Raw genomic sequence first — 72,089 nt, 5'->3', positions numbered from 1 at the left:
CCATACTACTGAAAGCAGCAGCAGATAGTTCACCTCAGATCTTGATAAAATAAACTGTTTGAAATTGAACCTTAGAGCTGTGACTCAAAACCAGCACATCAATCATTCAGCATGTACATTTAATAATCTTAAAGAGGTTTAATATGTATTAATTAGATTATACATTTGTGAGTGGATTTTCTGTGCTACTGAATGGCTGTATTTACATTTCTGTCATATTTTGTTTGGTGCAAACAGCCAAATTGCTTATAACTGCAAATCTTGTCGGGTAACGTGTTGTTGGGATTCAGGGTTACAATGTCACCTGCTCACCTAAGGTTTCGCTCGTAATATTTATATTATTTGCTAATTGATAACCGCATGTGCAATATGCATCTCATTTCGGAGTCTGCTACTGTCCAAGCATGTGTTGCATTTAGATCACGGACACATGCTTTGAGAGCCTTTCAGAATGAATGAAATACGCGTCTTAAAAAATAATTGGCTAAAGTGGCATTAGGTGGGTTAAAAGAACCAAAAAAAAAGTCATTCCAGCATGGAAGGTTAATTTTTAAAGCAGAACATCTGACTTCAGCATCATTTTTCAGATAAACAAGAATGTTCACTTGGCATGTTTCTTAAATATTTGCAAACATATTACGGTATTTTTATACTAACATACAGCATGCACCTATAAATCACCTTTCTTCTTCCTTCATTAGGTAAACTTGATCACAAATGCATGCCTTAATTGAGTAACTGCAATATAGTTTGCCGTTTATTCGAAACAATTAAAGTGGCCTGTGACTGTATGCACATACCTGTCTTCTCAACTCACATAAAGCAGTCTATTTACATATTTGAATTCTAATAAAAGAGTGGGTACTGCAATTGTAAACGAGGTAAAAAAAAAAAATGCTTAAGTCATGCATACTGAAAATGGTTTTGTTTCTTTATGTAACCTTTTCAACCTCATTCAGCTGCAGATGATTGTGAACTTTGTTTTTAAATGATGAAGGTTTAGCAACTGATCACAGAACCTGTAGGAGGAGCTGCATCTCCCACTGCCTCTACCAGAACGTGACCCTAGATCCAGTCAACTCATTCTTAAAGTGACTGCTTACAATTCAGAAAACCCAGAGGAAATGTGTCCTACCGAACCAACAGATTAGACCATTAATGGACAAACTGTGAGCTCTCTGACTACGGAGATAAACAATTCAGTTTTTCCATAGGAGCTGTCTAAATGTATTTATTTATTTGTTTCTTCTGCAAAGCAAAGGTACATTATATTACTTTTTGTTTCAGATGGAATAAAATATGTAGATACGAGCAATGACATTTGTGGAAATGTAGACACTATGTGCCGAAGCTGGGTAATGAAATGTCTAAAAAACATCAGGAAACTCATGGACTCTGTGAAAATGTTGTGTCATGATCTCCCAAAGGAACAACCTGGATGCTTCCTCCCACTTCTTTTTATCTTGCTAACAGGGAAATCTTATATCATTTTTTTTTTTTTTTTGCAAGACAGGTTGTGACTACCCACCCATTAGAGAATACATTGCTTTTGAAGTGCTGTATGGCGAACTGTAGCATGAAGCGCATCAAAGCGAAGTTTGCAGTTGTCAGAGTATGGGTTAAATTAAGGACTGCTCCATTTGAATGTGTTCCTCTTTGCAGCCTGTTGTCAGAGCTTATGACATGAAATTGTTCTCGTTGTGTTTTTTTTCTTTTCTTTTTTTTTTCCCCATGGGTAGTACAGGTCCAACACTTTATAGAACAATAAATGGGCGAAAGTTGTGTATAATAATGCCTGCAGCATTCTTTAGTTTGTTTTTGTGATTGTCTTGACATGAAAAAACAAACATATTTCTTTCAAGAAACAAAACAAGAGCAAAAAAAACTGCATTTCATTATTTTAAACTATGGTTTCCTTTTTGACAGTTTACTACAAATGTATAAACACTGCATAAAAAATAACAAACATGCATTTGAATGTCAAGAATGATAATAGCATCTTATTTTTGAGGACACAGACTGATGTCTTTGAATTAAACTTAATTAGTATAGATGTTGAATAGTAATATATGAACCTAAATTATAGTCATTTATTAATATTTTTTGTACAATGCACATTTTGGCCCAATCTCAATTCTACCTCTTAGCCCTTCCCCTTACCCCTCGATTTGTGTGTGCACGCCAAGGGGTAGGGGTGTTCCAATTCTCTTTAGCTTGAAGGTGTAGGGCTAAGGGGAAGGGGTGAATAGCCCTTCGACTGAAGATTTTTCAGGACCACACTTGAAACCAAGGGGGAAAAAAAATTCCCAAATTACATTAGCCACAGCGGCAGCATTGCTGAACCCACAAATTAGTATTTATTTTATTTTTTATTTTTTTGTCATTATTACAAATTTTGACGGCAAACAAACACGTTTTAATATATTTATAGTTGTGTTCATGTTTTACCGTTATACTTAAAAAAAAAAAAAAAACGAGGAAAAAAAACGCTAAATTCAGCCATCTATAATCCCTCATAATAACTCCTGTACAGCAGCCCCACAACATTCTGACATTTGATAACACTCGAATACCCTGTCAGTAATATCTAGTGGCTGAGAATGACCTTTTTACAGTGTCTGCTATAATGTTAATGTTGTTTTTGTGTGTTTACATATATGAATATGGCCACTGTGTAAATGCACAGTACAGTTACAAGCTTATTGCCACATTAGATCGTTATGATAATATAATATATGCCTTCAGTGATTTCCTGAAGATAAATACCAAAAAAATTTCACAACTGGAATAACTACAGCAGTCGTGATCGTCTGATCTCACATGAAGCATGAGATCGCGATGACATATGATGACGTGTGCAGGTGCTGTAGTGCTGTCCCAATTCTTAGAGGCAAATTTCAAAGCCCTTTCCCTTTGGCCCTTACAACCGAGGAAGGGAAGGGGGTACAAAAATATAATTGGGATTAGGCCTTAAGTTTGCTACTTAAAGCATTATATATCAGCACTCAGCACATAATGGAAATAAAATGAAAGCACATAAGCATATATTGTATAAACACTCACTGGCTACTTTATTAGGTACACCTTAAATTTGTCTGGCTGGACACCTTCTTGCCTTTATAAACTGCCTTAATCCTTGGTGGCTTAGATTCAACAAGGTATTGTAAATATTCCTCAGAGATTTTGGTCTATAGTGACTTTATAGCATCACGCAGATGCTGCAGATTTTTTTTTCAGCTGCACATCCATGATGTGAATCTACTAGGTTGTGGCTGAAAGGGCATCTGCTGTGTAAAACATATGTTGGAAAAGTTGGTGGTTCATTCCTCTGCGGTGACCTCTAAAACTAAATATATTTTTTTTAATTACACATATGGCTACATATTAGGAAAAAAAGCATTTGGATAGTAAACTGTGTGCAGTAATTATAAAAAAAAAAAATTGACACATGAGACCAAATGTTGGGGAGAAGCAGCCAACCAAAAGCTCTGTAAGTATTGGTTTTTTTTTTTTTTTTTTTTTTTTTTTTTTTTATGGTGATGCAATATCCAGTCATAATGTTGTTGTTGTTGTTTTGTGAGTTCCTAATTATGAAAGTGTGAGTGTTCAAATGATATAATTTAAGGATAACTAAAATATGTAATGGAGGACGATTCAGTTAAAGACAATCCAAGTCTTCTACTACATTGTTTCTTATAAAAAACATAGAAGGTCACATGGAGAGTCTTAAAGTCACATGGAGAGTCATTGGAATAACTTTATTAGAATAAAGTTACTTTTATAACTACTCGTCAATAAAGGTCTATTTATGCTGTAATATCATGTAATATGCCAAAAAAAATTGTCACTTGATTTTTCACACTACATCATTTCTGGTGAAAAGAGAGACTTCTTAGTTGTGCTGTATTTAGAAACAGTTTAGCTAATAGAATACTTCTGAAGGATTTAGTACATCAATACATTCAGTTACTCCCCAGAACAGCAGGACACACTTTCTGTGGTGTCCCGGGACAGTACAGTTCTGCATATTCATGAAAGTCTTGCATTAACTTTGTGACCCAAATGTAAAATAATCCCAATCCCCGTATTACTTTATTCCCCCCACATATAAAAATGCAGTTTTATTTAGATTTACTTGACAAAGCCTCTTTAGTTACAATGTCTGCATTAACATTTCATTCAACATTTCTGAATTAAAATCCAGAGAAATGCAAGACTGGAGCAAGAGTCATGAGGAATGACTGCGAACAACACTCTATTTAGGGCCAGTCTAGACTACTAAATGGGATATATATCCTTCCAAAGGGCATTTCGGAGTCATAGCCGCCATATTGAAATGTCATTCCAAACTGAAGTGTGTCAACCTGGTCACTTCAACGGGCCCTTTAGGAATGAAAGATTTTGAAGGATACAACTGATGGACACTTCATGATCCTTTGCGCAGGGAAGGTGTTCGGTGTCGAATAGCACATTCCATTAGGAAGGGATCATCCTTATGCCCTAATCCTTTCGAAGATGTCACTTCGGAAGGGTAATCCCTTCACATGGATTAGGGCATAGGGATGATCCCTTCCGAATGGAACAGACTGTTGCTGCCTAGGCAAATGTAACTCTCGTGTCAAATACTATGCAATTTTTTGCTAATGTTAACTATAGACCAGTAGGTTTGGCCATATGAAGATTTAAATAAAACTACATAAATCTAATATGGAATAAAGCTTTATTAAATTTACATTTATCTTTTGGTGAAGATAAAAAAAGAGTAAAAGCAGAGCATTTTCACATTCAATTTGCAAATTATATCACAATAACATTAAATGTAGTACCAAGTACTATAACACTTAGTTATTATGCAATGGATAACAAAAAGATCTTCAAATATATTTTTTTGACAAATTCAAAACATTTCGACACCTTGGAATAATAAGGATCTATCTGCATTCTAAATGATTAAGAGATATTGAGCTTCATAGTTTTTGAATTTTCAATAGCAAACAGTATGTGTTTAACATTTGTTTTTTAAAATAAAAAGTCTTAAAATGTAAACAACTTATATATAAAAACATCCCATTATGTAAATATGTTGTCATTTAACAAGAATATGTCATAACTCCATTTTGACAAAAATGTCAGATAGAAGCTTATAATTTTGAGGGGACAATTTAATAAATCCACCATTTAGGAAATTGGACTTTTTGATGAATTGCTCAACACCTTCATTGAAAATGATCCAGTTCAAAAATAAAAGAAAAGCAGAGTGTGGATTTGAAGTTAGGTTTCTTTAGTTTAGATAATACAATTCAGCACAGTCAATTAAATAGGTTGTTGGGATTGAAACAGAATTAAATTGATAAAAAAAAAAAAAACTGATTTGATTTCAATTAAACATTATTTAAGTTATTTTTCAAAGCAAAAACACTTTCATTATTGTCGCACAAAGTTTGCAAGTAATCAGAATTGCCAGACTTTGTTCCTGGGTTAATTAGTTCACATAAGCATTCATCTCGCGTAGGTTGGCTTGCCATCTTGAATCACCTTTTATTCACCTTATTCTTTGCCGACGAGCGGGCGCAGGCATTTAAATCTTTTTGGCTCGAGACTTCCGGTCTCATTCACTTTCATTAATTTTTAGACATTAAAAACTACTCATTACGCTGCTTGATGTTGCAAACTGATATTTTCTTAATATATTATTGTACTTGATCTGACATTGGTCTGACAAACATTTGTTGGTAGAGCAAGTAGTTTGACCGTTTTCTGCCGTTAATATTCCTAGTCATTTCTCCCATAGGCGACTGAATCGGAAGTTTTAAAACAATAGCAAAAACAGGCGCACTTCCGCATTTTAACAAACACGTGCGTGTATATGTTTTTGTATTTTTACACTGCTGCTTGTCTCTTTGAACTAAACATGTAAAAACAACATAGCTTATCCTATTAAAATATAATGATGATTTATATAATAAATATATGGTGGGGTGGGCTTCTATTTAACCTGAGCTTAATTGTTTGATCACTAAAGTATTAATCAATTTACTCATATTTCATGGTCTGTTGAAATTCTTCATTCTTGTTGGCTTGAGGGTGTGCATTATTTGCGTAGAAATGCACAAATAGTTTCAGTCAGTTTTAATCACAGTTCAAAATAAGTTTGCTTCCCCCAAACATTAGTAGTTATAATGTAAACTGCTATGGGTGACATTTGTCAAAAGTTATTTCTCTATTGTTAAACACAAATCTCATAATCTTTTTTTACATTTGATCATTTTTCTCACATCATACTCTCTGATTTCAATAATAATTTAGTTTCTTTAACACACCAATCCATCATTATTAATCATGTAATTAATACATGGTTGTAACAAAAACAAGTGAACAAATGAACAAAATGATTCAGCTGTGGCTGAAATCAGTTATTAATGGCCACACTTTATTTTATTGTGCAATTCATGCTACAGTATTATCAAACCATTAAGTAAGTAGGTAAGTAATAGTTAGTTAGTAAGGTAGTAGTTGGGTTAAGGTATTGGGTAGAATTAAGGATGTGAAATAAGATCATATTTTATAAGTGCTAATAAAAAGTTTATATCTTAAATAATTAGCAGGTAATAAACCAGTAGAAAAATGTTGTGAATTGCTACCTGAACTAAAGTGTTACCTCAATTTTTTTAAGTTCAATGGTGCATAATATAGGAGTTAAAATGATAATGTGTGAAGAAAATGCATACATTTTGCTGTGAAATAGAAACACAGTAGCATAGTACATATCATAAAATTCGCACAGATCACTAAGTATATCAGTTTTAAATATTTGAATTCTATGTTGAATGCTTTATTTTAAAGCAATGAAGAGTTATGTGAAAGAGAAACTGTAAGACTTAGCTTTAAATTTACACTGCATCTGCCATAAGCTGTCAGTGTATAGGGTGCATGTGACCAGGTCTCTAACGTATTACATTAAAGCGGTAAACTGTACATCACTGCAAAGTGCTCAAATACAGTATGCTAAAACAGTGAAGAAAAATAAATAATGTAATTTTTTTTTTTTTTTAATTATTATTATTTACTTTCTTTATGTGTGTGAATACAATTATTCTCATAGCTTGATTCTATTCCCATTGAACCACTGAAAGCATATAGCCTGTTTTCACACGGGAACTGGGATTCTATAACTATTGGAATAGTTCTCATTTAAGTCGTATTATCATATTTACATTTAAAGCTTTTATTGATATATTAAATTTAAGCTCTGAATGTCATCATATTTAATGATGTCATAACCCTAAAAATATATATTATTATTGGTAATACAACCTATACATGCATTTAGGCTATATTAAACCACCTGCAAATGTCTGCGTCTCACCTTCATTTTCACTTTACAAGCAGGGGAGAAAGTTTTTTTTCGCAGCACTGAATATGCTGTTTGGGAAAGTAAGTAAAGTTTTTGCAAACAGAAGTGGTGTTTTTGATAGCAGGAAAACACAGCTAAGGCAACAGAGGCATGCATATTTAATATCATTGGGAAGAATAGTACAAATGCATGCTGTCATTTCAACCATTATGGTCGTTCTACAGGTTCTACAGAAATAATCAGAACTCTTTTGTACTTAGCAATTTGAATAAATAACATTTAATGTTTAAAGAAAAAATAAAATAAACGTCAGGGAATTACAGATACAGTTTAAGTCAGAATTATTAGCCCCCCGTTAATTTTTTTCCCTCTTTTTTAAATATTTTCCAAATAATGTTTAACAGAGCAATGGAATTTTCACAGTATCTCTGATAATATTTTTACTTCTGGAGAAAGTTTTATTTGTTTTATTTCGGCTAGAATAAAAGCAGTTTTTAATTTTTTAAACGTCATTTTAGGGACAAAATTATTAGCCTCTTAGGGCTATTTTTTTTATAGTCTACAGAACAAACCATCATGATACATTAACTTGCCTAATTACCCTAACCTGCCTTAGTTAACCTAACTAGTTAAGCCTTTAGATGTCAATTTAAGCTGTATAGAAGTGTCTTGAAAAATATCTAGTAAAATATTATTTACTGTCATCATGGCTAAGATAAAAAAAAAATCAGTTATTAGGAATGAGTTGTTAAAACTATTATGTTTAGACGTGTTGAAAAAAAAAATACTCTCTGTTAAACAGAAAACGGGAAAAAATAAACAGTGGGGCTAATAATTCAGGGGGGGGGCTATTAATTCTGACTTCAACTGTGTGTGTGTGTGTGTGTGTGTGTGTGTGTGCGTGTGTGTGTGTGTGTGTGTGTGTGTGTGTGTGTTTTATTTCAACAAAGTATTTTAAAAAAAGGTCAAAATGGGTAGTTCTAGTGATAAGGATGTTTTTGTTACTATTCTGGAATGAAAGATGTCACCCAAAATATCTTAATTTGTGTTCTGAGTATGAACAAATGTCTCAGAGGTTTGGAATGACTTGAGGATGAGTAATTACATCATTACTTTATGGGTGAACTAACCCTTTAAAGACGTGACGCACAAGAAGTTCATCCTATCCAAGGAGCCAATAAGCCAAGCCATCATGTTCACAAATAACAGGCTAATAAAACCTTAGCTCACAGCCCCAAGCGACAGGTTTGGCAAGCGTCTATTAAAATCAAATTAACAGTTTATGTGGAACTGCTTTATCTAAAGCATTTCCATAGCAAAGCAATACTGCAACAAAAAAAAAAAAAAGCTCTGTTCTAACAGATAACACATCCAACTTTGCTTTTGAAAGATCTGCCGGTGCGTCCTGTCACCACAGCTTTAAAGCAACCCACACTTTTTAATGAGAATGTGCGATTCTATCGCAGGTAATTAAAAATCGGCCAATCTAATTCATCCAAGACAATGGCATTGACTAAATTAAAAACTAAAAGGGGAGCCGCGCTAATATTGTGCAGGAGGCTGTCAAGGCTAAGAGAAGTGGATAAGTTCAAATAAACAAACCTTTTGGTGCACTGAATTGGTAAATTATCTCATTTAAAAGTAGATGAAGATGGAGTCATGCTTGAGAAAGGAAATGTTCGCAAGTTGTTTAAAAAATACCCACTTAATCATTGTCCGTTCCAAATTGTTACCCAATTACCTTGTCAGAGTCGGGAGGGAGTAAAAAGCTCTGTCCAAACGAGCACATCAAAACATGATACCCTGTCTAATGTCTTATTTTATGGACTAATTATAGTTTTGTTTTAATATCGCTCTCATCCGGCTTTTCTCAATGCCGGAATCTCTCTGCATCAGAGCATTTTAATAATGGAGAATAGCCTGATTAAAATGTCCCGATTTCCCCATGACATTTTCATGCATTAAGATGGCTCCGCTGTTTAATTTAAAGGGAGTGCCAGTACTGCAGTCGACTCACAGCGCTGTTAAATTAAATGCTTGCGGGTGATACTAAAGTATTGTATTTTCTGCGTGTTTAACAGGTAAATGACAAAGTTTAAGCCTGCCTTTCTCACACACAAACTCACACACTTTGTCCTGCTCAGTGAAAACCAAACATCAATCTTGGGATGTCACGAGCAACCTTGCTGGATTCTGGCTTTTGATTCATTGCAGGCTTCAGTTTAAATGCTCCTGAAGGGGGATGCTAAAAGAGTAAAGCAGATGCCATATTTTAGTGCCAGAAGGTTCTTTTCATTCACTTATATTTTGTAATTTGCCTTAAATACTCTAACTTGTCAATTACAAAAAAAAAAAAAAAAATAAATAAATAAAAATTTAATAAAAAAATACAATAAAATAAAATATATATGTGATATAGTCTGCATTTTCACAAGGTCACTCAATAGAGGGAATCTAAAGAAGTGCGTTAAACCACCATAAAACTAAATTAATTCATTCGCACTGTCCTGCCACGTTATCAAACACAAACAACACTTGAGTTTTACAGATCATTTACATAGGTCATTAGGTTTGAAAGCCAGGTCAAATTGGGTTTTCAAAAAATAACCTATTAGCAGTTTGTAATGCAATGTCTTTATATGTGAACAATCTGTAAAGTTGTTGATCAAATAAATGTTTGCAATCGAAGATATTGTTTCTAAAAATAAAGTCAGCTCATGATTGCCTTAATGAGTCATTTTTTAGTCAACCCTTTTGCTTGCTACCGATTGTCAACACTATAAACACATTTTCAAGAGTTCACACGTAGATATTGCTTGACAACTGTAAGGAGGTTTGGCATGCTGTCCTGGGAGAGAACCCTGAGCTCGGAGATAGTTGAGCCCAGGGCTCCCGCCAGGTCCATAGAGCATGTGAGGGGAGTACGAGATCAGGTGGTTCTCGAGAGCTCCCCTTTTTTAAAGGAGGAAAGGAGGAGAAAGGGGGTGGATGGGGGTTTTTTTCGGAAAACGAAGGTAAAGGAGTAATATCTAGCTAGGCTATTTATAGTAAGTTGGGATAGATCTGATTGGCTAACTAATGAGTGTAGATAGGCGGCCAGCTGCAGTCAATTATATCACGTGCTCCTCTCGAAATTAGTTTAAAAACTTCACTTAATAATCCCTGCCTGCCCAATTATAGAAAACATTATGACATTTGAACAAAATAGCATATTTTTTAATGTTAACAAAGGCTTTGGTGTTGAATGTGAAACACACTTTCAGTTTTAAAAATGCAAGGTGCAACACACTGCATTTTTGTTGACTTGAGAAAAGATTATTATCAAACGAGGAGCGTGCTGTGCATTTTATGATGCTAGGCGACCACACTGTACTAATGATCTTGATGTTCAGGTGCTTTTTTTTTCCAACAGCAGGCACATAAGCCACGGCAAAACACAAGGCACAGCAGGCTAATGCAAGACGCAAGCAGGGCACATAGCATAAACACAGTTAAAAAAAAAAAAAAAAAGCTTGATGCAAATTAAAAACAAAACATTTAAAAAGGCGCCTTTCACCTCAAGAAACACATGTTGATTGGGGCCTAAACAGACATGCATCACTCTCATGAAACATCTCTTTATATACTGTATATCACAGCAAGAAGGTTGCTGATTTAAGCCACGGCTGGATAGGTTGGCGTTTCTGTATGTAGTTTGGATGTTCTTGCAGTGTTCGTGTGGGTTTCCACTGGGTGCTCTAGTTTACCCAAAAAGTCCAAAGACATGCGGTATAAGTGAATTGGGTAAGCTAAATTGTAAAAACATTAATAAAGGGACTAAGCGGAAAATGAATATATATATATATATATCTAATATATAATCTATTCACATGTTTAATCAGCTATACTAATAGAGAAGACTCCAGATCCAGATCTGTTTTTACATTAACATGACAGTTGCAGACCAGCTGCACCCATAATAAAAAGGTTTTGTTCTGTTGAAAAAAATAAGAAAAAGTGTCAAAACCTTTAATCTTGTATTGTTTTATGCAAGTCTTTATTATGATTAACCTTTCAAACTTATTAAATATCTGCTCTTGTGTTACTTCTGTGCTGCAATTGAATTTGATCTGTTATTCTAAATGTGGAATATAAAAAGGCACAATGATGTTTCATTTATTAACTAATTGTAATATTGATGAATTAATGAACTTATTTACCATTTACAACCTTACAAATATTTATTCAATATAATAAAAAAGCAAAAACATTAAAACAACTCAGGCTCATTCTGAAAATGTACTGCTATATACATTTCTGGAGAGTACTAAATATATCCCAGGATGTTTGTTTTTTTTTTTTTTGCAATTTTTGTTTTCGCAAATCCACTAGAGGCCGCTGTGTATGCTTTTTTAGATCTCAAATTTATTTTGCAAGTTCCATTTATGCCTACTGTTTTCACATAAATCCACCAGATGCAATCCAGAAATAGAAAAGTCCTTGTCTGATTTTTAATACGTTTTTAAATTTTACCACGTTCTCACCCTGTTGTTTACTTGTTTATTTATTTATTTTTTTTAGCTTTTGTTTTTGTCTCACCTGCTTTCTAGAATCGTTCTTTGCTAGACTCGAACCCCGTCGTTGTGGTCAACTCTCTGCGTTTCAGGTTTGCAGACATACATGGTTAGCTACTAATAAAACTGGTAAGTCGATCTGTCAGTCAGTCAGTCGACAGTGACCTATGCAAGAACAGCAAGAGCGAATGGCATTCGCAAGAGAAATTCTCATTAAACCTTCCCAAAAAAAAAAAAAAAACATACGTCTCCTGGGATGTATTTGTCACTCCATGTATATAGTGGTACATTTTCAGAATGAGTCTGGAATGTGGTATAAGTAGTTCTTGAAGTTTTCAGTGTAGTTAGAATAAATTTAAGTAGTAAGTTTCGATGAACCATGATTCTGGAGCACCAGAAGGAAACCCACACGAACACAGGGAGAAAATGCTAACTCCACACAGAAATGCCAACTGACCCAGCGGAGGCTCGAACCAGTAACCTTCTTGCTGTGAGGCGATCGTGCTACCCACTGCACCACTGTGATGCTAATATGAAGATGAGTTTACTTTTCAAGACTGTCAAGTTGGTAATCAAAGGTAATTTGTTAGACTGGCTGCATCTGAAATTGCATACTTTCATAAAATGTGAAAAGAAAAAATTCTAAAGTGTGTACCTGAAGTACATGATAAAGGATTTTTGAATGACAGTCTAAAATGTCACTGGAAGATCACATTATAACAACATGGCAAATGTTGTACATACAGTAAAATGCAATTTTGGTTGCAGCCGAGTCACTGTATTTTTGAGTTAAAGGACTCTTATCTTGATGCTTAGCAATTCCTTATTCTTTCTGGGTTTAGATCTTTTTTTTTTTTTTTGATTGTCATTTGTTACTGCGTATGAAGCTTGCATGTCAGTTTAGTTAGCTAATTCTTGTCTTAGATGCTTCTTGTGTTTTGCGCTTGACATGAATAAATGTGACTATTGCAAATCTAACCTCCCATCCAGCAACATGCTGTAAGATACTGTTGGAATATTAAGCCAATTCCCTGCGTGTTCAATAATAAAAAAAAAACATCATGAGAGGGTTTTCTTTAATGCCAAAAGTATTCGTAATTTATTAGATACAAATGAATAATTCGATGACAGAGCTCTGGGTTATGCTACCCCAATGCAATACAAGAATTACATTCAAGAGGTTTGCAACATTTCCCTGTCTCCAGTATATATATATATATATATATATATATATATATATATATATATATATATATATATATATATATATATATATATATATATATATATATATATATATGTATATATAACTGATATTAACAGATGGAGTTTTGGTGTAACATCACTTATCAGTAATTCTACAGTCTTTTGGCTCTTGCACCTCAGACATACTTCCTCTTTTCTGCAACCATTCGATACATACCAGAACTGAACAATTAAGTGCATCTTCAATATATTTCTATATTTTAATGTCTAAACTTCTTATTAGACAGCAGTCTGGAACAAGTGCCCCTGCACTATATTTATTCATTTTCTGCTATTTCCCTCTTGTCAGCAGTTCCTTCTAAAAAGTATGCAACACAGTAAAACAGAAGAAATGTGTTTGGATAATATATGCCATCATACAAATGAAAAAAAAAAAAGATTGATTAATCTGTTGTTAGTCTAAACATTTTTCTAATTAAAATAGAGACACAAAATAATTCAAATGAATGTTTTGTTCCCCACATTACCAATAACAGATAACTTGTTTGATTTTGTTTTAAGAGTTATTAAAGTGTTGTTACAATAACCAAATTATGTGAGACCACATAATGGGTCATTCAAAATAAAATGGTCTTATTCTGTTTGAATTTTATTCAGCATGTAGTGTGCATGTTTGGGCATAAAACTAATTTACAAAGTTCATGCAAAAGGGAGATTTTGTAGTTGTTGTTTATTCCTTTTCAAGACAAATGGCTCGTTTGGACTATTTCATTGTTTTTCAGGTTTTATAATGTCACAAAGCCACACATTAGAAGATCATTAAAATAAATTCCACCTCCAGAAATCTGAACGGTTATTATTTTCTTTTTCAGTTCTGGATAAGTGTTTTTATTTAAAAATGAATAAACAGGAAAGCAAATAAAGCAGGTAATTGAGGACATTTACAACAATCTTAAACCTCTAATTGTGTCCCAGTGATGCACTAAAGACATTTATACACTAGTGCATGAACTTTATATGGTTGTATTGTCATTCAACACCCCTGGTAGAGGTGATAAAGCCAGAAAACGTGGTGTTTGCTAAGTCAACTCTCCAATTGTAGGCCCATTACTTATTATAGGGTTATTAATGTCCACCATTTAAAAAGAAGGGGAAATAATCACAGTATTTATTGCTATTTCAATAACCTGCACACTTAGTCATTTGTTTTAAAGAACATGTACAGACATACTGGCTAGAACTATCACTTTAAAAGGTGTGTGTAGCTACAAGAAGATTAGCATTCCACTGAGGCATCATTTAGTAGAAAAGTTCAATTCGATTTATAATTCTTTAAGTAATAAATTTCAACATCATCCATTATTTACCTTTTAAAGATATCGAAACTTAGCATATATGATGATTATCTTAGGTATACTAAAAAATTAGAAATCTACTTTCATACAAGGTTGTTTTCTGTGCAGAAATAGGGCCGCGTGTCAGAATTTGAGAAAGTGTTAAGATTTTTTTAATCCAGCATCAGGTAAAAAGATTAAAATAAAAGCATGTATTACCTGCTCTATTCGTAATGTGTCTACATGTTAAAATGTCTGTGCCAAAAGTTACATATATATATATGGAAGTTATATCAGCTGAAGCTATGAATTAGTGAACATAAATCAAGTATACGATGACAAGATATAACTTCGGCAGTAGCAAGACTTTTTATCGATTTTGGAGATGACGTTAAACAACTAATGCATAGGAATTTAAGAAGTGTTTGGGTCACATAGAGGTGGTAATCTGAATAAAAGATTTACAAAAAAAAGCGTTCTTGATTCATAAATTAAAATCACTAACACCAAGAATAATGAAAGAGGAATTGCACCTTTCTGTGTTGCTTTAATGGTTTGTTGTTTAGCTATAATAGTGTGAATCATGGATTTTGAAGATGTAATGATTCAAATACTGAGATAAAAATGTATTTTTTTTATGTTTTGGACTGTCAGAATTTCGTTGTATTGATAAAGTCATTGTTTATACTTTAAGGAATTAAAAAAATATATAAGTTAAAATATAGAAATGTATATATGTAACGTGAAAGGTCCAAATGCAGGGTTTCAAGAGTTCACACTTCGATATTGTTTGACAATGATAGCAGGTTTGGCATGCTCTCCTGGAAGAGAACCCTGAGCTCAGAGATAATTGAGGCCAGGGCTCCCGCCTAGTTGATTGAGCATGTCAGGGGAGTATGAGATCAGGTAGTTCTTGAGAGCTCCCGGTGGTAAAGAAGATAAGGGAATAATTTTAGCTGGGCTACTCATAGAGAGTTTGGATTAGTCTGAATAATCAGACTAACTAATAATTGTAGATGAGAGACCAGCTGCGGTCAATCATGTCACATACTCCTCTTAAACATTTGTTTGTGTAACTTCACTCATTATACAGAGATGGTCAGGCAAGCAGGAGCAAACAGATGCATGTAGAACATCCAGAGTTGTAGTCATAAAACAGGCAGATGGTCAAAAGGTAGGCAGCAGACAATGTAAACAAACAAACCAACAAGGTGAGAATCAACCACTGCGAGGCAAGGAAAGGAAAATCCATTGTATTGCTCATAGTTCAGTTTACAAGACTGAGGAACTTCATGTGTGTTTGTGTGCTAACTTTATAGTCCATGCAATCCGTTCATGAGCGGCTTCAGCTGTGAGTATTTGCAATCAAGACAGGATCTAGGCCAGGTGTGTGAGTGGTGCGTGACTGGGGCTGTTTCTCAATTCCAAGAACGCAGAGAACGGACTTGTGTTCTTCTGGAGACCGGTCTTGCCAGGTGTCCTCAGAAGAACGAACTCAGGAGACCGCGAGGGCAGAGAATGCGTCCTTTGAGAAATGGGATGCTGCGTTCTTCCTGATGGTCACGTGACCTTCACGCGTTTTAAATGGAAATTATTTAAACATTACAGCCTTCATACAACGATTTATTGTTTGTCCCCTTTTCAAAATATATACTTTGCATAAAAACATTATAAATCTATGTTGCACAATATGAATAAAACAGATGTCAATACGAATTTCAGCAAACAAACACCCTTAATGTGTTTATTCCTTTATTAAGATGTTCATGGTAATGTTTACTTTCACCGTTTCATTTAGGGAAACTCCCGATGTAAATAAGTAATATCTCCAAACTTTAATAATAAATCTAAATAAAATGCAGCGCTTCCCACCTCCAGTCGCAATGACTTCTGGGACTTCCAGAGTGAGTTCGGTGCTCAAGTCTGCATCAGTGCGTCCTCGATATCAAGAACACATCCGGGAAGTTTCACGCGTCCTCCGTACTTGCGGTCTTGAGTATTGGAACTGAACTTGGGCAGCTGATGATGCCATTGCACGAGAACACGAGGACGCAAGACCGCTGAAGAACGCGTATTGAGAAACAGCTCACATCTTGTAGTTCTGTTGCTGGCAGATTTGTAGCTCTCTAGCGATGTGCATGGGCTAGATCGCTGGTGACTGAGACAATATAAGCAAATGGGAATCTAGCTAAGATGTAATTGACTATATAAGATATTGATTTTGTGTCATTTAGACTAAATTATACAGAGATAATCTGTCTGATCATGTTTATGCATTTTTTTAATATTGATAATAGAAAAACTTAATACTCAATCATTTCAGTTTTGTAATTCCACAAAATATAGTTTATGAAAAGTTTGACTATGGTTGAAAAAAACATGATAACCTACAGTATAGTGAATGTTCTGGTTGCAGGATAAAAATAACAACTGAAAACAACCACAAGAGAATGTAGTTTTTAGGATATTTAAAAAAAACTGCAACTTTCTGTTTATGGTTGCAGAAATAAAGGGAAACCTAAAATATCTTTGTTTTTGATTCTTTAAAAAAAATAGGACCAAAAACGTTAAAAAACAGTACATGTATGCCGGGTACATACTAAGTGAAATGTGAGTGCACAGTTAGGAATGAAATATGTGACCTGTGTGCTCACACCAAAAAGGTAAAACATGGAGCACTGATTTCTGAAAACCTGCACTAAAAAAATAAATAAATAAATAAAATAAAATAGACAGAAGTATCCAAACACCATGCTCTACACAAATAGCATGTCACATAGATGAAAGCGTATGGCCTAAGCCCACTCCAAGCTCCACACTTGTACAAAGACAAGTGTCAGGTTTCTGCTACCAAACTAAGAATAACAAAACCTCAAAATAAAAAAAAAACTCAGACAATATGAATGGTTTTTAAGTTAACTAATAAGATGGTAATAGATGAAAAAAAAAAAAAAACAAGCTTAGGTTTTAGGTTGAAAATGTGTGTGCAATATCCTATAGATTTTGTAAATTAAAAATAAATTATCACTGAAGTATTTCTGCTCTTATAATGCAGCACTTTTATTTAAAATTGGCAGGATTTATGTCAAGATTATATTTTTTATAACACTTAAAGCTGTAACTGAATTCTTTAAACTTAATGTGTATGATGGGATAATTGATTTAATGATTGTGATTAAATGCATAAGTAGATGCGTAGGGTAATTTGCCTTTGAACATGTAACACTGTACTCGATTTTCTGTTCAAATTAATGAAATGACTTAAGATTGAGTGACTCAAAAAAAGAGTCACTTCTCATTAAAAGAGAGAACTTTTCATCATTATGCTTGGTTTACATCAGATGCAGCACGTGAAAATGAATAGACGCCTGAACATTTTTGGTTCACTCCTTTCATTTCTGCTTCAAATTTGCTTTATTCGCGTATAATATTCACTTCACAATAGATGCGGATTTGCATCATAGGCAGGGCTTCTGCCGGTGACTCTAGCTTTGTTGCTAAATGGCGAACATGGATTTTTTTGAGAGAAAAGCTGTGGTTATGTGCTTTAGGAATGCTGAAAAACAGTGTATATTTGTCCGGCACCATGTCAGTCCACTAGATCCTTTCAGAAGTGCACAAAGCTCTATGAGTTCATAAACTCCTCCAGGAACTGTACCTGGATGATAGAGGCTTTCAGCTGTGCTTTTGACTGAGCCAAGCCCAGTTTGATGAGCTGTTGTCAGTCTCAGCAGGAGACAGAAACACCAACAACAGAAACTACATTATAATCACGTGGCTACAAGAGCAAGCTCCTGATTGGGTAACACAGCGCGAATGTTGGCTGACGTTCAGATTTTTTTAAATCGAATGATGCTGCTTTATTCACACATATAGCATTATTCAACCGAGGCTTATTCTGAAAATGTAGTCCTGTGGACATTTATGGAGACTGCGAATTATGTAGCCAAAGGTACGTATGGCTGCATTTAATGAGTTATTTACATGTTAAGCCAATGAAAAGATGCAAATAGACATCCTGCGGCAGGTTTCACGTTTATAAGGCAGCACGAATGATGATAATCCAGGCTTATTCTGAAAATGTAGTCCTGTGGATGTTTCTGGAGACCGCGAAATACATCCCAGGAGGTACGTAATTTTTCAGTTTTTGTTTTTGCGAATTCACGAGGCCGCTGTGTGCTCAAATGTCTTTCGCGAGTGCCATTCGTGCCAGCGAAGTTCTCGCATAAACCCACTGGAGGCCGCTGTTAAACGACCATCTGTCTGACTGACTGAATGATTGACTAGGCGCCCGGCCAATCGGCTCACCCACCCTTTTCCTTCCCTAAACCCAACCAATTTTACCGATTGACCCACCAACCAGTTTTTTTCCATAAACCCAACCAACAATTTACAAAAGGTGTCTAGAAAAAGAAAAGATCTCATCTGACTTTTACCACGTTTTTAGATTTGATCACATTCTGATCATTACATTACATTACATTACCTGATTTCTGGAACCGCTCTTCCCCGGACTCCAACCCAGTCATCATCATCGTAGTCAGCTCCTCTCTGCATCTCAAGTCCGCCAATGTACACGACGAGCTAACAGGACAAACTGGTTGCAGCGGAATAGCCCTCTACACGGAGGTAAGTGGTCAGCTGGGAAGCGTATAAAGGAACGGCCTCATACCGCCCCGTAGCGTTCGCTTAAAAAGAACAAGAGACAAAGGTTTGGGGGTTAAATAATAATGACATGTTTTCATTACGGTTTCAGATGTTAATGGATATCTAAAGTTAAACTTTTGATATTTTTTTTTTCTCTCCTAAGGAAGACGATCCATAAAAAAGTCTTTTTGATCAACTTTTTTTTTCACCGCAAACAAGTACATGACCCTTTGTAGGTTAATTAACTCTAAAAACAGAGGCGGATATTTGGGTGCTAAATATTCATGACTGTTTTACCAATGTTAATGGGTATTTAAAAAGTTTTGGCAAATCCCTTAGGGAAGCTTCTGTAGCCAGACTTCCTGCACACCCTCTGCGTGTATCTTCTATTGCCAGGTATGCAAACCTTATGAAATTAATTTTGTATTTATGTTTATATGTTATGCTGATCAGTTGTGTTTTTGTATTCAATTTTGATTCATTTTAAGTGATGCTTTTACCTGCATGGCAAAATAAATGTCAAAAATATTTTTTGATGAATTCTGGAGTTTTCCGAATTCATTGTATCAAGTAGATTAAGTGGAGTCTGCGCTACCTTTATGATTCGACATAGTTAGATTTTTTTTAAGAGACGCATTTGACTGTACAAAGCCATCTCTTAAATCATCTAAACACTGATATTAGCAAGTTTCATTGTATTGGCTAAATCAACTATGCTTTTAGGATGAGTGGGCAGTTGGCAACCAGACTATTTGAGTGTTAGTTAATCCTGCACCCTCTGACTAACTTTAGAGTGTTGACATACTCTCCGTGAGAAGACACACAAAACCCGGGGCGTGAAACTCTGAGCGGCGTTTGGTCCTTAATGAACGTACAATTGAGAATATCGGACCCAAAGAATATCAAAATCTAAATTACACCACAACGACTAATATGATCAGCTAAAAAAAAAAAAAAAAATGGTGAATTTAGAATAATCAAAATTGGAGTCAGATTAAATTAGGCGTAAAGTCAGAACTAAAATTGGTCAATAGTTTTAATGAATTAAAATAACTTTTTCCAGAAGCGCCCTAAAAGGCATACACGCTAAAAGGCATACACTACATTGCTGCTGAAAATATTTAGAAAAGGGTTTATATGTACATCAAAATTAGCAGAGACATGGTATTTGTTAACATTCTGAAATTCTGGTGCATCACTGAAGACGCAACAACTACTATATAATGCATATTATACCTGTCTTTCGCTTACCTTTTGTATTTATGTTTCATATTCTTCAGTAGTATTACAGTAGTAAAACTTCTGGTATTGTCTTATCTTGCACTCCCAAATGTTATATTTCTCTCTTATTTCTTATCTTGCTGGCAGATGATCGCTTCCTCTCATAATTCCCATAAGTTTTATTGAATCGACAAGTCTTTTAACTCCTTTATCTTGGAAAGCTTTCAAATAAGATGCAAGCAAGGGCTGAAATTGATGGTATCGATTGGAGCTCCACAGTATAACATAATAAAAGGCTTTGGCCCAAAGAGCATCGTTTAATGATATGGTGAATATATTGTCAATTAGATGAAGTACCACTGCTTTAACTTCAAACTCTCTTGATTTTATTGTGCGCATAGACAATCCTTCTGCCAAACCAAACATTTAACTGAAATGTTATTTTATACATTTGACAAGGCTATTCCAGACGACTCAGAGGATTTGACTTCTACATCGACATCCTGTCCGTTTCAAATCTCTGCTTTGTTTTAGTGTGCCTTCTTCATCTAGACAGGAAGACGAACACTTAAAAAGATCCCTGATCATATCACATGGCATCATATGCTGTCATAAGAATGGGGAAGCTGAGGTTATGATTACTGTGGGATGATGTAGTTTTTTTTTATTTTTCAATTCACACTTATCAATACTTTATGGGTGTCTGTGAGTGCATGTGAATCATACATTTTTGCAGCTATTAATGAACATTAAAACTCAAAACCTTTGGTTTACACTGAAGAGACAAAACATTAGAGCACCCCAAGAGCAATGAGCACAGTTGGTAGTTGCTGCAGATGAAACTCATAGAGCATTATATAGCACCCTAGAACCAATGTGTTTGCTTTTAGAAATCCGTAACCTGTTGATTTAAAGGTAACATTGGATAAAATTTTCACTTTTGTAGAATATTTAGTGGGGTGGCACGGTGGCTCAGTGGTTAGCACTGTCACCTCACAGCAAGAAGGTGACTGGATTTAGCCCCAGCTGGGTCAGTTGGCATCTCTGTGTGGAGTTTGCATGTTCTCCCTATGTTCGTGTTCATTTCCTCTGGGTCCTCTGGCTTCCCCCACAAATCCAAAGACATGCAATAAATTAAAATATTAGATGTGACAAGACATCAACATTGGGTGGCTAAATATCAACTTCGATATAAATGGCCCTGGGAGTAAGTACATATTATTATTTTGTGTTAAGTTATGTTGTAATAGCTCTGATGAGCTGAGGTTGTATTATTTTATAAACTGTTTAAGTGCGTGTATGTGCCATAATTGATCTGATTGAATTTTGTGGCAGTTTATAAGTAACCAGCTAATTTCTTGTGTGTGGCCGCATCCAAAACACACTATGGTTTCTGGCCACCTCCCACTTCTTGTTGTAAACAGCAAGCAAAGCAGCTAACAATGGTGACTTGCGTTTCTCTGCATTGTAAGGCAAGTTTATTTATATAGCACATTTCATACATAATGGCAGTTAAAGGTGCTTTATATAAACAAGAACAAAAGAGACAATTATAAGGAAATAAAAAGAAATGTTAAAAGATATTAAAAAGCAGACAAAAACAGATTAAAATGTGTTAAAACAGGTTATAAAAGAATGAAAAACAAAAGAAAGGTATGCATTCACCTTGAGAACCTCATCTTTGTTCCCAAATACAATGACTTCATTTTTCTCTTAGCTTAACTGAAGAAATCTTTGGCACGTCCAACTGTTCATTTCATCAATCCATTGGCAGAGGTTGTCAATGGGGCTGTAGTCATTAGGCAGCAAGGCAAAGTAGATCTGAGCAGCCCCGTGCAGACACCATCCAAGGTGCATGTGCAGGATACAATATTTGAAGAGGGGGGAATGCGGGAGGGTGGTTGTGGCTAACTAAATAATGGCGGGGGTTGTGGGGTTCGGTGGGGAGTGTATCACGAACTGAAGAGTGGGAGGGGAGGGGGGATTTGTTGCGAACTGAAGAGGAGGAGGGGGGTTTGGTGGGTGCAGTGGGCACTTCAGATCTTTTTGGATAGGTCGAGCTCTATGTGTGCACATGCCTGGATCTGAGTGTCATCAGCATAACTGTGGTAGGAGATTTGGGTTCTTTCTCATTATTCGGCTCTGTGGGAATATATAAACATTGAACAGGAGAGTTGCCAGAATTGATCCTTGTGGAACTCCACATATCATGGTTGTCCACCTCTACCTATGGTCACCTATACTGACATGGTAACATCTCCCTTCAAGGTTAGATGTGAACCATTTGTGGACCGTCCCAGATACATTATTTATAGATAGATAGATTATTTAAAAATAATTGAGTCTGCTATGGACAGGCTCACAGGTGTCCTTACACAGTATCTTAGATTCAGATGAGGCAACAGTGAAAAGGATTAGTTTTATGTATGTAGGGAATGTCCCAGAAAAAATGTGCAAAAACTTGCTTGTGTGTGCAAACCAATTTTTGTTCACTAGATTGCTTTATAACATTGGGCAATACATAGCTGGACTCAGATCTAAACTGCTTTTAAATAGTTAAATGATGTTTCAGTACCTAGAATTAGAATGTATACAGTGTATATCAGGGATGCACTGAAATGACAATTCTTGAACGAAACTGAAAACCAAAAAAGTGGAAATCAAAGCCCAAAACTAAAACACCAAAATAAATGATGCCAATTATTAGTACTATTGCATTTATGGCTATGACTGTGTACTAACCTTACTAAAAACCAAGGCATTGCAATTACATAAATTAATATTAAAGTTTCAAAGAATAAATAAATTACAAATGATTTATTTAGCATGTTGCAACAATGGAATCTAATTTTTGGGGATGGGGACCAATTACAGTAATATTTAGCAATTTTATTTTACCCAAGAAATGCATTGATAACATCCACTGATTTTGTATATGAATGCAACAAATATTTGTTAGGGCCTGGACTACAAAACTAAATTTAAAACAATTTTACTATCAGTTTTGTTTAAGTTGCAATAATTTAAACATGTATAAATATAATTATAACTATATTGTATAAAAGTTAATTCTAACTAGGCCTACATCATGCTGATGATCAAAAACAAAATGACTTGATATCACCAGCTATTATCTTCTGAGTGCACCTAAAAATACATAAATCATAGAGCTGGAGTAGCATATGATCTTTAAAATTAATAAAATATTATTTTTTTCATATTTTAAGAAAAGGTTAAAGAAACAGCATGAGAGGAAGTTGCTGCGGGCATTGATGCAGATGAAAAGTGAAGAAAAAAGGTGTATTTATTTATATATAAAGATAGTGAATGAAAATAGAGCAGTTCATTGTTAGTTCATGTTAACTCATGGTGCATTAACTAATGTTAGCAAGCATGGACTTGGATGTTAATCATGCATTAGTAAATGTTCAATTATGATTAATAAAGGCTGTACATGTGTTGTTCATGATTAGTTCATGTTAGTAAATGAACAAAGTAAAGTGTTACCAATATTTTCAATGACAGGGGCTAAGCTCTGGCTGAAAAGTCGCTTCAAGTCGCTAGATTACGGCGTACGTCAATTTGCATATTATTGTAATTATCACGTTCTACAGTTTCTGTTTGTTTAACAGCTTATGGTTAATAAATAGGTATTCATATTTGCACTACGCTTAATATATAAATGTTAATTTAATAAAAAATTATTGTTGTTTAAATACAGTATATCAGTATAGATGTGTAGTTATTTTGCAGTAATTTCTCAGATGTAATATACTCAGATAAGTTCCGAAACTGTCACTAAGATATCTGTGATTGTGAACAAGAAAAGAATGAACGGTAAATTTAAATTGTTTAAATAAAGGAGAAGCAGATTGGTTTGACTATACAATAAAAATGCCTCGCACTCTCAGCGCTAAATCATTTGCCGTCAGAATGCAAAGGACTGATCTGCTATCAGGCTGCAGGTGGGAGAGACTGCCGTACAAGGCGGGGATGTTACAGTAGGGATGGTACAGTATGGACACATGACAGTCTATAAAAATCACTAGTAACACACAAAAAAAGTCGCTAGATTTGTCGCTAGATATTTTTTTGAAAATGTGTCGCTAGGAGGGGGTCTGAAAAGTTGCTAAATAGAGCAACAAAGTCGCTAAGTTGGCAATACATTACTTTTCATTAAGACCCTAAAGAACCATATCAACTTCTGTAAATTGGCATCCGATGTCACCTTTAACACAACTTGAAGAAGGACATTTTGGTGGCCTGGTGCCTCAGAACTTGAATCTAAGAAATGGTGTGACGTGGATTGTGTTGTTATCGTACCACTGTAATAAGTACATATTGTGCATGGATGGCCAAACAACAAACTTTCATCCAGCCATGTCAACAACTCACTGATTCAAAAGAGAAGACTGTTATAGTGCATAGTGTTGACATTGAGCGCAAGGCCACAATGTGACAAATCACCAGCAGCTACAACACTGGTAACCTGGGCAATGTGGGACATCAGTTCATCACAGGTTTCTGTATATGGGCCAGATGAAATGAAGAAATTGATCCTTAGTGGCAGAAATGTAATCATATAGGCGATGCATTCTTCATACAATTTAGACCTATGACCTAAACTATGACATTGAATCATCATTAACCACTAGTAACGTTACAAACAGAGTTTTTGAATTCTACATGCAGTCACTTTCACATCTTTTGTGGTCTGCAAAAGACAGAAGAGGGGTTTGGCATGACATGAGACTCAGTAAATGATGAAAGACTTTTCATTTGGGGTTGAACTGAGCCATTTATACATTTATTTCTTCCAAATTCTCCATCTTAAACTTCATTCTCCTCATCTCCCTCCCTTTCCTTGCAGCTGTCTGTCAAAATACTCTCTCATCAACCTCTATCCACCCACACACATCTATCTCTCTCTTTCGCTCTCTCTCTCTCTCTCTCTCTCTCTCTCTCTCTCTTGCACACACAGGCCATTATGCTAAAAGATGTGGTCCATTAGATGGCAGACAATGCAATCAGTTGATTAAAAGCTGTTTCGACCACCAGCATCAATCAGTCTCAGCATGGAGAGCCCCTGAGGCTGTTGTGTGATTTGGTAGAGTCCCGGTGACCCTTGCAATGACCCATGTCATTTGACTTGGACAGGTGTCTCTCCATCAGACTGTTTAAGGGCTGCCCTTAACCATGCTGTGATGCTGTGAGTACACAAGTTCAGTACCTTTTGATCTCCCCTGATATGCAGTTATTTATTAGCCATTCTGTGATTAAGTTGATCTTTTTTTTCCAAATAATTCACGAGTGATGTTTAACAGGGTCATTTTTCTTTTAGTTTTACCATAAGCATTTTTTTTTTAAGAGGTGGTCTGAAGTGTATATTTAAGGCTTGGTTGTGTTTATAAGATGCAAAGCAATGTGTGCTCATACTTTATTTGTAAATGTTATTTTTTAAATATACCTTACTTTAATTATATACTGCTACTCAGCAGTATGAATAGCAGCATAATATCAATTTGAAAATCGCTGTCATATTTTCTAGTTCCTCCAAAATCCCATCCTCAAAAGGCTCTGATTGGTTAGCTAACATAATGTGCTGTCAGAGCAGCTGTTAGCCTTATCAGTTTGAGCATGAATCAGACAGGAAAAAGGACACAGCTGAACCTCATGCCTGCTCTCTAAAGCTGTCCTTTATCAAATGGTAGCTATATATAAATTAAATGGTTAGCACTTCTCCCTTTGTGCCTGTGGAAGCCCAATGCAGAAACAGGACCAGCTCTGTAAAAATAGCAGCATTTGGTCACCATTTTAGCTTTCTCAACTATAACATTACAGCACCACTGGTCACGGCGCGTCACTGCGCAAAGTATATGCGCATGGTGATGATCTCACTAACCAGGATGTTTTTTTTTTTTGTACTCCCCAAACTCTATTCGCTGTAGGCTTTGCTAAGCTAACTTTGTAAAAGTCAATGTCTCTATTTGCATTGAATTACATTCAGAGATGTTGATTATGTTCACACAGCTACATTACACATGAACTCAAGTTAAAAATATGATATTGTAGTGGACTACCCCTTTAAAAATGCACTTTAAGCTTAATACTAGTATCTTGCGAAAAAAGGATCTTGCTAAATACATATATTATGCCTTGTCATCATGGAAAATACATACTAAATTACTTATTAAAAGGTAGGGGAAAAAAAAAAAAAAAAAATATATATATATATATATATATATATATATATATATATATATATATATATATATATATATATATATATATATATATATATATGTTTTGGAAAAGTCCCCTCTCCATTAAACATGAACCACTTGGGAAAATTTTGAAAATTCTTCAAGTTTTAGTTAAATACATTATCAACCTCAACATCTTAAGTTGAAACAAAGAATCTCAAGTTGAGTTGACTCACATTTTCAAGGCAGCTGGTAAACTCAAGTTTGTTAGTTTGACCAATTCAATCAATCTTTTTTTTTCTATAGTGCTTTTACAATACACAGTAGATTGTGTCAAAGCAGCTTAACATAGAAGTTCTAGTTAATTGAAACTGACATTCCAGTTTTCAGTGTTGGAGGATCAAGTGAAACATTTACAGACACTTATTTTGAAGGAAAGAAAAAAAAACTGATTTCAGCAAATTAAAGTAGAATTGGTGCACTAACAATTGTGCTGTATGAGTGAGATCCAATCTATGTGACAGCACAAATATGTGGAGGTGTCTTTTTGATGTGTGCATTTACAGAAGCTGCATTTTCTTTAAGCATTTACTCATCTTTAATACAACTATTAGTTACCTTCTGTCATGTTCAATTCAATTTATCTTTATTTATATAGTGCTAAAATGTTGATTGTGTCAAAGCAGCTAAACATAAAAGTTCTAGTAAATTGAAACTGTGTCAGTTCAGTTTTCAGCGTTAAAGTTAATTTCAGTGTTGTTTAATTTTCACTGAAAATCCATCAGTGTGCAGCCTCACAGGTCCCAAACCAAGCAGATCCTAAAGTTCATACAACATTTTTTCTCTTTTTTATGATGTGTGTGAAGGGGTAGGGGTGTGTTGATTTTTATTTGGTTGAAAGAATATGGGACACAGGGTACAGCAAGTGCCAGATAGCACTTCACAACGATTTTCTGAGACACTACTATACTTCAAACAAATGACTATGAGAAATTTGTGCAAAGTTTAGCTCCAACCCGAATCAAACAGACCAACCTAATCAAGGTTTGATGGCAAGAATGCTATACGCTTATGGGATTAAGGCCTGGTCAAAACTCTCCAGGACCAACTTTACTTCCTCCTGTCTTTTTCAAGAAACAAGGAGAAAGGATAATTGCAGGTCAGTGCAATACCTCTGTTTTTACTCATCCAACTATGAGCAGAATTTAAATTGGCATTCCCAGCATGAGAGGCGGGTATGCTAACAAGGATGCTAAAGCCCACAGCTTCTAGCATCAGTAAATAAGCTTTCTGAGGCCAGAGGAGTGATACTCCTACTAGATGGCCTCCTTTTCTGCCATTCTCTGTGAACCAGTTCAACAGACTAAAATGTTCGCAATAAGACAAAAAAAGGTGAACTGCAATTGTTTAAAGGAGCCTTATCATTGACGCGATAAATAAGGTATACATGTTTTATACCATTTTCTTAGTGCAAAACTTTAAACTGATTATGCTTGAAATACCACAATTCATAAACACCTGAAAATCGCTATTATATTTTCATGTGGAATGAAAATATTTCCAATAATTATTTCAGATTTCACCATTATTTCAGAACACAATGTCATTATGATATGTATTAAAAAAACCTTTGATTTGATCAGCAATGCACAACAGTGATATATTTTCATTCATGCATTGATTTTCTTTTCAGCTTAGTCCCATAATTAATCCGGGGTTGCTAAAGCGGAATGAACCGCAAACTTATGCAGCACATTTTTATGCAGCGGATACCCTTCCAGCCGCAATCCATCTATGGGAAAATAATATAATATAATATAATATAATATAATATAATATAATATAATATAATATAATTTTTCTCTTTTTTTTTAACAATCAATTTATTCAGAAGCAAACAATAGAAGTTACAGGTTTCAAATAGGCCTTGGTGCTGAATGAATGTTACTGTACTGTAAGGGTGTACTCACACTATATACAGTTGCCTTGAATCAGGCCAGAGCATGCTTGTCTCCCGCGACGGCCCATGTTCACATTACATTCGGGCCTAGGCACGCTTACGTCATTAATGATGCGCTGTTCAGTAAGCAATTTCGCTCAGAAGTGGAGATTTCTTTAGTTATGGTTTTAGTCATATGGGATGCGGTGACACACAGTCAAATATTTTGCCAAACAGATCAGCCAATTTTGATGCTCATAAACAATCATAAAGTCCTCGTGCTGCAGGAATTAGGAGGTTTGCTGAAGGTGCAGCTGTCGTGCAATGAGGGGTTTGCGTCTTTCACAAACTATGACCGTTTGCGTTTATTGAACAGTAAGAATATTTAATAAATCCATATCAAACAGTCCCTTAAAGTCACGTCTCATCTTCAGTTTCGGGCTCAGGCGCGTTTTTCACTCACACTACAAGCATTCCGAGCAAAGCCCAAGTGAACCGCGCTCTGATACACCTCTTCCAACTGGGCCAGAGTTGGCCTGGTGAACCGAGCCTGAGCCCGATTCAAAGCACTGACACTTTTCTAAGGATCCGAGAAACAGGCCTAGGCACGATTCGGATAGCATAGTGTGAGTACACCCTAAGCTGTATACAAGGCCATCACTGCAAATGTTACACTTATGTTAAGACAAACTGAACATTAAACATTAAGAGTAAACCATTAATAAACATGAAATGAATCGCTTACTTTCTGTAATGAAAGCTATATTTTGTATTTTGTATTGTAACACAATTGAAAATGTGCTGAAAAGCTTGAAAAAATACAGCCATGTTGTAATATTAGTAAGAGTTTAGAAAATTTACAAATTTATTTTAAAGATTGAGCCAAATTGATTTAAAAATATAACTTTGGCTTAGTCCCTTAATTATCAGGGGTCGCTACAGCAGAATGAACCCCCAACTATTCCAGCATATGTTTTATGCAGTGGATGCCCTTCCAACCACAACCCAGTACTGAGAAACACATATATACAACTACTCAGCTAACATGAAAACGACTGTCATATTTCCTAGTACCTCTGAAAGGCCCACCCTCAAGTGATTCTGATTGGTCATGTGACATAATGTGCTGCGATTCGTGGACGGCTCAACGTCACGCCCCTACAAGTATGCGTTTTTTGTGTAAATAGTCAGTCAACCTCATGTCTGCACTCTATAATAAAATCTGACAAGTGTTTGTAATAAATGAAAATGGGGTGCGGCTCCTTTAAGAGAGTTTTCCATTGTGTGTGTCTATGTGTGTGTGTGTGTGTGTGTGTGAACTGTCTGTAGACACGTGTAACACAAGAAGCGCATGTGTGCAGGGCCCAAGTTTTTTTTTTCTTTTTCTCTGATGTTCGGATTAAGTTATTGTTCTGTAATATACAGTGACGCTGTTGACAGAAGAATAAAGCACAAGATGTGGGATGCCACCTGTGTGAGCCTTGATTTATTTTTCTGCTGCTACATGAGTTAGGCAAGCACTCCTGTATTATATATATTCAGAATATGCAGGTGTGAGTAATATGAATGCTTCACATATCTTTTGCCAGTTCATTATCTGAGATGTAAAATGCATGGAAAAGCTGCCAATAGAGAGACATGCACACGCTGGTAAAGAGTGAAGAGTGTGTGTGTGTACAGCAGTTTGATTGATAAATATGAATTTGTAGCTAAATTGTTAGCGGTGCCATATAGCATTTCCCATTGTTTACATCTTTGCTACAACATATCGTTAAGGTTAGACGCTGTACATGTCATGATCAATTTTAACAATTAAAAACACTTACAGGTTGTGGTTTGTAAGTTGCCTGTAACTTACAGGTTGTAACCTTTACCAGCGCATGTGTGTCTCTCTATAGGCAGCATTTCCATGCATTTTTCATCTCAAATAATGAACTCGCAAAATATTTGTGAACGATTCATATTACTTACAAATGCATATTGTGAATATATGTGAAAGACGGCATGTAATGTGTGGAACATAATTATGGAACATAATTAATATTGAACTGTAAGCACTTTTGTCTTTGTGTCTTGTCCTTTGGAAGCCAAATACAGAAACAGAAGAAGCTCTGTGGAAAGAGCAGGACGGCATTTTCTCCATCTGCTGTAACATTACAGCGCCTCTGGCCACACCCCTTTGCTGCACAGTGTGTCTGCGCAGTAAAAGTACATTTGTAATCCCACTGTAGTATTTTTTTTTTGTAGTCCCCAAAATTCATTCATTGTAAGCTTTGCTAAGCTAACTCTGTAAAAACCAAGATCTCCCTTTACATTGAACTTTGAGCATTTTACATTCTGAGATGCTGTTTATGTTCACACAGCTACATTACACATCAACTAAAGTTTAAAATATAATATTGTAGTGGACCATCCCTTTAAGATGCAGAAAAAAGTTGAGCGCAATCACAGGGTTCGAGTCTGGCGTAGCCAGCCTCTGGTGGAATTGCAAAATCAATCAACTGCAAAAAAAGCGTACCTCCTGGGACGTATTTGGTGCAGTCCAGAAATGGCTATGTTTTCATAATGAGTCTGGGTTGGGCGACAGTGCTAACCACTGAGCCACTATCCTGCCCTATTTAAAAATATATTAAAAACTATAAAGACTATAAAAACTATAAAGCTTAGTTAGCATTTGTGAAATATACAGGCATATCCTAACACTAGAACCCTCAACAGACTTTTTAATAATACATTTAATAGGAATTTTACAGTGCAGTGGCACTATACTCTGGCAGTCTTTACTAGAGAAAGGCACTCATATAAATATATGAGAACCGATTAGCATGACAATGTACTCTAAAATGCAAAAAAAGCTAATGCCATTATCATTTATTCACTCTTGTGTCATTGTAAATCTGCATGATCTGTACCGTTTGAAGGATGTTTGTAACCGAAACAGCTGTGATTATAAAGGATATCACGGAACTAACACTTTTTTCTTACTGAAGTGAGAAACTCGTAAGTGTTTGGGACAATGCGAGGGTGAGTGACAGAGTGTAGATATGAGTGAATAAGTGCTTAATATAACTCATCCTCAGATTTGTAACATTTCCATGTAAGCATAAGGATCTACAGAAGCCACACTAGCACTAAATCCTCCTCCATCCAAGTAAGTCCCACTCACTAAAACTACTTTACGCCTCGTGTGTATGTGAAGATCCAGAGAGGCTCGTGATCAGCCTGAAGTCAAGCTCAGTTCTGGAACAGGGATGCAGGCATGCTATCCGATGATAGATACAGCATGATCCACAAATCCGGGTTTTCACGCCAGGGGCACATGTGTTTTTCTAGATATATACACTCAGTATATCAGTTGGCCTGTAGCTTATTTATCTGCATGCAAGCATGGCTGCATGCATAATATATTAAATGGACTGAGAAGGATTTATAATTTGTGTTTACTGGAGTTTCTGAAGAGTGAAGGATCAAATCAGCAAGCGTCTCCCCCCGCCCTCAGAGTTTACTTTCAAAGAAATGATTGATTTCTTTACACATAAATGAGACATCAGTGATTTAGATGAGGCTGGTTTTATCCCTCTCACGTTACAAAGTAATTAGCAATTACATTACGTGTGTGGGGTGAGGTTTGCTCTGTCGAGCAGAATGGATGAAAGGTTAAAGGTCAACCGTAGAGAGACAGCAATAAGATGGATGGTGAGCAAATGGAGCCATTTCTGAAAGTCTAAAGTTGCGGTCACACTCGACTTTGAGCATGCAAAATTCTCACTGTGATAAAACACAATGATGCCACACTGCTGAAATAAGCCAATCCTCCATGTTTCACATTTCTTACAGAGAGGTCACGTTTTGATCTTCTTTTGGTCTCACATGACATTAATTTGCAGGTCACAGAGTTCACAGTTCCAGTCTGAGCATTCTCATACATATGAATGGAAGTCAATGGAATGAAAAGTCTATTGTGATTGTCCTACAGTCTCTGGCTAAAGATTTCAGTATTAGAAAAGAGACCAATTTTATTAGATTGATAAAACCTGAGATAAAACAGTTCAGTGTTATTCAGCAATGTTTAAACAGAACAGTAATTTTGCTTCTAGATAAGATTCCAAACACTTATTCTTCATTTGATACAATTGCAAAGTACTTGGGTTTAGGTATTGGGTAGGATTATGACTCTAGAATAAAATCAATCATTGTAACTATTAATATACTATTATATCAATATTATGATATTGTCAGGTAATACGATTAATAAGACAGTAATAAGACAGCAATAATAATTGCCAGGTAATAATACAGTAGTATAATATATATATATATATATATATATATATATATATATATATATATATATATATATATATATATATATATATATATATCAAGTTGAAGTCCCCTAAATTATTAGCCCCACTGCTTATTTTTTCCCCAATTTCTGTTTCACAGAAAGAAGATTTTTCCAACACATTTTAAACATAATAGTTTTAATAACTCATTTCTAATATTTGACTAGATATATCTCAAGACACTTCTATACAGCTTAAAGTGACATTTAAAGGCTTCACTAGGTTAATTAAGTTAACTAGGCAGGTTAGGGTAATTAGGCAAGTTATTGTATATATATATATATATATATATATATATATATATATATATATATATATATATATATATATATATATAGCTTAAAGGGGTTAATAATTGTCCTTAAAATGGTGTTTAAAAAATGTAAAACTGCTGTTATTTTAGCCGAAGTAAAACAAATAAGACTTTCTTCAGAAGAAAAAAAATAAATAAATCAGACATACAGTAAAAATGTCCTTGCTCTGTTAAACATCATTTGGGAAACATTTAAAAAATTTAAAAATAAAAGGGGGGCTAATAATTCTTACTTCAACCGATATATATATATATATATGTCAGCGGAATATACCGCCAACTACACAACTACTTTTACACAACGGATGCCCTTCCAACCACAACCCAGCACTGGAAAACACCCATACACAATCATTGACTCAAGCATTCATACACTGAAGACAATTTAGCTTACCTAATTCACTTATACCGCATGTCTTTGGAATGTGGGGGAAACTGGAACACCTACAGGAAATCCCATGTGAACACAGAGCATGCAAATTAAGCAACAGTGCTAACCACTTTGTCATTATGCCATGCTATCCACTAAACATTAGTATTAATTTCAGAACATTCATTCATGCTTATAAATGGTTTGCTCAGTGCTATTTAAGTGTTAAGTGTTATTACAACCCAATTTTTCAATTATAATCAAAAAATGATGGATTTTGGCTATTAATTTAAATGACTACATTGTATGTCTAAAAATGGAAACCCTTAAAAATCAATGTGTGTATGGTTTCAACAGGATTTCAACATAAATAAAAAAAAAAAATTCTCAACTTCTAACTTTAAAGGTTTAAAAACGTTCGAGGTTACTAAAGTAACCCTTCGTTCCCCGAGGAGGGGAACGGAAGCACTATAAGTGGATTTGATTGTAAAATCCACGCATTGGGAGGTTCGGTTCAGAAGCTACTCGTCTGAAAGAGTATTGAACGGGCCAATTAAGAATGAATTGGCAGCGCAAGCCTGCGCAGGTGAGCGGCATAAGCAATCAACTGAGTATATAAGCTCACCTGGCGCCAGCAGACGCTATCCTTTTTAAGCTGAAGAGACTTTCAACAGCTAAGGGACAGTCATTATGGCGACGGAGTATAGTGCTTCCGTTCCCCTCCTCGGGGAACGAAGGGTTACTTTAGTAACCTCGAACGTTCCCCTTCGGGGGGAACTTCAGCACTATAAGTGGATTTGATTGTAAAATCCACGCATTGGGAGCCCATTGAAAGCGCCATAATGACTGCACCTTACCAACACCCCCGATGAGGAGATAGTCAAGCAAGCGTGACGCACCCACATCATGGGGGGCGCGGTCCTCCAACGTGTCCCTGGCCCTAATTTATCCTACTTCAACAGAAGTTTTACGGATTTATATATATTTTTTGGGAAGTCGTGAGCATCTAGATAATTCTAGGAAAATACGACAGTACGTTGGGAAGCGTGCAATCCCGATAGGGAGGACGCTGCGGAGGCCATCTGTTACCCAAGGGGGGATAGATGGCAGAATTTACATATGGACTAGCCCTAAAAAGGGGGAGTACGCATAGCAAAAGAGTGGTTAGCGGGGAGGGAAGACACGGGTCCGCCCAGGGGGGGGACTTAACCGTGGCGGAATAAGCATATGGGATCGCCTAGTGGGGATCACGCATAACAGGCACCTTTACCCAAAACGCGGGCTGACCAGCGGGCAGACCTACAACGTAGTGGGCCAGCAAGTGACTCCTCCGCTGAGTCAGTGCTGGGGGCCACGGAGGAATCTGCAGGGCTCACCTGACGGGGAACTTTACTGACAGATAAAAAGGCGCACGTATCTCCGTGTTAAGGAAAATGGTGCAGCAAGCGTGTTTCAACACCCTACCGAATTGTTTCCTCAATCACCAAGGGTTACCTAATACCCTTGAGGAAACCGGCTCCACTCGCAGATTGTAAAACCTTGCAAATGTGTTGGGTGTCACCCAGCCCGCAGCTCTACAGATGTCTGTTAGAGGGGCGCCGCGTGCGCGCGCTCGAGAGGATGCGGAGCTCCGAGTGGAGTGCGCACGCGCTCTCGGGGGACGCGGCTCATCTCGGCTCTGATAGTGAAAGAAAGGCATCCACAATCTAGTGGGAACTTATTTCGGTACGGCACTTCCCTGCTGCCGATCGCTATAACAGACGAAGAGCTGCTCAGATGATCTAAACTCTGAGTGCGGTCCGGATAAGACGCAAAACGCGAACTGGACAATAAAGAAGGGCTGGGTCTGCCTCCTCCGAGGGCAGCGCTTGCAGGCTCACTACCTCGTATTAAAACGGAGTGGTAGGAACCTTGGGCACATATCGCGGGCGGGGTCTCAGGACGTGAGAGAAGCCAGCCCAATTACAGGCACGAGTCACTGACCGAAAAATGCCTCCGGGTCCCCGACCCTCTAATCGATATCAACGCGACCAGCAGAGCTGTCTTCAGGGACAGAAAGATACTGAGTCGAGGATCGAAGGGATCTGACGCGGCTTGTGTAGCGAGGGCGAGATCCTAAGAGGGCATGAGAGGGGGCGGGGTGGATTAATTCGCTTAACGCCCCTGAGGAACCGGATGATGAGGTTATGCGTTCCCACGGTGCCGCCAGCCACCGCGTTATGAGAGCGGAGATGGCAGCCACGTAACCTTGAGTGTGGAGGGCGACAGCCTGCTCTCCAACTTCTCTCGGCGTAAAGAAAGCACAACGCTGATCTGGCAAATTACGGGGGTCTTCTCAGCGAGAGACACACCATTCAGTGAATAGACTCCACGTCAGGGCATAGGCGCGCTCGGGGAGGGGGCTCTAGCCCGAGTGACGGTATTAGCCACCGCAATCGGAGGTTACCTAAGTCTTCCTCGCGTCTAAAAATCTCTTCAAAGATCGGCGAGGGTGCCAGGTGGTGCCCTGTCCCTGAGAGAGTAGGTGCTCTCTCGAAGGGACTGCCAGGGGAGGGCTATCGCGAGGGAGAGCTCTGACATCCAGGTCCGGTTGAGCCAGAGGGGCGCAACCAGCAACCTGTTCCTCGTCCTCCCTGACCTTGCACAGTAACTGCGCGAGCAGGCTCACTGGGGGAACGCGTATTTGCGCGTGCCCCGAGGCCAGCTGTAAGCCAGTGCATCCGTGCCGAGAGCACTCGGTCAGGGAAAGAACAACTGGCAATGAGCGATCTCGGGGGAAGCAACAGATCGATCTGGGCTTCCCCGAATCGCGCCCATATCAGCTGAACAGACTCGGGGTGGAGTCTCCATTCTCCAGGACGCAAGGCTGCCGTGAGAGCGCATCGGCTGCACGGTTGAGCTTGCCTGAATATGAATGGCGTGCAGCGATTTCAGCCGCGGATGACTCCAGAGGAGCAGACGGCGGGCGAGCTGAGACATGCGGCGAGAGCGCATACCCCCTATACGGCTGATATACGCCACCGCCGCCGTACTGTCCGTCCTGACCAGCACGTGTCGCCGCTCCAGCACCGGAAAAAAACGGTGGAGAGCGAGGAACACTGCCAACAGCTCCAGGCGATATGCCAATGCAACTGGGTACCTTTCCACAGGTCCGCAGCCGCATACCCGCAACGCACAGCCCCCCAGCCCGTGTTGGAAGCGTGTGCTGAAACGACAACAAGACTGGACGCCTGTTCTAGAGACACCCAGGCCTGTAGGAACGAGGGGTCGCTCCAAGGGCTGAGGGCGCGGCGACACAGCGCAGTAACAGAGACTCGGTGTGCGCGCGCGTGCCATGCGCGTCTGGGGACTCGATCGTGATCAGCCAGTGCTGAAGTGGTCTCATATAGAATAATCCGAGCGGCATGAAGCGGCTGCGGATGCCATATGCCCCAGGAGCCTCTGAAATAGTTTCAGTGGGACCACTGTTTTACTGTCGAGCTCTCTCAGACAGTACAGCATCAGCTGAGCGAGCTCTCCGGAGAGGCGCGCTGCCATGGTGACCGAGTCCAACTCCAGCCCGAGAGAAGAGATCCTCTGCACGGGGGCGAGTTTGCTCTTTTCTCGGTTGACCTGAAACCCCCACAGGTGGAAGTGCCAGAGCACTTTGTCTCTGTGCATAATCAACTGCTCCGAGAGAGGGCAAAAATCAGCCAGTCGTAAGAAATCGAGTATGCAGATGCCCGCGAGCCGAAGGGGCGCTGAGGCACCCTCCGCGGGCTTGGTGAGGACCCGCGGAGACAGAGAGAGCCCGAAGGGGAGGGCTTTGTATTGCCAAGCTCGACCTTCAAACGCAAACCGCAGAAACTGTCGGTGGCGAGGAAGAGTGGAGACATGGAAATACGCGTCCATCAGGTCTAATGCTGCAGACCAACCCAGAGGACGAACGCACCGGAGGATGCGCTTCTGCGTGAGCATTCTGAACGGCAGCTTGTGCAGGCAGCGGTTCAAAACGCGCAGATCTAGGATTGGCCGTGACCCACCGCTCTTTTTGGGCACGATGAAGTGTGGGCTGTAAAACCCGCTCCACATCTCGGCTGGAGGGAGCGGCTCGATTGCATCCTTCGCCAGGAGGACAGCAATCTCCTCTCGCAAGACAGGGGCGGACAGGGGGCTGACCCTGGTGAATACACACCCGTGACTTGGGGGGCCGTTTCGCGAACTGAATCGCATAGCCGAGTCTGATTGTGCGTATGAGCCACCGCGAAGAGCTGGCCCGCGCTAACCAGGCAAGCAGAGCTCCCGCTAATGGACTCATCGCTACAATCGCTGACGTACCAGCAGTGGGGCAGCGCGGAGTGGGTGTGCTGATCCGGGAAGCTCGCGGGTCCCACGGAAAAGCTGGAGGTGAGATATTTGCTCTCACTCCAAACCCGAGCTCCGGAGAGGAGGCTCGAGGGGTTGGGAGAAAGGAGACCGTCCTCCCAGCGCTCGTGAGCCACTGGCGAAACGCACCGAATCTGCAAGCTAGAAAGCATAGCGTCCCAGACTGGCAGATTTCGGGCTGTCACATCTGGGGAAGTGAAAAGTGCCCTTTCATAATGTTTTCATGGCAGTAAAAAGTGCCGTTGGAAATGGGGCCCCGCCCTCCAGCGGGGAAAGAGCAAGTTCCCTCTTCTCCAGATGGCCTGTCCCAGGGGCGCTTCGCAGTCCGTTGCCGGACTTAGCGGCGTTCTGGGCAGGGGGGCTGCCTGCTTCCGAGGTGCCCGATGCGCTCGCTTCGCCGGAGGCGTGTGCGGGGGCGGAGCAGCTCTCGTAGGCGGGCGCCTTCGGCGAGGAGCAGGTATGAATGGCACGGCGGGCAGAGCGGGCTACGGACCGCCGATAAGACATCACCCACCAACTGCTCTCTCACCGCCTTGAATTCCTGGGTGAATTCACAGACAGTGTCGCCGAACCTGGCTGGGGATATGGGGAAGTCAAGAAAGCGGACTTTGTCGACTTTGCGCATATCAGCCAGGGGTGGCGCTCCTGGACCACTAATGTGGACATCGTCCTCCCCAACGCACACGCAGCGGACTCAGTAGTCCGAAGAGCTAAGTCGGCGGCGGTGCGAAGCTCGTAAGCCTGGGTTGGACCCACCCTCGTGCAGCTCGGCCAGCGCCTGCGCTTGGTAGCGCTGGTAGGTGGCTATCGCATGCAAGGCGGAAGCAGCCTGGCCCGCAGCTATGTAAGCTCTAGCTCCGAGGGAGGTAGATAACTTACAGGCTTTGGATGGGAGACGAGGCGGACCCCGCCAAGAAGAGGCGCCGCGCGGATTTACCGCCATCGCGCACTCAACCTGAGGAATCGCCACATACCCCCTGGCTGTTTCACCGTCAAGAGTGGTTAGGGTGGAGGAACACGCAGCACGAGCAGAAAAAAGTGCTTTACAAGACCGCGTGAGCCTACTGTGCACCTCCGGGAAGAAGGGAACGCCCCTCTAGTCGGTCCGGCCGCGGAGCTGGGGGATAAACCATCTCCAACCCACGGCCGAAGCAGCCCGGGAAAGCACGGCTAACATGTCCGTTTCAGGATCCGTAGTGACAGCGCTCACCAGCCCGAAGGGGGCGAGCGGGTCTGGATCATCATCGGACAATGAAAGCCCACCCTCCGATGCCGCGGTGGACATCTGGTCTCCGGTGTCATCGGGCGTAAGGGCTACCATCTGTTAGACGGATCGCTTCCCCCGCCCGAAGCTTGGATGGAGCGCTTAGAGGAGCGGGAGGTCCGCGGGCCCGTCGGCGACGGATTATCTCTCGCTGAAACCCTCAGATCTGCCCGAGTGCCCGCTGCAGAGCAGGGGACAACTGGGGTGGTTCGCCCTTTTGCAAAGGCTAACCGCGATCTTGCGCAACAGTCATGGCATCGCAATGACGACATGAACTGTCCGCGAGCAGCGCATTAACATGCTGGACCCCCAGACATGTAACGCAGTGCCCGCGCCCATCATCCGAGGACAGGAAACCACCGCATCCAGAAACGCACAGTCGGAGCGCCGTCCTGATAAGGACGTGCTGCACGACTGTGTTGCTCTTTCTGTGAAGTTTGCAACTTTATACGCACCGCTCTGGAGGACCGGACCCAAAGAACGCCAGGCAAGGGAGAAACCCAGCTCGACCGTCTGCCACTGCGTGTACACACTCTGGACCGGGAGAATGCTCTCGTTCGCTCAGAATCGCTGGTCACAGCAGGAGGAACCCTCATCGACTCGATCAGAAAGTCTCTGAAGCGAAAAGGATAGCGTCTGCTGGCGCCAGGTGAGCTTATATACTCAGTTGATTGCTTATGCCGCTCACCTGCGCAGGCTTGCGCTGCCAATTCATTCTTAATTGGCCCGTTCAATACTCTTTCAGACGAGTAGCTTCTGAACCGAACCTCCCAATGCGTGGATTTTACAATCAAATCCACTTATAGTGCTGAAGTTCCCCCCGAAGGGGAACTAGACCATTATCATCAATAAAATTCATATAAATCTGCTTTTTACATTTTAAAGTATGAGTATATGATGAGTATGTTTACTGTCATTGAATAAAACCTGACATTTAGGCAAAACCCCATGTTTTGATTTTAGGATACTTTCAGCACTTTAGAGTACAACTGACTGAACTATGGCAGGTGGAGAAAGTGGAGTGGTGCTAAAATCACACCGCAGCATTACAAGTTGCCTCAGAGTTCAAGAGCACTCACAAGGTGACTTTATATTAAATTGTATATTGTACGGTACACTTTTAGGACCTCTTTTAGCGTGTTTAGCTAGATCACTTCTTAAAATTGTTTGTACACATAGCTCCTTTTTTTTGTAAGTGTGCACAGGTCTCCAATAAACTTTTTGGATTAATTTCAAAAACAAAGACTGTGAGATTTTCGATGGATTGTATTGGATTGTTCCGGAGTTTAATTTGGATATATAGTGAGATCCAGTGTTTGGACAGAGCTGGCTGCAGTAATAAAGCGCATTAATAGGACAGTCTGTTATTGCACTTCAGACTTCTTTCTCCCTAGATGAAAACTCTATTGCACAGAGTCAAAGGTTACTCTCTCACAGCTCAGGAGACTTGATGGAGTGCTCTGTTTATTTTAAGTTTTATTCATAACTCGATCCTATATGTTTTTTTTTTTTTTTTTTTTAATCTTCAGGGGGAATAAAAATAAATCACATTCTGGCATATAGTAAAAGTACTAAGCTGTAAAAAAAATAAGAGTATAATTTCAAAAATAAGTTTATATTTTGCATTTTGGGGTCATCTGTCCTCTATGGCATGTTTTCCGACCTTGTTCTGGAGGCACACCAACAGTACATATTTGGATATCTCCCTTATCTGACCCATTCATTTCAGGGTTTTGTGTTTCTTCTAATGTTCTGATGAGTTGATTTAGGTGTGTTGATTAAAGAGAAGTTAAAAATGTATACTGTTGAGCTGCATCCGAAATCGTATACTTTTATACTGTATAGTATCCTACTACACTACTATACTATACATATACGTCCAAATTTATAGCATTCAAAAATCAGTATGCAAAAAGTACCAAGATGACCTGCTACTTCCAGCGAGATTCTGAAGTTTGCATCCCATGCATGCTGTGCTATCACATGATGTTCCGCGAAAGAATTCACTACATGGTTACGTGATCATGACAAAATGGCGTATGTAGTACATCCCAGTTCTATTCATACTGCTCACATTCATACTGTATAGAAAGTACTTTTTTAACGGCTGACGTTAGTACGTTTAAATTCAAATGCAATACCTAGTGAGTACAGTAGGCAACTTTGCTGTGCCTTCAGGAACTGGATTGGGAAACATCTAGGGACTCAAGGGAACTCTATGGAACAGTAGTTAAACTAATATCTTGAAGGATTACATAAGTTCAGTTTGGCTTTAACCCAATTAAACACACATCATCAAACTATATGCATCCATCAAGGATGTATGATACCTACATGCTACCTGTAGACGCAGGTTTGACCAACACAATCTCACGGCAATTCGTAACTTTTTCATTTAGTGGCTAATTCGTATGAATTCGTACGATCTAATTCGTACAATTTAGAACGATTTGCTTTTCCCCCAATGACGGTTGGGGTTAGGGGTGGGGTTAGGTGCCACGCCTCCTTTTTAAAATCGTATCATTTCGTACGACTGAAATCGTACGAATTCGTACGAATTAGCCACTAAACTGGCAAAACGTAAAATAGTTACGTTTTCTCGTGAGATCAGGCTGGGTTTGACAGTGTCTAACAAGATTTGGAGCCAATGTTTTGACATGCCCTCACAAATATATTCATACATTGTTCAGTGTCTTGTGTATATATTATTAGCTATATATAAAGGCAGATAAAATGTATGATTTACAGTAAATGCAAAATGCTCAAATGGGATTTATTTGATTCTGTTTTTAATTGTTGCTTATATTTCTGGTAAAAAATAAAATAAAATAAAATAAATAAATAAATAAATAAATAAATGATAGTAAATAAATCAACCATTAACAGAGTTGAAAATAACAGAGTTGCAATTTTTTACCGTTTTACTAAAATTGTTTTCACTAAATCGGAATTGTATAAATTTTTACCACACTAAAAGGGCTCATATTGGAGACACAGAATGCACTCATAATTTCAGAATCAACAATATGTCACAGAAAAAAGGCTATGGAAAAACGTATATATTCAATTTTTTTTTTTTTTTCTGAACATCTAATGAATGTGTAAGTTATGAAAAGGTGAAATAAAGTAAGAAAAAACAAGTAAATTAGACACTAAATTCTTCGAAACTGTCCAACACAGGTCATGTCTCTGTGGCATGTCAAAAAATGTAGTATTTAATTCTGCAATGATAGACAAGAAACTACAGTAAAAGCTTTGGGTTCGTGAATTAAGACACCAAACACTTTTACATTCGTACAACTTTTAACATTTTTGCCTAAACTTGCAATGTTCCATCTGGCTAGTGTATTTTAACAAGTACATTTTTAAGAAATTGTCAATTAGACATAAATAAGGTTGTTATTTATGGCTGTTATATGCTTTTATATGAACATATTTTTGACTGTGCCATTGTGCTTTAGAAGTGGTTGAAGATGAAAAATGTATATAGAAATGATCAGATCAATATAAAAAGGCATCTCCAGAGGGGAAAGGTCTTAATTTCATTATTTTTACCATACCTGCCAACACTTCCGTGTTTCCTGGCAGTCTCCCGTGTTTCAGATACATCTCCTGCCACCCTCCCGTTTTGATAATTCTCCCAGAAAACTTCAGTAATTTTACCCCGGCCCCAGACTTTAGTACAGTCTGTAAGACTCCCAGGTACCAAACTTTGGTATAGTAGCCTAACCGATTGCAGAAGCTGCCCGAAACCCACTCCATAGTACAGGTACTAACATGACAGTGCAGTTACTAACCTGGTTCTCAACTGTGTTATTAAGACACCACCCACCCATCACACCCACTAATTTTGTAGCCGAATCACATTTGCTGTATGAAATAACCAGCCTAGGGTACGTTTCCCAAACCCATCATTAGCCAACTAAGGTCGCAAGTTCTGTCATCACAAACATAGTTTGTTGATTTCCCATTTCCCAAATCGGTTGCAATTCAAAACATTCGCAAACTGCGTTGCAAACTTGAGCACTCGCAACTACACCTCTGGAGCTGTAGTTTGAAACATATTTTCTGGCTGTGTTATATTCCCATTTATCTCCCTTATGCCCTATTCATTTACAACATTCTAACATTCAAAGTTGGAATTATTAAAAATAAAAAAGCATTAGGGTCATCTCTCTAAGGTGTAATTTGCTTTCTAACTATTTTTGCAGTTTTTACAGTTTGAGCGATCTTCATGTTTAAAATTGTGCTCCCTTCACAGGGCACTTTGAAAACATTGATTTCATTTTAAACACACCCTTATGGCGAAAGCTAGAGGTGACCTATTATTTAAAAGCAGAATTTATGTTACATCTCCAAAGCTTGTGAAAACAAAAAGCAAACGTTAATTTTTTTAACTAATAGTAGGTTATTTATTAAGTATCTGTACTGTATATGACATGGGCCTGCTAGTTAGAACTTTCTGCTGTAGTTTACAAGTGTCAAATTGTAAAAGTAGACTTTTCTAAAAAAATAACAATAATAATAAAACTAATTTCCTACTTAACAATAATAATCATCATCATCATCATCATTATTAATATTATTAATTATATTAACATATATTTTTTTCATTTCTAATACAAAATATAAATTACAATTTCATTTCTTAATAAATAGCCTCACTATTTATGTATTTATATGATTTTTATAAGATATTAGAATAAGTGTTAGCATTTGTAAGTAATTTTATTTTTTAGAATAGACTATGTCATATTCTGAATAATATTTGGAAAGGAAACATAGACCTTATGCGCCATTTACACATATTTCAGTTAAAATGGAAAGCGAGTGTATGTTTTTATCAAATCTATATTTGGATTTTATTTTAAATGCGTGTTTGTGTAAACAAACAATATAATTTGCACAAAGAAATGATGGGTTTCTTCTCTAAAGAAGTAGCATCATTATGGGCGTTTTACATTATAACTAACATGGTTCAAGCGATGGCCCTGCGACAGAGAAACTATGCGTTTTGGAAAACACTCGTCGCTACATTGTTCTTTTCCCACATGATGCATCGTACTATGATAGTTGAGCCGCGAGTTATGTTGTTGTTTGGGAAACACACCCCTGATCTCACAAGGATATATACCTATTTTACATTTTGTCAGTTTAGTGGCTAATTCATATGAATTTGTACAAGTTGAGTAGTACAAAAATGTTTGATTTAAAATTGAGATGTGGCACCTAACCTTATCCCTAAACCCAACCCTCATTAGGGTATGATCAAATCATACTAAATTGTAAGCATGAGATTGTACGAATTAATACGAATTAGCCATTAAATCAAAAGTTAATGAATTTTCATGAGATATTGTTTGTATTAACTGTATGTATCATGTATCATACACTAAAATGTATCATACACTTAAAGGAGTAAAAAGGCTAATGCACATTTGTTGTTTTACTCAAAAAAAAAGATGTTCAAACTATGTTAAAAATTTATCTTAAACAACACAATTCTGCACAATTTACTGGGATTTTTTTTTTTTTTTTTTTTATGTTCAGCCCAATTACATTTGGTACGTTAACTTAATCTATTTGTGCTGATTTTTTTTTTAACTGTAGAACTGGGCCAACACTCCAGACGCAAAATAAAATAGCCAGACTTTGATTGAAAATTACTAAACTAGTTTTTTTTTTTTTTTTTCAGTTGATAACGCTCCATTCACACGGGGCTTCAGCGTAAATGCTTGACTGAAGGCGGGGCTGCTGCGATCATCATAGCAGCGTCAGCCAATGAAATTCAGTCAGCAATAGGCTACTGTCTACTAGCTGACGGATCCACAATGCAGTTCGGCAACGCCTGACGTCACCCATTCAAAGTGAATGGGAAGCGTTGATGCTGAAGCCCAGTGTGACTGGGGCAATACTTACACAGATTATTTGTTTGCCTAAAGAATAACAATGTGTGCTGCAAAAATAAGCATAATTATATGAGCAACAATAATTTAATAACTTATAGCTTGCCACATAATCATCATTAGTGACAATGAATACAAGTAACTGTTTAGCAGTCACTGTTGTTCATTTCAGCCAAAAAACTGTAGTAAATTATTTGTATAGAAATGAGTTTTTTCAAAAAGATAGAACTATGTGTATATATATATATATATATATATATATATATATATATATATATATATATATATATATATATATATATATATATACACAATAAACCCATATTGAAAATGGCAAAAGTGTTGAAGTTGTCTGTTAAAAAAAAAAAAAAATCTCTCTTACAAAAAGGACACATCTCAAAACTAGCATCTGCCTCACACACACTCACAGCAATGCTCACACATCCACACGACTCTCGAGTGTCCCCTCATTTCACACTAGCTTAGGAGGACGAATAAGGGAAAGACAGAGAAAATGAGGATGAGATATGGAATATGAGGAGGAGGACTGCACTACTCTTGACTGTTGTCGTATTATTGGAAACAGTCCAGGGGATCTGGGCTGTTGTTTGCGACACAGAAGGGCCACCAGAACACTTGTTTGCTGACACCAATAATGATCCATCTGTAACTCTTGACGTCCTGCAGCCGCTCCGCCATTATCATATTGTTCTCTACTGATCTCATCAACAACGTAATTCTTCCCCGGAGGGTCATTGAAATGAAAGCAGTACTGGGGGTTATCTACAATATCAGTGATATGAATCAATATTGTGAGCATTAATGTGCTTTTTATCTGGTTAATGGTCAGGTTTGAACATAAATAATATTACTCTGTATTTGATTAATTGGTCTGTGTCTGGTCTGCCTTAATTTTACTCCACCTATCTCATCAACAGCTTAATTCTTCCCTGGAGGGTCATAGAAATGACCCAAGATGTCCTTCCTGCTGTCTTAATTTGTCTTCCTGAGAACAATTGGTGTATTATTAGATCTGAATGGCATTGAATATGCATGCGTTCGTGATGATTTTAACATTGTCAATATCACAGTCATTTGATGGTTTAATTTAGGTTCCATGAAGACTTATTTTGATTTAAAAGTGTTACTATTAGTTAATGTACTTTTTGCAACTCTGCAAGGCAGGATTGTATTTTTAGTCATTGAAATATAAAGTTTTGATGTTTATTTGTATGTACTGTTACACTGGCACACATGAATAAGACTAAATATGATTTTTATATATAAGTAAAATATACTACATACCTTTAACTGGATTTTGCCCTAAGTTGTATTCATTGACATTGTATTTATTAAATTTATAAATTTTGACACCAATTTTAGATGTCAATTTGATGTCGTTTTTACATCAAGGTAGTTTATATGCATCTTAGGGATATAAAATCCAGTGCAAATCTATTATATCTAATTGAAGCTTTCAGGTGAATAAAACATCGTATTATTTAAAAATGTTTGACATCAAATTTTATTATAAATTTTTGACTTGTTTTTTGATGTTGATATTTCAAGGTGCCCACCGTGAACACATTAAATGCAAATAAAGTGTCTACTTTAATGTTTCAAATAACCTTCTGTAAATTATAGTAAGAATGTTTCCCAGCAGACACACAACATCATAAGATGTTAATATCAGATTGGATTTAGGTTGCCAGCATCTAAGGACAATGTTATTTTGACATCCAACAACAACAACTTTTCAAAAGTTCACTCTTAGATATTGTTTGATAATGATAGCTGGTTTGGCATGCTGTCCAGGGATAGAACCCTGAGCTCGGAGGTAATTGAGCCCAGGGCTCCCACCAGATCAATGAGCATGTAAGGGGAGTAAGAGATCAAATAGTTCTCGAGAGCTCCCCCTTTCAGGAAGAAAGGGGGATGGGGTGGAATGGGTTTTTTTCGGGAAAATAAAGATAAGGGAGTAATTTTAGCTGCGCTATAAAAAATTGCTGGGTTCGTCACAATTCATTCATGCTGTCCAAACACAAATCGACTAAGTAAACTTAATACTTTTAACAAATGTATGTGGCTTGAACATAAAAAAGTTAGCTATCCCAATGAAATTTTAAGAATTGTGTTGTTTCAGCTCATTTTAAATAAGTTGTTTGAACAAGCAAAATAAATGAGTGTGGGCTACTTATAGTGAGTTTAGATTAATCTTATTGACTAAATAATGATTGTAGATGAGAGACTAGCTGCGATCAATCATATCACATGCTCCTCTATAAATTAGTTTGCGAAACTTCACAAAATGACGTTAATATTTGGTTGATTTTAGGTTGTGTTGGAAAGTAACCAAAATCTCATGAAGAGTCGACGTTTTAAAACAATGTCATATTGATGTCAAATACTGACATTTATCCGTCAGGCATGGCAATCAAAATCTAACGTCTGATAGATGCCATTTTGGTAACGTTCACACAACATCAAGCTGTATCATCATTAGACATTGATATTTTGTTGTTTTTAGGTTGCATTGGAAAGTAAGCAAAATGCAACGTCTGTCCGACATTGGAAATTAACCAATCATTTCTAATCAAAATGCAACAACCCACAACGTTGGGGGGCATCATCAATCTGACCTCCTGTGTTTGCTGGGTTTGATGTTCCCAGGGAGAATCAACAAACAGAAACAAACAAACAAATTAATCAATCAATAAATACATAAACATACATCTGTCAGCATTTACTCATTTTACTCTTCGGTTTCAAACATGAAATTATTTTAATTTTTTTATTTTTTATTTTTTAAAGAATGTTAGACAAAAAAAAAAAAAAAAACTAGCCGTTGACTTTCACTGGGTTTTGTAATTTTATTATTTTATTTATTGTTATTTCTACTAAATGGCTGTTTTTAATATTATTATTATTATTCATTTTCCTTTGTCGCCCCATGCAACACCATGCATTTTAGAAATGTAAAAATAGATTTCTATCAGGGTACACACACCGGTGCCACAAGTCGGCAGCTGTCCGCAGCACCCTTCTTTGACCTAGGACATTGTTCGTATTTCTGGCGCGCCACAGAGAACATTCAAATGTGCATGTCTGGTGTGCGATACTTCAAATGTGGGTGCCATGTCGTGGTGCTGAGCGGTGTGCAACCCGTTTTAGTCTTTATTTTAGAGGTTGCCACATCAGAATGAACCGCCAACTATTCCAGCATATGTTTTACAGAGTGGATGCACTTCAATTCACCTGTAGTGCATGCTTTTAAACTGTGGGGGAAACTGGAGCTTCCGGAGACTCAAACCAGTGGTAATTAATGTTATTATTATTATTATTATTAATATTATAATAATTATTATTATTATTATTATTATTATTTCGCATTGACCAGAAGACAGCAACTCATACAAGTTTAGAACAAATGATGTGTCAGTAAATATTGAGAATTGTTTTTTTTTTTCCTTTTTTGGTTAAACTCTCCCTTTATTAACCAAGCTTTATTGGTTTTATTGTGTAAATGTGTATATGGGGGATCATCTTTGATATATTTATTTGTCTGAGCCAAATTTCACTGTCTATGTACACAGAGAGAGAGAGAAAGAGAGAGATAGAGAACCATGTCCTTTTTTATATCACCCTTCCTACATATCAAATAAGGTAGGCAAAACAGACCCTACTTTGCCAGCTCAACGCTTTACAGCCAGTAATTGTATTACTCCATTTGATTGGGACCTATTGTGCAAATGAACAAACAACAGGCAACTGCAGGGCCCTCACAGCAATTCACTTTGACATAAGTGCCATCTGCTGGACGCAAGAGACCACTATCTTCAACTCACGCCGTCTGTTAGATGCAGACTGCGACAGTCAACAGCTCCCAGACCAGAAAAGGGGTGATTAAAGTGCTTCTGTTTTAGCCTAGCATAGGGCCACATCTGATGGTCTTAATGCTTATGCTCACATCTATACTGAAACAAAAACTCAAGCGCTACTCCTTATTTGAGATGAGCTTAAATATATACTTATCCAGTCAGTGTTTACAGCACTGCATTCCAATGTAAAGTTATGCATTTTGAATGCTTCATATTTGTGCCAAAACCCTGCTGAAAACAAGAACAACACACTATAATGGAACTTGCAATGGTTGTAATGGAAATTGAATTGGTTTTAATGGAACATGTAATGGTCTTTAGATAATAATTTTTTTTGGCTTCAACTGGTGTCACATTTTTATTTATTTATTTATTTTTTAAAAGTATAGTCTCAAAAACAAATAAAATACTGGACTTGACGGTTAGAACTTGGTTTGTAATGTTTGAATGTTATATTGGAAACAACTATAGGCTAACATCTGTGATAGTTTTAATACAAAACATTTTTTTTTCAATAAAAGTTAAAATAAAAACGTAGAATAGAACGTGTAATGGTTTTAATAAATATATTGGTAAAAATATATTGGTTTTAACAAAAACTATAATAATCCATCCGGGTCTCTACTATTAATTCTTGGCTTTGTATTGGTGGCATGATGAACCTTATTGTAAAGTGTGACCAATGAAATTGGATGGTTTTCGGTAAATTCAATTTGAACTCCCCTCTGAAATCTGATATACTATGGCAATATATGCAAATTACATATATGGCATATAAGTTCATATTTAAATATACATATATAAAATATATGTCATACTCTATAAGCAACATATAGTTTGAAATACCGAAAAAAAAAAAAAAACAGCTGCTTACAGATTTCTCAACTATTGGGATTACAAATCTATATATGAACGCATATATAAAATTAAAGCAAAGTCCATGTAGTGTATGAGATTTCTACATAGGACTTCTATGATGTTTTCTATTTGCAGGATAGTTGGTCAATGCTAGCTTCATTAGAATAGCGGCTGCAGCATCTTTCACTCAAAAGTGAGTTTGCATCGCCCCTGACCTCTTTTCAGGTGCCTACATAGTGTCTTCCACCTCACCATTGAGGACTTGGCCCAGAATACGGAATTAGAAAGCAGCTCAGACGTCTTTTTTAGTGTCTTCTCACATCCAAAGACTAATTTTCCTCAACTGAGACCTCAAAACGTCGACCTGGCCCACAATTTATAAGCCTTGTGGCGAAAAAGAAAATGAGCACAAAATCGGGGTGTAATACACACACTTTTAAGAGATATAAGCAACTCGGTGACCCTGTGTCAAAGCCCATGAACATTTGTAAAAGTGGCATCGAACAAGTTTTGCTTAATACAATAGTAATGCAGTTAACACAGTATGTACACAGTAAAACTGGCAGCTATAGATTACTAAAAGTTTAGAATTTAGAATTTTATTATTATTATTATTATTATTATTATTATTATTACTATTATTATTATTTATTTATAATAATCTTTGGTCACACTTTATTTTGCTTGTCCGTTTGTTGAATTTAAGTTTCAATGCATCTACATGCCAACTAATTCTCATTAGATTATATAAAGACTGTTAGGGTTAGGGTTAAGTGTAAGCTGACATGTACTTGCAAAGTTTCTTACAGTCAGTAAAATGTCTGTTTAGTAGCAGGATCAACAAATAATAAGCAGACAGTCAACTGATACTCAAATGGACCATCAAAATAAAGTGTTACCTAAATTTTGTGGACACTGTAACGCTGCCATTCTAAAAATTGAAGTGTTAGAAGTAAAATAAAAATACATCTATTTTCTTCTGCTTAAAAATAAATAATAAAATAAAATAAAAAAAACATTGTATGATAATTTTTTAAACATTGTTAGCAAAAAGTGCATTCAATTTTCTTTGCCATCACAGAAATAAATTACATTATAAACTACAATTAAAATTTTTTTTTTATTGTATCAATAGTACACATTAAAACAGAGTTTTAAACATTGAGTTGACATTGTTGTAGAACATTGTTTTATCTCTGAAATGTGTTTAATATTGTGTATAATCATTTTTGCATATCATTAACATACAATTAACAAAACTATCGAATTTCCTCAAGTTACAAATAACAATTCCCGTTCATACTATCTAAAGCATACACTCCTTAAATCAAGCATTTTAAGTTATTTTGAAGTTATCATTGGTCTCTAAACGTCCTTGTCAGCATTGAGCAATTAAGTAGAGTCAAAAAAAACATTGACGTCTGTGTCTTTTCCTCCATGGCCACCTTGCTTAAATGACAGTCACCTTGCTAATGTGACAGAACATTCGGCATGAGGCAAGACGCACTCAGTCTCTCCACTGTCCTCCTGTTCCATGACCTGCCAGTAAACACAATGACAATCTGGTACAGCCGGCTTTAAACCGTGATGGGCATCTCTCCCACTCAAGATGATGAAAGCTGTGCTGCGACAGCTCACACACGCACACACAGACGCATAGCCAGATTCATTCCATCATTCCTCTTCCTGACTCTCCTTCAAGATGGAGTCTGACTCCAGCTGTGATCCCGACTCTTTCTTTTTTCAGTCTCTCTCTCTGTCTCTCTCTTTCTCTCTCTCTCTCGCTCTCTCTATCTCTCTTCTGATGCACACACAGATTTCCTTTACTGTCTCAGACTCACCCACGGCGCTTGCTGGATCGGGTCCAGATTGGAAAGGGAAAGGCGGGGTATTTGGGTCAGGATTGAGGTCCTCTCCCAGCAGAGACTGGAAAAGAACAAACCGTGCCTCCTTTACCCCGTGCTGCTACTTCTGCCTTCTCTTATCTTACACATGTGCACAGATACACACACACTTGCTATCAGGATTTTGCTGGTACAGTGTTGGTTCTGGGAGGCATAGTAATGTTGTGAATGTGTTTTGTTATGCAGTCCTACTACTCATCTCAATGTTTGTTGCAGGTAGAAAAATAGAGCAGTTCTGATTCCACTTGATGATTCTGGTGTTGTAAATGTTTTATTAATCATCATGAATTGTATGAAAATGTATTTCACGATAAACTGAAATTAATGAATTGAGTTCATTGCACTCAAACATTGAGGAAAGTTTATTGTACTTTATGAAATAATAACCGATCAATGTGTCATGTCAACTGTATACATCAATCACACAAAACGTGCATTCAGACATTGCTAGAAGTTAGTGATTTGAGTTTACAATTTAATAATGAAAAACGTTTAGTTACAAAAACACACGGATTCACTTCATTAGACATGGATTAATCTCCTGAAAGTATATGGGTTAATTTTACGACCAATTTATCCACTTTTGAAAGTTTAAGTATAAAAGCACTTTCCACTCCTACTCCTCCTCTTTTCCTAGATGGCTGGCATGATGGCCCAGGGGTTAGCAATGTTGCCTCACAGCAAGAACGTCACTGGTTCTAGCCCATACCAAGCCAGTCAACATTTCTGTGTGGAGTTTACACATTCTCCTCGTGCTCACATGGGTTTCCCCCAGGTTCCCCGGTTTCCTCCCACCATCCAAAAACATGCAACTTTAGTTAATTGAATAATCCAAATCGGCACCATAGACATGCACTTAGTAAGTAGTTATCTCTTAAAGCAGGGGTGTCCAAACTCGGTCCTGGAGGGCCAGTGTCTTTCAAATTTTGAAACTAGCCTTAGCACACCTACAATGATGTTAAGAAAGCCAATTACTATATGTTTATTAGCTACTACAGCAGGGGAGTTTTCGAGATCTACCTGAGCTCAAACTCCCCTCTCACCTTGCAAACGGGAGTTAGCCCCGTGCTCGAGGATCTTATGAGCTCAGGGCTCTCTCTTGGGACAGCATTACAAACAAGCTTTATAATCAATCATCAGCTAAGAGTGTACTCTTTCAAATGATAGTGGTTCAAAAATATAAGTGGTCACACTTTACAATAAGGTTCATTAGTTAGTCATTAATGTTAATTAATGCATTTACTAACATTTACATAATTGTTCATGTTAGTTAACTTTAGTTAATGAAAATACAGTAGTTCATTGTTAGTTCATGTTAACTCATGGTGCATTAACTAATGTTAGCAAGCATGGACTAGAATCTTGATAATGCATTAGTAAATGTTCGATTATGATTAATAAATGCTGTACATGTGTTGTTCATGATTAGTTCATGTTAGTAAATGCATTACCTAATGAACCTTACAGTAAAGTGTTACCATATAAGTAGTTTGCGACCCCTGCTTTATAGCTATCAAGAAAAAGGAGGTGGAAAAACAATGAACATTTTTAATAACAAAATAAGCAGAAAACAAAACATAAGTGGTTGTCCCTCCCGAATGACTGCTACACACACGCAAACACAGCACAAGTTCTAGGTCTGATCCTTTCTTATCTTCCTCTGTCGACACTTATTCTTTTATAATTCTATGCTCTTCCATGAGACTCGTGTGGTGCACAGGTGATGCTCATTAACACTCCAGCCTCTGGTCTTGCTTCTTTTTAAAGGTTCAAGAAACCTTCCAGGACTTTTTTGAGATTTTAACAGATTTGTGTGTGTTGAGCATCAATTAAGACAATGTTAGCACCTGTCAGCTTTAATTGTGGGGGAAACTGAATAATTTTGAACTGTTGTCATCTAATTTCATCTTCCGGGTTTAAAATCATTTTGTGGGCAGGATTAAAATTGCTGGCATAGCGTCAATGTGATTATTCATAGCTGAGTTTTCTTATCCTATGAAAAGTTCTGACTTATTAATTATTCATGAAAGCATGTGTTTCCTGATGAGAGACCTGCCGTGCACAACACGCAGTATTAAGCCGTTCATGAAGGCCTGTATGTGTTTGTTTCAATGAGCCACAGGGTTTGTTGCATGTTTTTCCCCACGATGCTGTCAGGGTCTATACAGCAAAGTTGTTGATTTGCAGCAAGCATTTCTATCGGGAGAGGTTAATAAGAATTCCAGCATGGCGGACTTTGTTTTTATCAGTTGAGTTTGTTACCATTCAGACTCATTGCCTATATCCATGCTGTGGTTTGCCTATGTTACTTATAGTACCGGCAGGGCTAATGGTTGAAATAGATAGGGCAAGAGACAGTCAGACACAGAGATTTGTGAGGAAATAATTCCTCCTCATTTATAGTGTTTATGTAAACATGATTATCTTTTCTTGTGGTTATGTGAATATGAAATTATGAATAACACATGTAGCAGAACATTAAATTACATACTGTTTATTTATTTGCATTTTAACTTTGTAACCTTAAATTAATGGGTCTCCTCACGGTTTGTGTCTCATTTTGTGGGCCAACTGACAGTTTTTCACTCTTCTCTTTTTCGCATCCCTGTGCTAGGAATGCTCCACGCTCACCATGAAGCATTTTTTTTTTTTTTAATCGGTAGACTTGAACTGAAATAGGGGGGTTTCATGGCCCTTTACAATGACACAGTAGCAAGATGAGAACAGTAGATATTTAAAAACTGATCCAAACACTATAAAGGTCTTTGATTGTGGCATTTTCTTAAACATTTAACATTTAATCAGAGCTTTCAAAAAATATAAATGTTGATGTATTTTGATCTGCCAACGTTCAAAACAATTTTTTGAGAGAATCCTTTTACATCCCAATTATGTCGGTTAACGTTTGCATGTATTGATATGCTTAGCAAAAGCTTGTTCTTCTTGGGAATTCAAATGAGGTCACATCCTACCAAACGTCTCCTAAAACAAAGCTTGCCGTAAGCTTTTCCTCACAGTTTTCCCTAGAGATGGAAAAAAGTGGTTTAAAACTGGAGTGGAGACATCAAGACAGCCCCACGTGGGGTTGCAAGTCAGGAGAAGAGCTCTTAGCTGGGATGATAGATTTTCTTCCATGGAATCATCCTTGTGAATGTGGATGGAGTACGCAGGCTGTGGATTTAGGGCGTTGTGAACTCAGAGAAGTGTGATTTCCTCTTCCTGGCTGCAGAGGTAGCGGTAGAAGAGAGGTGGGTAATCCTGGCTCAGGATGGAAGAGTTGGACCAGGATGAAAGAAGAGACCTCAGCGGAGAAGAGAGAAGGAATTAGGCTTTACCACAGGGGGGGGCTTCTGGATCATGACTACTGGAAAAGCAATGTGAGGAAGTGTTTGTCAGGGAGCCGATGATATAAGAAGACTTTGTTGAGAAGAAGCTGACATAATCTTACTTGGATGTTCATGAAGGCTTCAGAATAAACCTCATGCTGATTCTCAATAACTTCGGAATCTCCTATTTTTTTCTTTGTATTGACTTATAAACGCAGTTTGAAATGCGTTATTTATTGGCGAACTTCTAAATCTTTTTATATTGCTGTTTTATAATGAGAAAACCTATGGAAAATATATCTGAAACACTAAATATTGAACATATTGATAAAAGAAAAGCTCACATTAAACAATAGTCAAGATTGTTTAATAATGTTTTTTTTTTTTCAAAACTCCATCAAGCAATATTGGGATGGAACAGTCAATGAAAGAATAGTTCACCCAAAAATGAAAATGACCCCATAATTTATTCACCCTCAAGCCATCCTTGGTGTACATGAGTTTATTTTCTGTCAGGCGGACACAGTCAAAGTTGTTTAAAATTTTACACTGGCACAATAGTGACTTATTTTGAAACATCTAGAAGCACCTAAATCTGTCATCTAACTAACTTGTACATAAAGGATGCATAAATCCAACTAGTTTTTATTTGCTTGTTTAATAATTAAAGGCAAAGCTAACAAAATGAAAAAGGTTTAATGACCATACACTAAAGTGGTTCCCAATTCAGGTCTTTGTGACCGTCAAACTGATCCTGGTCCTCTCTCATCTACCACTATTGTTTGTCCCTTATGCAGAGCTCCTCTATGACTCTATGTTCACACCGAAAGCAGTGTCAATGTAGCCGGAAGCAGCAGCAGCTCGTCTTCAATAGTGTAGGCATCGAGGAGAGTTGAAATCAAGTCAACTTTATGGTAAGGAGCTATGGCGCAATTCAGTATAACTCGAGACTGGTGCATGAACAGGTGCTTCTCAATATCACTCAAGCAACCGGCCCTGGCCCACTCAAAACATGCATACCTTAAAATGTTGCAACTGACGAATCAGAATCAAGAAGTCAAGAATGCCATGTAATAACAGGCTAAACGCTGTTTTTTTTTTTTTTTGAAGCAGACTGATGTTTTTTTCTTACAAAAGTATTTCAAATTATTTTGTAGTAAACAACGATTGAACAAGAAAACCAAGTTGGCTTGGCTTTACTGAACAACCTTATATATACAGGGTATTACTTCTACAATGCATTGTACACATTAGTCGTGCATAACTTGCATTCAGTTGTCCTCAGAAGTTAAGGATTGGAGTTTATAATTTTAAAAGAAAATATGTTAATATGTACGGGGAAAAAACTTACTAATTCACTTAATGTGACGTGGTCTTCACCTGTCTGCATGGGTTTGTTTAACAATGGATTTATGTGCTTCACTATCCAATTCCTATGAACATTATAGAAGAGCTATGTTCGTTTGAAAAAAAAAAAAAAAAAAGTTATGAACACTATAGATGACTTGAGGGTAAGTAATTTAAGGGGTACTTTTGGTGAAGTATTCCTTTACTCAACCTCATTCAGTAACAGTTAAGTCCCCATTATTTTCAGCACCAACCTGTGCCCATGATAATTATGTTACCAGAAAAACTTTACCCTGGCAGTAGTTTTCAAAAAGATACAGTTTCATTTTTTTTTTTTTTTTAATACCCCTGTTTGTGTAGACTTAGCCTTGGAGCTTCACCCTTTATCAGATTTCAGATGGTAATGGGTGTGAGAGAGCAGAAGTGCAGTTTAAAACTGGTGGATTGAAGTGAATGAAAGCTCATCATGGCTGCTGTTAAATCCCAGTTGGCCTCTCCTCAGGAGCCCAGTCACTTTACCCCAGCGTTCACACTGTTGTCCTTGTCTGTCTAGGGATGAATCAGGGGGAAATTCTCATGCTACCTGAGCAATAGAGTCAGTGGACTCACCATCAGGCTGGAATTCACCAGGCTCTCAGACCAAGACGCTACACCCGCCACAGTAGCTATAGGATTCCATCACCCTATTTTAATGCACATTTGTAGTCATTGCATTAGATGGATGTGATGAGATGAGATGGAAGTGAAGGAAATGCGAAATTTAGAACAAAAATCCCTTAATTCACAAAAGAAAGAGGAGGTTTCGGACTTTTGCAAAAAAGCATCAATGTAAATAATTAGAGATAGAATGCATTTGGCAAATAAACTCTAACTCAGTGAACATCACATGTAAATAATGAGCAAATCTTCATTATATAATAATGGAAATAAGCTGTCTCCATTATGTGCACCTTGTTTATTACCAATTCTGCAGTCAGACGGTCTCTAACAATATATATTCGCTACATGTTAATGTGGAAACCTTCTAGTGTCTGCCCTTGCTGTGCTCACAAATAGGGTGGAAAAAATAGCTGATAATGTTGTTCAAGTCAAATTTTATAATTATATGTTTTAATACTAATATATTTAAACTCTTACTCATCATACATTGATGTTAAGTCAGGACTTCTTTAGCATCACTCTTTGACTTTCTGGGTACCCCTTTTAGACATACAGGGTACTTCAAAGCAATAAATCATTTGCATTATGCATAATACTTAATGGTGTCAACCCCGGAATAATAAAGGGACTAAGCCGAAAAGAAAATGAATGAATGAATAACACTATATGGGGTGACATGGTGGCACAGTGGGTAGTGCTGTCACCTCACAGCAAGAAGGTCGCTGGTTCGAGCCTCAGCTGGGTCAGTTGGCATTTCTGTATGGAGTATGCATGTTTTCCCAGTGTTCGCATGGGTTTCCTCTGGGTGCTCTGGTTTCCCCCACAGTCCAAAGACATGAAATGGGTAAGCTAAATTGCCCATAGTGTAAGTATGTGATTTAGTGTGTATGGATGTGTCCCAGTGATGGGTTGCAGCTGGAAGGGCATCTGCTGCATAAAACATATGCTGGAGAAGTTGGTAGTTCATTCCACCGTGGCGACCCCAGATTAATAAAGGGTCTAAGCCAAAATAAAATAAATAAATAAATAATACTTAATGGTTTGCATCCATTTGTAACAATATGGACAAATTCACACTTTCAATGTTTTGGAGCGCTTAACTATACACCTTACCTAAACATATCCACTTCTAAACAATATAAAACACTTAGCACATAAAAAAGTACAGTTATAGATAAAACTTCCAATTAGACCATAAAAAATGAGTAAAATAGCGTTACAAACTAGCTGCGTCCCTAGTCCAGAGTACTGTGTATCATCTGGTGTTATAACTAAAAACTATCCTCCTCCCACTTATAAATTATTCAAAAGATAAGCATGTATGCTACAGAAGCGTGAATCAATCAGTCACAAAACATACTAGAGCCAATGGCATTTTACAACCAAAGCTGATGTAACACTCTTCTAGCAGCAGTTTTTGAATTTGTTTATAGAATACACTTACAGTAAAATCTGAGTCATAAGGTAGATATAGATGGTGATTACATCTAGTCCTTTGATAAGTAAAACATTTCAGACTCAGACTCAGCTTTATTATCCCGTTCGGGAAACTAAAATTGCAACAAGGTATCATAACACAGGCGAATTTCCATGTACACATTAAAAAAAATATTACCACACAACATCCATACATCAGTATATAGAAACATCCCCCTTCCCCTGGACTCATTTAATGACCTAATGGCCACCATTATAAAATAATTTCTGGTTCTATTTGTCAGGCAAATAGGAACCCTAAAACGACGTCCTGATGGCAACAGCTGAAATACAGAGTACAGTGGGTGATCCGGGGTGCATAGGATACCCTGAGCTTTCCTTAGAACATTGTTATGGTAGATTACCATTAGACCAGTCTGATTAAAACCAATGATCTTGCCTGCCACCTACACCAGGCTGCTCAACCTGTTCTTGTTTGACATACTCAGATTGCCGTACCAAGCTACAATGCAAAAAGATAAAACAGATTCGATAAATTGTTTATAAAACAGCGTCATCATGGAGGTACAGACCTGAAATGATCTAAGTTTCCTCAGAAAAAAACATTTAACCTTGGAATAGTTATAATAATTGAATGAAAAGTGGCTGAAGTTGACCACCCAGTAGGCACAAAACTTCAACTTCAAATGTTGTCGATATTTGGTTGATTTTGGGCTGTGTTGGAAAGTGACCAAAATACAATGTCGACCTGACATCGTAAACCAATGTCATATTGACATCCAATATTGCCATTAAATTGTCAGGTATGGCAACCAAAATCCAACGTCTAATAGACGTCGTAGTGGTAATGTCCACACAACATCAAGCTGCAACATCATTTAGACATTGATGTTTGGTTGATTTTAGGTTGAACGTTGTACATTGGCATTGGCTTGGGTTCTGACATCAACACGATTTTAATTTCCAAACAATATGCAACATCCCAATGACATTGGGGTACAAAATCAATCTGATGTCATGTTGACCTCATGTGTCTGCTGGGCATGTCCTGACCAAGCATCAATTTGTGACAAGTTGGGAGTGAGTATGTGTTGATAGCAGTATCATAATTGCATGTTCTTAATGGGGTTGAATGTGATGAAGGGAGAAGTGTTGTCGTCAACAAGCAAATCTTTTTACATAATCAGGTTTTTGAGAAGACATGCAAATATGTGCACTGCTCCTAACACCAGGAACATGGTTGCAAACCACTGATCCAGATGATGAACTGTGATTGGCTCCTTAGGTTTGCTTACTGCAGGGATCTCCAGCCCCTTTCCTGGAGAGCTACCATCCTGTATAGTTCCCCCCCTGCTCAAACACACCTGCCTGTAATTATCAAGTAACCCTGAATAAACTGATTAGATACTTCAGGTGCGGGATTACGGCTCCCACCTCACAACTGAACCAGCTGTATCACGAGCAGGGTTGATTACCCTTGGGCTACAGAATGCAAAAGAGAATTCTGCAGTAGCTTACTAATTTCACCTAATGTGATTAATATAATTATCTTCAGCATAGTGTAAGATGACTTCAGGTTCAGTTCAAGACATTTATTCCTCATGTTTCTGAAAAGCATTCAGGATATTGAGCTAAATCTTGTTGGATGGTATTTGCAATTTATTTATTTTTTTGTTATTGTGCATTTAAAAAGCACAATGCTACTATTTTGAAGGTCATTTTCCTCAAACCCCCTACCCCCCTTTAAACATTACTGTATGTTTATTCATTCATTTTCTTTTTGGCTGAGTCCCTTTACTAATCAGGGTTCGCCACTGCGGAATGAACCACCAACTTATCCAGCGTATGTTTTACACTACTGGTGCCCTTACAGCTGCAACCCAGTTGCACTCATACACTACGGCCAATTTAGCTTACAAAATTCACCTGTAGCGCATGTCTTTGGACTTGTGGGGGAAACCGGAGGACTCTGAGGAAAATCCAAGGCAGACCATGCAAACAGAAATGCCAACTGATACTCGAACCACCAACCTTCTTGATGTGTTTCAGGCATCGTCTTGTTGTCATATTTTATTTACGTTGTTTGCTTGTTTGAATAAGTTAAGAATTTTGTGCAAGTTTGTGCTAATTTGCCTCATGGTCAGTGCAGTAAATAAATGTATTATCACCAACACGTTACTTGTGTAGCACAAAATGTTGTAACATATAAAATCATTAAAAAAACAAAAAAAATTTCTTACCTTTGAAATGTTATACCTTATGCTTTCTTTTCTTTGTTTGCTTGTTACTACACCGGTACACAGTGCAAAGTCTAGTCTTGACTAGTGCGGTTGAATGACATTTGTCCTGGGAGCACTGTACAAATGTGCCTGTGCTATTGACGCATGTTCAGGGTCTGTGAGACTGAGCACATTCACTTTTAGTGTTCACTGGAAAAGACAGAGCACCACACAGACAACAAGTATTACTCGTCCAGTCACAAAAACTGTTCGAAAAAATTCACAATGAATCATACGAATATATGAAATAATATCATGATTGTGATCATATTATGATCACAATCATAAGAGCAGAACCATTTTTCACCTACCATCATTCTTAACAGCTTAAGGGAACTGAGAAAATGGCTGGCTGACCAACCATTATACCTCCCCTCTTGACTGTAGATGTCTATCTTTCTTAAAGACGCATTAAACTTATTGACAATGAACATTAAATTTTAATTTAAGTAGAACTACTATTTTTTACCATAAACCATAGGTGATACCATTCACACCTAATTTATTGTTTCATTCTCCCCCAACAATGTAGCTTTATTATTACTATTTAAACAAAAAGCTTATTATTGCTTTAAATTAAGCCTCCCCAAGCCATCATGCCACACCCACTGCTTCTGTCTTGCTTTTATGCAAGTATAAAACATATTGGTGAATCTTTATCATTTCTGAATTTAAAATGCCAGGGGGTCATTGTGTTAAAAAAAAAAAAACTGTAAAAATATCTGTGGTGCAAGCAACTTGGTTTTCCTCAATAATGAGAGAGTGTAATCCGTCTTCTCACTTAAAAGTTCTTTGATTAAAGCGTTTGTCTCAGACAAGTCCTACTTGATGGCACATTTAATGAGTGTTGTATAATTTGCTGGCAAAGAAAACTTCCATGGCATCACAAGGATGGCACAGCACCTGCTATATAAGATGTCCAGCTGTGTAACAAGCTTTAACAAATAAATTTGATCACAAAAATGAGTAAAACCTACATATTGAATTAGTTTTACAGTTAAAGAGCACATCTGGTGATGTTCTTCTTAGTTTCAAAGAAAATGAGTATCACATCAAATATATGGTGGCATTCTTAATATGAAGATGTAATTAAATGTCTTTATTATTATGTCTTTGTTATTCATTTAAGATCTATTTTAACATTTTAATCTGTTTTTATCTCTTTTAAATCATTTTTATTCGTATTTATTGTTTCTTTTATTCTTGTTTATGTAAAGCACTTTGAGTTACTATTGTGTACGAAATGTGCTAAATAAATAAACTTGCCTCACCTAAAAAATACAACACCAATAAACTTATTTACCTCTTATTTTATTGAGTGCTTAACAAAGGTGTAAAAAGCTTTTCACAATATAGAAGCACATTTTTTTGTGGTTAAATGTTTTCAAGCAACCAAAAATAGACCACCTACTGCCCACCTCCTACTTTCTACTCTCCTGTTCACAGTGGGAGGCATTGTTAAAAAAAAAAAAAAAAAAAAAAAAAGATTCCAATTTGGGTGTTCCAAAACAGCTAAATTGTGGTCAAATGACAGCTGCTTTTCTTCCTTCCAGATTGTTATCCATGTAACATTGATTTATTTCAGCTAGTGACATTCATGTTATATATTATATAAAAAATAATGAAATACATAAAAAATAGGGGCAATTTAAATAATGTTATTAATGACAGTATTTTAACATAAAGTAATCTATAAACTAGCTTACTGAAAGTTTTTTATTTTCAGTGAATGTTTGTACATTCCATCACAATATATACGTAATGATAATATGTTAAAGGGATAGTTCACCCAAAACTGAAAATCTTGTCACCATTTACTAATCATCCACTTACATACTCACCCTGGAGTGGTTCCAACCCCGTTTAAGTGTATTTCATCTTAATAAAACAAAAGGAGATTTTTTGAAAAATGCTAACAACCTGTAATGATCATTCATGTAACATTTATAACCCAGACTCATTCTGATTACGTACCCCTATATACATTTTTGGAGAGAGCAAAATAGTCCCCGGAGCTATATATAGCGCATTTATTGTGTATGGCCATACACCCAAAGCGCTTTACGATCATGAGGGGGAGTCTCTCCACACCGCAACCAGTGTGTAGCATACACTTGGATGATGCGATGGCAGCGACAAGACAATGGCGCCAGTGCGCTCACCACACACCAGCTATTGGTGGCATGAAGAGACAGTGATAGTGCCAATTCTGTGAATGGGGATGATTGGGAGGCCATGATGGTAAAGGCCGATTGAGGGACTTTAACCAGGACACCAGGATAACACCCTTACTCTTTACGAGAAGTGCCATGGGATTTTTAATGACCACAGAGAGTCAGGACCTCGGTTTTAACGTCTCATTCGAAAGACGGCAACCACTGACAGTATAGTGTCCATACCTGCCAACACTCCCGTTTTTTTTCCCGAGAGTCTCCCGTATTTCAGATCCATCTCCCACCCATCTCCCGTATTGTTCTGTCTCCTGAAAAACTCCCAGAATCCGTCCCCCCCCCCCCCCCCCCCCACCCCTTTCGTGCGAACCCCCCGAGAAAATCTTCCGGATTTTATCATCCGAATGTTGCCAGGTATGATAGTGTCCCCTTCACCTTTACTGGGGACTCACACAGACCACAGGTTGAGCACCCCCTGCTGGCCTCTCTAACACCACTCCCAGCAGCAACCTAGTTTTCCCATGTGGTCTCCCATCCAGGGTGATAAGGCTGTGGCATTCGCACCCGCTGTTCTCACGTAAATCCACGAGAGGCAGCTATCGGCTGACTGACTTACTGACTGTCTAATCAACCAATTCCCCTCACCCTCTCCCTTCCCTAAACCCAACCAATAGTATTTTAAAAAGCACTGATTGAACAGCCGACCCCCTTCCCTAAACCCAACTGAAGGAAGAGAAGAAAAAAAAATAGCAATCCAGAAAGAGAAAACCCCCCCTGATTTTTGCCATGTTTTCAAATTTTACCACAATCTCACCCTATTAATAACTTGTTTCTTTTACTTTTTAGCTTTTGTTTATGTCTTGCTGCTTTCTGGAACCATTCTTTATCAGACTCAAACCTTGTTGTTGCGGTCAACTTCGCTGTGCCTCTCAAGTTGGATGACGTACATGAGGGCTACCAGACAAACTGGTAACAACAGAAAAGCAGTCCATATGAAGATAAGTGGCCAGCTGGTAAGCCAGAAAAGGAACGGCATCATACTGCCCCGTAGCATTCGTTTTAAAGATAAAAAGCAGCCATATGTAACTCTGGCTACATCATTCTCTAGAAATGTATATAGGGCTACATTCTCAGAATGAACCTATCTTGAACATTTAGCATGCAACCATGTCACATTTTCAAAAAATGAAAGAAACTCAAACAGGGTTGGAACCACATGAGGGTGATTAAATAGTGAGTGCATGTTAATTTAAAAATGCTATATATCTCTGTAAGTGTTAATTCTAAGCGAACATTCTTTCTATGTCAGTAAGAAATATATTATATACACATAAAACTGGTACAAATTGCTGAAAAGCAATGTTAAGTAAAACATGTAAAGAGAATGAATACCAGTCAGTTACCCTGACATGATACTGAATCGAATGTGTTAGGGTAAAGGACACTCCTGGTTGTATTTTATTGGATATATCGCTGGCAATTGCTGTGATTAACTTGTGTCAGCGATCTCATATTGAACCATGAAGGGCAGCATTATCTTCTCTCCCCTGATGGAAGGCTTGTTTCATTACTTGTAGCCTATGTGTTCAATGTTTTCTTGCCCTGAGGGGTATTCTTGGTAATTGGGTGTATATTGAACTTGTTCCCCTTGAGATTTGCACTCTAAACTTTTCTTTTTCTGAAGTCCACCGCAACTTTTGAGACCTTGTGCTTAGTTAGAGATTAAAACTGATTAAATTAGAATCAGAATAATTTAAAGTAGCATTATGCAAACATTAAGTCAAAGCCATCATTTTTATTACTATTATTTTATCCTGATTGGCAGCACACACTATTCAGCATTCAGCACAAAAAACAACCAAGATGCACCACCCACCATGTGTTTAGTCTGCTAGCTGAAACACAGCCTATTGCTTTGGGCTACAGAGCCCTCCAGTTATGAGGGAACCTTTAGCCCTCCAGACTTCTGACTGGCTCCAAGCATCAGGTGTAAAATGAGGCTATAGCCAGAGGCGCTGGGGAAACGTGAGAAGAACATTTTTGCGTTTGATGTGGACAGATAGGTCTCTAAGCAATACGGCTTGAACTGGGTGGAGTTTTCATATGTTGTACAAGAGAACTGCACAAAAAAGAGGAAAAGCCCCGGCTCTTGCTGCTCTGCTTTTTGCAGTTTGCTCAGTAGTTGCATCACCACCATTTATTTGTGATGAAAGGACAACCACCGAAAGCTGAAGTGTGGAGGCAGAGAAATGTGGAGAATAGGGTTTTACAAGTACAGGTGTAAGTGTGTCCTTGAAGACCCCATAAAAATTACTTCACAAGCATAATTTGCTTTAGTTTGTTGTACTGAAAAAGGGAATTTATTTAAAAATACTAAATGCTTGCTTAATAATTGCTTATTGCATGTATACTTAGCAATTAATTATTAGCAATTTTTTCAAAAATGTGTAAAAATTAAGCATGCAATAAGAACATTTTACAATAAATTATTTAAAATATTTCTTTCTAGGTTTTTAAAATAATTACATATATATATATATATATATATATATATATATATATATATATATATATATATATATATATATATATATATATATATACACACACACACACACACACACTGGCAAATTTATTAGGTACAGCTGTCCAACTGCTTGCGAATTGCAAATTTCTAATCAGCCAATCACATGGCTCTCAGCAACTCAATAGATTTAGGCAAGTCGACTTTAGCTGCGTCCCAAATCGCATACTTATGCACTATTCTACGCCATTTTGTAGTATAAATAGTGTAAGTAGTGTGTTCACACTGAAAACTCTAAAAATAATAAGTGCACTTTAATTACCCGGATGATGCACTCAGTCAGCCGCTAAAATGAAGTGTGTAATGATGGACACTTCACGCACTCAACGACCGCATGTTTGCTTACGTAGCGGAAGGGGCGGAGCTATCGGACGCACATGTTGAATAACTTTATTTATTTTGGATGGTGAAAGCAAAATTCTCCTACGAGAGTGATTATAGCGCCTCCCGATGGTGAATGCAGCAATACTCACGGCAGGTATTATTTGATAATTCTGTTGTTTATTTCACTGATTTGGCAACTGTCAAACGTCATCAGGAAAACGGTTTGAGATTCCGCTTAGTAAAAAAACATTAGTGTGCCATTTGGGACACCACTACATACATATACTATCCTGTTGAGTGTGTAAGTGCATAAGTACATAGTGCATGAGTGCATAGTGTATAGTGTGCCATTTGGGACGCAGCTATTGTCAAGATGATCTACTGCAGTTCAAACCAAGCATCATAAATAACTGTATGAAACGAGCTGCTCCTGATTAGAATCAACTTGCAAATCAGTTAGTGAAGTATCAGTAATGTACTTGTTTTTTAGGTAATTGCATGGCTTAACATTACCTGTTAAGTTTAATATGGTTTGCTCTACAATGCAGTGACCTCTATAATGCAGTGCGTGCGTGTGTGTGTGTGTGTGTGTGTGTGTGTGTGTGTGTGTGTGTGTGTGTGTGTGTGTGTGTGTGTGTGTGTGTGTTTGTTTGTTTGTTTGTGTGCATTGAAGAGCCGCTGAGTACTGTATATAACAGCTGACAGGTCTCGTACTGTGATGCTGTATTTCAGCATCTGATTTGACAGCAGACACTGAATTAAGAGAGCATTTTTCTCTTGCGTTTGAACTGCATCTGATAGAAGTATAACTGCATTAAAACACACACTTCAAAATCAAAGTTGTGGATCACAAAAACACTCTCTATGACACTCAAAACGGTATTGACAACAATTTTCTGATCAAGATTTACCAGTTGTAAACGAAAATTCTTAGCATCCTACCGGAAGACGCTGGTTGATATGATGCCCTCCATGCAGCAACCAAGAAAATGGTCTATATTGAAAAAAAAAAAAAAAAACATTTCAAAGATTATTCATTGGATTTACTAATTATGTTAAAGGTAAGTGGTTGTAAACAATTCATTTGTGTTGAATTAAAACAAATAAATTAAGTTAAACACTACTAAATTGAATGTGTTTGTTTTAACTCAGGCCATATAAATTGTTTGGTATTTTGCAGAAATATTTTTTTCAGTTTACAGGTACAATATAAAAATATATTATTGTTGGACTTGTCAAATGTAAACTTGGAATACAAAGTTGTAAAGTGTTTAAATGCTTTCAATACTACACGACAATTACAGGGAGTTAAATTCTAACATGTTTTACTCATTGATCCTCATTTAAATCCTTTTTGAATTCTACATCTTGTTTGAATTCCTCAGTGTATGCATGTACAATGTGTCGTATCAAATCACACACAAGGCCTTTGATGTGATGTACACATCTAACCCTTTTTAAGAAGCTTTTGCTAGCCCTCATGGACCTGAACAGCTTGCGAGAATCATCACAGTGCCAGGTTGGGTTAGGTAATAACTGTGAAGTGAGGCATGGCTGGCAGTGCCAGGCTGGCAGGCAAACCTCCCCCGCCAGCCCTTTCTTTTTTTATGCCAGTTGTCTTGGACATTGCCAAAGGGTTGTCGCACTGGACCGTGGTGAATGCTTAAAAACTAATTGGTTGGAAGGTGCTAAATTTAGTCCTTTATGGACAGAATTATGACTAGACAAAAAGAGAAAGTGTTAGTAAGCGTGTTTCTTATCACACTGCAATAAATGTATAGCCTCAGAACTTACTCATAGATTAAAGTGTCATAATAAGCTTTCTTTGCGGAAATGGTGAATTCTTCAGTGTTTTAGGAAGAGGATAGAACAAGCTTTTTTCTGTTCGCTTGACCTTTTTCGACCATAATGAGGATAAAGTGTTACTATGGCAACTCAGGTAAAATTTATCTTTCTGAGGCCCAGTTCTAGTAAGCAAAATGAAGCTTATCCTACAGTACATGCAAAAGAGGAAAATCAGAAGCTTGACAGAGAAAAAAGTACCAAACATCTGTGAGGCTTATGTGGATAAAAAGTCTATTAATTTGCTGCTAATCACAAACAGACAAGCATCAGCTTTTTTTGTTTGCACAACAGGCGAAACCATGCTGCACGCTAGGTTTTTGTTAATGGGCTAAAACTGCTCATTTCAGATCCATCAATTTCTGTCTTAACTCCACAGCTGCAGATCAAAAACTGATCGTGCATTAATAAGTCTTATTTCTCCAGATGTCGCGTGTAAATGTCTGCATGTTGAGATGAAGACCTCCCAAATTATTCAGGAAATGTTATATTTTTTTTATATAAACATTTCTGCATTCACAGCATTTTCTGTCATCTGTGCCTTCTGTTTTTAACTTTGTTTTGTTTTGGGTTTTTTTCTGTAACGTTTCACCGAAATGTCAGTTTCTTAAAATGGACCCACGCAAAATCACTTTTATAATAGTAACATTGTACAAAGTCTGTGAATATAAACAGATGCTAATGGTAAAAAAATTATTAATTCTATTTTTTTATATAATTACACTTGATAAAAACAGTCTGCAGAATCACTTTGATTAACATTCTCCCTTTGTACATGTCATCGGAGGGGGAAACCCCCGCCTATTACTAACAATCTTCCTCACATTAGCATAAACAGCCCTGAGTGAGTAGCAGCCATCTGCTATTAGAGTTTTCACCTGCTAAAGATAATGTCCGCCCAAGAGGCATTACAAATGACTACATTTACATGAACATCAGTAATCAAATTATTTGCCTTAATCTGAATAAGACAATAATATGATTAAGGTGTCTACTTTAACTGCAGTTTGGCACTTTCACTTTTATTCAGGAACATTTCATTCATTCCCCCCATGACAATAAGATATTGGATTGGGATCTGAACTACTGGAAGAGTGTTGTTTTAATGGAATAGATACCACACACAGTATGGAAAAAAAAGAACTTCGCATTTTGCAATGCAGGTGGTCTTTCACTGATTCGGTAAGTGCGGAGAACAGTGTCAAACAGCCATGTCTATACACTATTGTTTACATGTCTGTACTGCACATCAATAATAAAACTAAACTCAACATACTCCACATGTCTTAATCTGATTTCTGTTTAGTTCGATTATGACCTTCGGAAAATCGATGTTCACATGACAGACTTTTATTTAGAGTATTGTCTTAATTAACAGAAAAGCTAGTTCATGCTTTTATGACTTTTAGGCTAGATTACTGTAATGCTTTGTTCGCTGGTTGCCCAGCATCCTCTATTAATAAACTTCAGCTAGTACAAAATGCAGCTGCCAGAGTTCATGTCTAGAAAATATGATCATATCACCCCAATTTTATCCTTCTTGCACAGGCTGCCTGTTAAGTTCTGTATTGATTATAAATTATTGCTTCTTACCTATAAAGCTGTAAATAATCTAGCTCCTGTTAATCTAACCAACCTACTGTCTTTCTACAATCCAACCTGCTCTTTAAGATCTCAAAACTCAGGGCTTCTTGTAGTACCTAGAATAGCAAAGTCGAGTAAAGGAGGTTGAGCCTTCTCATTTATGGCTCCTAAACTCTGGATTAACCTTCCAGATAATGTCCGAGGCTCAGACACACTGTCTCAGTTTAAAACAAAATTTAAGACCTATCTGTTTAGTAAAGCATACACTCAAAGTATTACATAATGGTATGATACATGAATGTGCTCCAAGCAGGTGAGCTGGCTTGGATGCCTAGACTGCAGCTCCACATAGGAAGTTTGGCCAAAGGAATAATGGTCGTTCCCAACAGAGCCTAGTTCCTCTCAAGGTTTTTTTTTTTCCTTCACTTTGTCAATTGGTGAAGTTTTTTTTTTTTTTTTCACGCCACTGTCACTACCGTCTTGGTTGAATCGAGACTTGTGGAGCTGCGCTTCGGTGAATTTGCTCTTCAGTGTTTGAACTTTAAGCAGTGAAACTAAACCTAACTGAACTTGAACTCTGAAACTGGACTTTACCAGAACGGTGTTAAGTTGCTTTGACAATACACATTGCAAAAAGTGCTATATAAATAAAAATGAATTTAATTGAATTAAATTAATTGTATAAAATCTGGTTATTGGTGTCTATGTAAATGCATTAAGTGTGGAGTTTTCGGATGCACAAATGAACACTGCAGTCTCCATAGATGACTTTCTTCTGAGACACTTCTGTTTACAATTTCAGTTTTTTTATGAGCTTATATTTTTTATAAACTTCATTACTTTTGATCCAGCTCGGCCATAACCCAGAAGCCAAACCTATATTTCCATCTAACATTGATGGATCTCTAAATGCTGCAATAACATACAATTCCTGAGTGCAATTTAAGTATTTATTTTGGACACTAGAAGGGATCGATCTGAGCAGATGATTTCACCATTACTGTCATGTTCTAATCATAGTTTCCCAATATTTTCAGCATCTGAATCATTTTTGTAATCTCAACAATTACAAAAAAATACAGCATTTAATGTCTTCAAAATCAATAGTTTTGATATACAGGAACTATATATATTCACCATATCCACCATCATGTGACAGTGACGGCACTAGTGATGCGAGGCTCTATTGAAATAGCTCTGTTTATGCTTCTTCATCTTTTCTTCTTCTTTGCAAAAAAATAAAAAATAAATCGCATTTTTGAGGGTCTAAATATGGTTGAAATTTTAGAAAACTTTGCACACGCACCAGAAATGGTGAAAACTTATGTTTGATACAGGTTTCAAAAGTAGGTGTGTCAAAACAGCTAGACAGTGCCACCTATGCACATTTGACAAAGTAGCCCCCAAGCTACCTTTCCCACAAACATACAAAAATTGACACACACATCAAACATGCCAATACCTACAAATAAGTCTCTTCGAGTAAAATCTCAAACCCAATAGGAAGTCAGATATTTTTAACTTCCTCTGCAGTTTTTGCCAATTCCAGGCGTTGTATTTTAACAAATTACTCCAAGGGATTTTATTCGATCAAAACCAAAATGGGGTTTTGTCATCCACATTGCCAAGATCTAGAGTTTTCGTTAAAAGGCGTGTTCATGGCAGCCTCGCAGACTTTGATGTTTCGCCATAAAACAGGAAGTTGTTATAACTCAGTCATGCATTATCTGATCTGCCTCAAAATTCAAACGTTTGATAACAGTCCTGACCTGAACACGTTTACATGCCAATATTCAGGTTCAGTCACAGCGCCACCTGCTGGCAGCAAGACATGACATGTTTTTGCACAGTAACAATCTCGCCTACAGATTTCCTCATATCAGCACCAAATTTGGGATGTGTTATCTGAAGGCTCTAGTGATGTTATATTGTGAAGATTTAGAGTTTTTTTCTAAGCGCGCGTCTATGGCAAACTGACAAATTGTGATGTTTCACCATCGAAGAGGAAGTATTTCTAACTCAGCCACACAATTCATAGATTTGATGAAATTTCTCTCCTGATGACATCTACAAGCCAATATTGAGTTACAGAAGCAAAAGCTCAAAAGAAAATCGGCACACTGGCATAAATCTGTGATTTTCTCAAAATGTATATATATATATATATATATATATATATATATATATATATATATATATATATATATATACATATATATATATATATATATATATATATATATATATATATATATACATACATATATGTGTCCCTATCATTGCTGCTTGCAGCTGTAATATTATTTAGTAAATGCTTGTCTTGAAAGCCATTTTAAGTTACCCTTTTGTTTACTGTTTATGGTAATTGAGTGTAACATCATGTTTTTGTGTACTAGAACATGTCGTTGAGGAATAAAGGTGAATTGTAATTGTTGAGTCTTCAGATAAATAAGTAATACATTTATATACCTATTATACACTTTTTTATAAACTATTTTTAAAGATTTGACATGTATGTATGCAAGTATTATTTGTTTATTTTTACTGGATACTTTGATAAATACTAAATTGTTAGACTTTAAAGTTCTAATGATGGATGGATGATGTAAATAGAGCAAATGATGTTTTCAGGCAAAACACAAATAAATAAGATCCTAAAATATACTTTTATTAATTTATCCATACTCAAATTAAGGAGGTCTACACTCAAATAAAGAGTATACAGATCTGCAGAAATGCTAACAGAAAGTCCCACCAAATATATATATTTTTGTTCTGTTTCTAGAGGAAGTAAACAAATCAGTTACCTTTCTGATGGCTGACCTATGAGCAGAGCAGATGAATAATGAATAATGTTTGATACGGTGCCACTGA

General features: G+C 37.4%; 1 long non-coding RNA gene across 1 annotated transcript; it reads right to left on the bottom strand.

Annotated features, from left to right (window-relative positions):
• Positions 1-54,139: 54,139 nt before the first annotated feature.
• Positions 54,140-61,086, bottom strand: LOC141377495 (uncharacterized). The gene is made up of 3 exons (XR_015507319.1): positions 61,022-61,086; positions 60,672-60,860; positions 54,140-55,025 (listed from the first exon to the last, which is right to left on the bottom strand). It is a non-coding gene; the product is annotated as an uncharacterized LOC141377495 (long non-coding RNA).
• Positions 61,087-72,089: the final 11,003 nt, after the last annotated feature.

Source organism: Danio rerio, chromosome 14 (assembly GCF_052040795.2).
Source record: "Danio rerio strain M-AB ecotype USA chromosome 14, GRCz13ab, whole genome shotgun sequence".
NCBI lineage: Eukaryota > Metazoa > Chordata > Actinopteri > Cypriniformes > Danionidae > Danio > Danio rerio.
Note: the sequence above shows the minus strand (reverse complement) of the source record. Positions and strands in the feature narration are given on the sequence as shown.